Source organism: Anoplopoma fimbria, chromosome 14, assembly GCF_027596085.1.
Source record: "Anoplopoma fimbria isolate UVic2021 breed Golden Eagle Sablefish chromosome 14, Afim_UVic_2022, whole genome shotgun sequence".
In the NCBI taxonomy this organism is placed as follows: domain Eukaryota; kingdom Metazoa; phylum Chordata; class Actinopteri; order Perciformes; family Anoplopomatidae; genus Anoplopoma; species Anoplopoma fimbria.
The window spans coordinates 3,938,322-4,010,114 of NC_072462.1; the positions used below are offsets into that span (position 1 = coordinate 3,938,322).

At 38.9% G+C, this 71,793-nt stretch overlaps 5 protein-coding genes across 7 annotated transcripts; 3 read left to right on the forward strand and 2 right to left on the reverse strand.

The window, feature by feature from the left end:
• Positions 1-3,581: 3,581 nt before the first annotated feature.
• LOC129102110 (protein sidekick-1) lies at positions 3,582-11,545 on the forward strand. Its single transcript, XM_054612089.1, has 16 exons — positions 3,582-3,744; positions 4,053-4,103; positions 4,325-4,381; positions 4,478-4,595; positions 4,685-4,830; positions 4,919-5,061; positions 6,303-6,441; positions 6,611-6,699; positions 6,809-7,016; positions 7,120-7,305; positions 7,723-7,854; positions 8,471-8,632; positions 9,391-9,534; positions 9,634-9,715; positions 9,811-9,892; positions 10,031-11,545. The coding sequence occupies exons 1-16, from the start codon at positions 3,609-3,611 to the stop codon at positions 10,478-10,480; spliced, it is 2,325 nt and encodes a 774-aa protein (XP_054468064.1). The 5' UTR covers positions 3,582-3,608; the 3' UTR covers positions 10,481-11,545.
• A 74-nt stretch (positions 11,546-11,619) lies between these two features.
• On the reverse strand, positions 11,620-22,081 carry srek1 (splicing regulatory glutamine/lysine-rich protein 1). Of its 2 annotated transcripts, XM_054612091.1 has the most exons (11): positions 21,838-22,081; positions 21,577-21,710; positions 19,384-19,499; positions 18,524-18,673; positions 17,785-17,963; positions 17,501-17,631; positions 17,301-17,409; positions 17,092-17,196; positions 16,594-16,665; positions 16,287-16,401; positions 11,620-14,681 (listed from the first exon to the last, which is right to left on the reverse strand). In XM_054612091.1, exons 1-11 carry the CDS (start codon positions 21,963-21,965, stop codon positions 14,550-14,552), a joined length of 1,371 nt encoding a protein of 456 aa, XP_054468066.1. In that variant the 5' UTR covers positions 21,966-22,081; the 3' UTR covers positions 11,620-14,549. The 2 variants fall into 2 exon arrangements, with proteins under 2 accessions (XP_054468066.1, XP_054468067.1); XM_054612092.1 differs by lacking the exons at positions 21,577-21,710; positions 21,838-22,081 and adding an exon at positions 19,857-20,940.
• Positions 22,082-24,276: 2,195 nt separating this feature from the next.
• Positions 24,277-28,366, forward strand: ankra2 (ankyrin repeat, family A (RFXANK-like), 2). The gene is made up of 9 exons (XM_054612688.1): positions 24,277-24,399; positions 24,508-24,839; positions 24,923-25,081; positions 25,176-25,241; positions 25,855-25,952; positions 26,062-26,187; positions 26,306-26,372; positions 26,520-26,600; positions 27,324-28,366. The coding sequence occupies exons 2-9, from the start codon at positions 24,563-24,565 to the stop codon at positions 27,377-27,379; spliced, it is 930 nt and encodes a 309-aa protein (XP_054468663.1). The 5' UTR covers positions 24,277-24,399; positions 24,508-24,562; the 3' UTR covers positions 27,380-28,366.
• A 354-nt stretch (positions 28,367-28,720) lies between these two features.
• btf3 (basic transcription factor 3) lies at positions 28,721-32,957 on the reverse strand. Of its 2 annotated transcripts, none has more exons than XM_054612379.1 (6): positions 32,875-32,957; positions 31,551-31,619; positions 31,077-31,190; positions 30,763-30,964; positions 30,527-30,589; positions 28,721-29,231 (listed from the first exon to the last, which is right to left on the reverse strand). In XM_054612379.1, exons 2-6 carry the CDS (start codon positions 31,617-31,619, stop codon positions 29,185-29,187), a joined length of 495 nt encoding a protein of 164 aa, XP_054468354.1. In that variant the 5' UTR covers positions 32,875-32,957; the 3' UTR covers positions 28,721-29,184. The 2 variants fall into 2 exon arrangements, with proteins under 2 accessions (XP_054468354.1, XP_054468355.1); XM_054612380.1 differs by having other exon boundaries at positions 32,812-32,925.
• A 7,662-nt stretch (positions 32,958-40,619) lies between these two features.
• Positions 40,620-41,618, forward strand: foxd1 (forkhead box D1). Its single transcript, XM_054612798.1, has one exon. The coding sequence runs from the start codon at positions 40,620-40,622 to the stop codon at positions 41,616-41,618; it is 999 nt and encodes a 332-aa protein (XP_054468773.1).
• Positions 41,619-71,793: the final 30,175 nt, after the last annotated feature.

The window sequence follows — 71,793 nt, forward strand, 5'->3', positions numbered from 1 at the left end:
CAGGAGGGCGCTGTTCGCTGAGGTTAATCTTTTCTGGATGTTGCTGCTCAGTTGTTCATTTTCTAGTTTTAACACTCATTCGTTTTGTGCAGAATCCTGTTAATGACATAATAAAAAAAAATGTCTGCTAACCTTGAAACCTCTTAATTACAGTCCTGATCCTGGTCTCTTCTGGAAAAGGAGTTCTTTTTGCAGTTTGCCATCAAATTAGTCTGGTGATTTTAGCTATCTTGAAAAATAAACTTAATCACATTTAATACATTTCAGTAAACATTTTTTGTCAGGTTCATAAAATCTAGATTCATGGTTTTATTGTGCAGATGCGTTACATTAATCATTCAATGTAAACACAGAAGAAAAGATGAACACGTTTACTGAAGAAACAATTACTAAATCCTGTGCTCTCTGGAAGGTTTAGGCCAAGAATAAAGGATTCTGATCAAAGTAAAACACCATGAGAGGAACCCACACGAGCTTTCAACTCTCAGGGCCCGCAAGTGAGTAACAGCACCTCGCTGATCTCAGGGATGATAAGAGAGATGGGGAAATTTACGTACGAGAAAAACATGAGCTGGCAGACATGTGCTTGTTTAGCGGAAATTAATTTCCTGTGGTAAAGATCTTTAAGATGTTCTTTTCTTACTTTAATCACGGCTTTTCATTTAATACATTATGTCCTTAACTACATCTGCAGCCAAACTTTTCTGATGTAGATTTGGCATTAAAAAAGAAATCTTCTTGTTCTTCTTCACGTCTAATTAGTTGACCTTTTTTTTAACCTTGGCACACTCCAGTGGAAAGCATGGGCATCAAACACAACAACAAGCTCTTTTCTGCAACTGGTAAAGTGTTCATGTAGATGTGAAGATCAACATCATCATAAACAGCATTAATGATCTTCTTTAGGCCTGAAGTCAGTGAGGTGCAAACTGAACTTCCTGTGTGTTTACAGCTCGGCACTGAAGGAGGAACATGCAGCTAAAAGTACATTAGAGTACTTAAAACTGACGACACATACATGCAGCCGCACATATTTGTTGATGCTGTTGTTCCTGTATTTCGTGCAACTCTACAGAGACCTCTCTAACCGAGCGCAGATAAAACTTGATTTTATCCTCCTCCTCATGGTGTCCTTGCTCTTACTGCAACTATCCAAGCGAGGATTTGGCATTTCCTGGCCTTACATTTCAAATTAAAAAAAAACCCCATACAGTAAAATAGTCGACATTGAGCAAGGTAGTTCTCCAATCAGAGGGTCGGTGGTTCGATAACCGGCTTTGGCAGTCGATGTGTCCTTGGGCAAGACACTTAACCCCAAGTTGCTCCTGAAGGCTTGCCATCGGTGTGGACTGGATGATGCATGAATGTTAGTTAGAGTCTGATGGTGGCACCTTGCATGGTAGCCTGTCATCAGTGTGTGAATGGGTGAATGATATGTAATATACTACTGACTGTAAGTCGCTTTGGATAAAAGCGTCTGCTAAATGACTGTAATTTAAATCTAAGTTATTAATATCTGAGGTTGAAAAGGCCATTAGAGCCTCACCGCAAGGTCCATTTAATGTGTGAGAGCTTTCAGTCACATTAGATTTGTTATCTGGAACTGTTGAGAAATACATAAAATGCAATTATATGTTTTTTATGAATTAAAAGTTACATTTGCTTGCTTAAAGGTGCTAAATTAAACATCAGATCTGTAAATCTATTGCTTTCAGAAGGCTCTCAACATGGCGGCTAGCAGCTAACGGTGTTTGCATGAGGGTGGGTTGCTACACTTCCAGAAAGACGCTGTGGGTCATGATGGCGTGCATCAGCTGTGGCCACCGTGTGAGTGCAGTGCAGAGCGGCTGTAGTGATAACCAGTCAGACACGCTCACATGCACTAAAGGACATGCACACAAACCACATAGAAGCTTAATGCAACGCACACAGAGGGAGACTGTAAACTCTCTGCTCAGCTAGACGTCACTCCATCTTATCTTTATATTACAAATAGTTGTTTGCTAATATTCTAATGATCTAAATATCTTTAAATTACATCTACACCTTCTCCACCATTGAGGAATCTAGAATCTATGAATATGCAAATATTTTCTGCTTCAGAAGTTTAACTGCTGCAGACAAGATGTCTCCTACTTCACTGAATTTACTGGAGGCTTTGAGTTTCCACAACACAAATCATTGCATATTGGACCATACTTGGATTCCAAACTAGAAGTCAGGCTTGCACGTACACAAGTTCAACTTTGATAAACCTTCCTCTGTCAGCATTATGAATGTGAAAACAGCCTTCTAGCGTCAAACTGTGCACGTATATAATTCTGCACAGTCAAACATACGGTTGAAGGAGAACTTTGATATTCTTAATGAAACCATGTGAACAGGGACACTTCTGGGCAGATAAACTGATGACTCAATGGTCTGGTCACTTTTGCTCAAAGTGTTGCTGTCTATGAATCAATTTCTAACTGTGATGAATTCCAGAGAAAAGAGTGATCATTTGAGTCACACACACACACACACACACACACACACACACACACACACACACACACACACACACACACACACACACACACACACACACACACACACACACACACACACACACACACACACACACACACACTAAAATGGGATTATCATTTCACAGAAATCTTCATTCATTCTGGTTTGTCTGTTTTTGTTTAACACCAGAATTGTATGACTAAAACAAATTCAGGGAAGTTGTTATTTTAAGAAATGTTGTTAACAAAGCAATTGAGCCAAATTTAAACACAAACTCACTAAAACCTTTTTTATACCATTAAAACATGTTGTTTTCTCTCTTAGGATTCTGAAAAACAATCAGTACAAAAATGTATATTGTTCTTATTAGTTGTTGGGCTTTTTTGATGTTTGTTTTTTCTTCTCTTTTAACATAAACTAATTAAAAACACAATCCTGCAGGCTATTCATTTTCCATGCAATGGAGTATTTTCTATTAAATGAGTGCAGTTTATTGTTTACCTGCATTTAAACTGTGACAGTTTATTTTTACGGTAAAGGAAAACTCAGTGCTCTATTTATTAAAGATGACATTTTAATTCTACTACAGCTCATTCAAACCATTCACTTATAGAAAATGATGGGAGCAAGTCACTTCTCTGAAACATTGTTTCTGTTTCAAAATAAAAGGCTCGTGGGGCTATTTCAGATTTTCAAATGAAAACCACATTCAGTTCTTTGAAAGCAAAGTAAGCGTGAAGAATTCCTGAAATCACAGGACAATAAAAAAAACTCATCTGTCTTCATGCATTGAGTCACAGTGAACTTAAGAGAGCTTGTTTTCAGTAACTGATCCGAGAAAAGAGAAATCCATTCAGTCAGAGAGTCACGTCTCTTTGTTTGCTTCAGAGTGCTGTTAGTAAATGGTACAACCCCACATGCTCTATTTGTGGAAAGAAGAAGTACAGAGGAACTCCTGTCGTCAGTTTATCGAGTCCTGTGAACTGTGTCAAAAAGTGTCCCCACCCCTCCACGCTCACATGTGTATAACTCCCCAAAAGATTTCCTTCCAGTTCACTCTTAGTGGGCAGCTCCTGTGTGCATCATGTATGTGGATGTGAATGGCAGCAGCTCGTGGGTGTGAGATCGTCTCAAAGCCACTCTTTTGGTTTCAGTGGCAGGCGACAATGGTTGGTGGTGGATTTCATTTGGATTTTCTAGACTCAAAAGCAAGCTATTCACATTTATTCATCTTTGGTAAGTGGCCTTGAAATTTTACCTATGCATTTTATATTTTTAGTTCCTGTTGGATTATTATTTTGAGCTATTTATAGAAATCTTGTCAAAAATCTTTGACATATTTTTTGTAGGTGTTTGGTCTATTTAGATTTCTTTGCAATACATAAATGATTAATTATTAAATTCAGTTTCAAGGAGAATGGAGAATCTTTCTGTAACCTGCTCTAATATATTATTATTATATATTATATATCAGTAAAGCATCTCTTGCATTTAGTATTAAAGGCAGATTTTCCCTAAAGCTTCATTCCTCTGCTCAATTCAAGGTCTGTTTCTTGTTTACTACACTACTCCCTCCTCTCAAGCTCAAAGTCAAGGTATTTTACTTTTTCATCACAGCATTTCAACTTATTAATACTGCTCAAATATCTGTGATTTTGTCGTATGAATTATAAGAAATGGTTTGCCTCTAATTACAAAAAGTGATACTATATTTAGAGTTGTGTTTCTCCGCTGTGAGACAGTGTTCTTGTAAGCATGACACACTGGGAAAGTAACACCTGGTGTAGTTTCACATCGTATTCATATTGTGTTCCAGAAAAGTGCAGGTCAAAGAACATTTCTTCCAGATTTCAGCACTGTGGGATTCACCCAGGTAAATAAAAAAATAAAAAACAACATTTGAGTTATCCCAGGTTTAATTTTTTTTTTTAAAACTCTTAACTGTTTTTGCACGCTGCCTCTCTTTCAGATGGAGTTCATGATTTAGATTGTTTTAGGAAACATAAATCGTCTGGTACGGGAGACTGTGTGTGGAAACCTGGAAACAGCGCATCAGAAAAGACATACACACTCATCATACAACAACAGTTAAAGAAAACTACCTTAAATTAAATTACACATATTGTTTTACATATAAAAATCACACTCTAATCCTTCAAACCATCTCTCTTTCTAGAAGCAGAAACTATTGCAGAGTTTACCACAACATCACTGTGCTCTCTCAAAAGATCAGATTATATGAAACTGACATGGTGGCGGAGATTTATGAAAACAGCGCGTCAACAAATTGCACAAAAGCAGTTTTCAGTGGTTCACCACAGAGTAAGTTCAAAAAAATGTATCTTAATTTCTCTCTTCATTTTCTGTCACATCTCTGACTGAATATATATATATTTTAATCATATTTCAGAGCGATGTGGTCCTCCACATAACGTGTCCTTTAGTCGCCACTCTGGAAGACTGTATGTGAATGTGAGCTGGCCAAAGGAGGACATAAAGGTCATTGAGTATTACAATGTGAGCTATAAAGCACTGGGCTGGTCATGGATCAAGGTCAGTATCCATTAAAATACATATCATGTGAATTAATGCAACGGATCATAAAACTCTATCACGCATCGGAATCACAGATCAGATCAGCACAGAAGAACAAAGGAAGCAATCCATATTGGCAGATATAGATCGCTTTTTTTTGTTTTGTTTGTTTATAGCAGCTGGTCTACAAGGCTGCAGACAACCTTTTTTTTAAACCGTCCCATAAAAGCATGTCAACTGCTCTGAAGTCAGTGAACAAAACCCAAAAATCTGAAAGTTATCCTTTTACTTTGTTATAGTATAGTATAGTTTTTTCTTCATAATAAACACAAAATTCAAATAATAAGGAAATCAAATATTATCAATGATTAAAACAAATCTTGTCATTAGTAGTTTTAATGATATATATTAAACTGCTTAGAGGTTTTGTAAACACGTCATCATTTCTTTTCTAAAATCGATTTATATTGCTGTGAAAACATTTCTTTCAAACAACTATGTTTATTCAAGTTTTTCACCCCAAAAACTCACTTTTTGTAAGAGATTACATTGAAACACATCATGATGATGTCATAATTTACTTTCAGAGCCTGGACGCATCATAATGTAACTGAACGGTACCTCCTTTGTTAGCTGTTAGCAGTGCTGCTAACGTTACTAGCTCTCCTCCTGTCAAATCACGAGGGAAGAATACTAGAATGTTTGCTTCTGACGTATTACATATACACTTCTGTGGAAGCAACCCTATCTCCTTCAAAATCACCTTCCCTTACAACTAGACTGCACTCTCAAATAGCTTTAGAGCGAAATGTATTTTCTGCTAGGATTAAAGTCTCAGTTTTAAACAGTTTTAAGCAAAACATTAAACGCTACAAAACTACTTGGTTAGGTTTAGTAAAAAAACATCAGTTTGGTTTAGGAGGTACAATGTTTATCATGTCCGTCGTGTTAGTTTAGGGTGTAAGCACGCTAACATTTGCTAATTGGCTCTAAACACAACTGAACGAGTCAAACCAGTGGAGTTCTGCTTTAATTTAACTTTAGAAAGGCCTTTGACTGTATCTGATGCTGTTATGTATTTTTGTGTAATGTACCAATTTCTTGCACTGTACTCAGGTCTGTCTATCAAAAGAGATCTTGATCTTATTGATATTCTCTGATTGTATAAAGTTCATGGTTTTAACAACGAGCTAAATAAAATTGAATTAATGTTTTGTGTAATCCCTCCTGGCATTAATTATTTTCTTCACTGTTCACAGTCCGTGCAATCCCAAAATGCAGAGAAATGTACAGTGGACAATCTGAACTCCTCCCTGGTCTACACTGTACAGATACAGTGCGTCACTAATGTTAACTGCCCAAAGTGTGCAGAGAGTGAAGCCTACACTGTCCCATCAGGTCAGATTGTTTTTTTACTTTATTGGTTTTAAAGTAAATAGAACATAAATAAATAAGCAGTTTTTATATATTGTGTTGGATAAATGCTGCAAAAACAAAGTGTTATTACTCCACTGTGGAAGTTGAAATATCACATCTTATTTTATGATAAATAAATGTCCTCTTTTAGAACTGACTACACAGCCGGTCATTGTCAACCTTGAAGAAACTCACATCAAGGGAAGAAAAGGCTGCCGGCTGCTTTCTTTAACCTGGAAGGTCAGTTTCACCTCAAATCTTTCATTCCACAAGACATATAACAGGGAATATATCTTCTGTGCAGCCATGGCTAATGTTATAATGATACTAAAATGACCCTTTTTGTTAGTTTCCTACCAAAGAGCTGCATGATGGCTACCTAGTGACCATTGGTAAAGCGTCAGGAGAGGCTCCATGGGAAGGGATAAACACCACCCAACCGGAAATCAGACTAGTTCTCTCCTATTCAGCTTATCATCTCAACATCAGTGCTGTGAACAACGTTAGCACCTCCCCAGCGGTGAGCCAGGCAATAACACAGCGAGAGGATATGTCACGTTAGTACTAATTTGCATACTTAAGTTTCTGAACAGGAGTCACTTTCAGAGATTTAACCTACAGAATAACAAAAGTAGATTCATCGTGAATTTGTCCTCACAGGTATGAGAGCTGGGAAGCTGAACATGACGGTCCACAGCAATACATCTTTTACTATCTATTGGAAAGACAATCTCATCCAAAACTATGTCTGCTATTCTGTGGAGTGGACGAGGAAAGGACATGAAACAATGTCCATGCCCTTTTATCAGAACACATACAACTACAGGACCTTATCTCATTTACCAGGTGCGTAGATATTCACATATTTTAGTCTAACTTGTCCTCAAGAAATTCTGTTTTCATGCTATCAAGTTATTTTGCCAATTATGTTAAGAAGAAAATATGCTTTGATAATGTTGCAAAAGGAAGAGTGAGGGATGCAGAGGAATATCAGCCAGAAACGTACGCCCTGAGTCTTGCTTGTGACCAGTTTGAGCACCAAGTGCTTTGAGTATTTAAACACGATCATAAAAAGCAAATAAAATAAATTGTCAGGGAACCTTTTGAAGATATGTTCTGTATAAATATTATGTGTTCCTCATAAACGTAATTTTGCTGGCGATGCTAGTAGTTTGCAAACATAATTTATGGAAGATTTTGGTGCTTAATGAAATATATATTTAGTTTCCTGATATAATTAATTTGGTTGTTTCAAATACCCAGAGCCCTTTGAGCCCTATAAGAGATACAGCATCACTCTGCACACACGGCCAAACAAGGACACCTGCAACATGAAGCATGTGAACAACAGCGAGACCACCTATGGGAGAACACAGTTCTATTCCACGGAAGGATGTAAGTCACAGTCGCTAAACCTTTTTCACTATTCTTCAATGTCATTGGAATAAAAGAGACGTTGTCAAGGAAACCAAACAGCTAGAAAGATAAACAAAAGTATTGGACAAATTGAACTTTTGACCTGGTAACGAAAAGTCACCAAAGTTCACAAAGACCACAAATGTCTGCATCAAATGTCATGGCAATCTATCCAACAGTTGTGGAGACATTACAATCTGCTGGTGACGCTACATGAAAAAGCCAAGGGATCAGCAACATCTTTAGGATTCATCCTCTGGGGAACATGAATGTTTCGACCAAATTTTGACCTGTTAATGGCTATAGAGTAAGGACATCACCAAAGTTGTTAGGATTCATCCTCTGGGAACCATGAATTTGAACAAAATTGAATAGCAATCCATTAAATAGTTGTTGAGATAATCTGGACCAAAGAATCTGGACCAAAGAAGTCGACTGACCTAACATGGCTAAAAACTAGGTTAAATATCATATCTGTTTTATATATATATATATATATATATATATATATATATATATATATATATATATATATATATATATATAACCTTATCCAAAACAAAACAGTCTGACTTCTTGATATTGTGTCTCAAAGCTCCCGTCAGCGCTCCCACAAACATCAGCAGCTACAATGTGACGCTGAGTTCAGTGGTGCTGCAGTGGACGTCCATCCTGGAGGAAGACATCAGAGGTTTCCTACTGGGCTACATCATCTACTACAATGAGTACCACCACGGAAGGTCAAGCACAGAGAAAAGTAAGCATGATCCACCTTAAACTAAGTTACACACAATCCTCTATGTGCATTACTCTCAATGGATTTTCTTGTCTGCTAGCTGGTTTGTTTACCACAACATTAAAAACTTGCAAAATCATTTCCCAGGACAAGCCTACTAGCAGCTCTGTGAGGCTGCATTTATGCACAGTGATGATTTGAGTTAAGTGCTGACCTCAGCATGCTAACATGCTCAAAATGACGATGCTAGCCTATATTAAATCTACCATGTCCGCCATCTTAGTTTAGTTTGTTAGCATGATATTATTTGCTAATAAACAAAATGTTGTTCAACTTATGTTGCATGGAATGCCATTTGTTTTGCAGCTATTTGGTCATGAAACAGGGGATCACCAAAGTGAGTGACTTTATCTTAAGGGGGACATGAATGAATTATCAAGAAATTTCGCTCAAAACCCGTCTCAACCTGATGGTAGCGCAAGAGGAAAAGTCATCTTCATCGTTCATGAAATATTGAATAATATACATTTCGACCTGATGACGCTATTAAGGAAGTTATGGGATGGCAAAGGTAGGGGATTCATCCTCTGGGAAGTATGAATGTTGGTCAAATACTACCAATAGTTGTGATATTTCAGTCTGGAACAAAGTCCTGAGATTTTGTTATGCCAACTGTTAATTATCATATAGTATCTCTAAATTCAGTCTAACTTCAAAGCAGATGTGCCAACGTTGCATTTGTAATATGCTAAAAAAAAACTGTCACTCTCTGATTGCAGATATTACAGTGGATCCAAGGCTGACCAGTTATGAATTGGGGCGTCTCAAAGATGGCACAGCCTACGAAGTCCAGATATCAGGTTTCACCAAGGCAGGAGCCGGAGTACGAAGCACAGCGAGCCTATTTAAAACTAATCACCAAGGTTACATCCACCAAATAATCCATCCAATTCAATTTCTAATGCTTAAATTTGCATAGAAACATCCTTACTTATTGTGTAATCCCGACCTTTTTTCCATAGAATTTTCTAATCTCAGTGGCATCATCACAATCTCTGCAGTTGTGGCCACTGTGCTGATAATTGGACCTCATATAATAAAAAGGTACAACCACTGCCTTACATGTATGTTGTCACACATTTTTTTAAATGGATAAATATCTAACTACATATGTACTCTACACTTACGACTTTACTTAGAGCAAAAATTATTCTGTGGCCAAGCATACCAAACCCTGGAAAGAGCAATGCCATGCAGAACATAGAAGAGCCCTGTGAAATGGTAAGAGTCTATCTGGGATTTCAATAACCGTACCAACAGTTTTAACATCATGGAAGCCAAAAGAAACCTCAGGTTACCCTCATGACTATGCAGAAAATAAATGAAGTTAATAACAAACTGTTTTTTTACTTCACTCAGGAACTACTGGAGTCCATCAACACTCTGAAGGTTCAAGAATGGGACGCAAACAGCCTTCAGATCGTTGAGAAAGAAGATGTGATCCCTGCTGGCACATTAGCATCAATGTTACCGCTTCTCTGCAGGTCAGAGGACGAGGGAGACTCACAGGAAATGACTCTTCACTGGATCCAACGAGACACCGAGGATGAAACTGAAGATATAGAAAATGACGAAACATTCCCGGATATCCAACAGACAGACACTAAAAGTTCCCCTTTGGCCTTCACAGGTGGATATACAACATTGGATATGTTTCAGCAGGGGATGCCAGTGATTACATCTGTGACTCAAGCCACGGAGAGCAAACAAGAGGACGAAGACTTGACTGTGGTAAAACCAAGTTTGGACTATATAGGACACTTTGGCACCAGTCCGATATTGGACAGCAGGATGTCCACAATTATGTGAAAACTGTTTGGAACGGGACTTCAGACCACGAAGAGCCAAGAACGGGATCACAAGAACCATCGTCCATACATGGTTCAATCAAATGACTTCTCTATTATCTGGGAGGTGCACTATAAGGGAAATAACCAGTCGCAAATCAAGCAAAGAATGTAGCTCTATTAATGCCGGCTGTTAAAAATACTGTTGAGTATGCAAAAGTATATTTGTATAAAGAGAAGTTAAGTAAGACTGTTTTTCCCTCTTCCTGCCTCTCTGCTTACCATGCACATCAACGTCTCTGCTCATTTCTGTAACTCTTTAACTCATAAACATACTGAACATACAGTATGTTATTCTCATATCTAAACCTGAATACCTCATGATGGAAACATGACTGAAAAGACTTTATGAGCATGAATGTTTCATTGGAAAATACTTGAGTACACCGCATTTTACGTAGAAACATGGTACACAAAGGTAAATATTGGGTTGATGTAATGTAAATTTGCGTATCAATTTTAGTAAAAATAGTAATATGGTATTAGATTGTAACCATTAACTGCTGTCCATGAAGAGTGACCTAGATCATTTATTTATTAGAATTATCCCTGATAACAAGTCTGGTAATGTGATATTTTAGTGGTTTTAGGGAACGCAATGGTGGAGCATCAAGTTTGGGACAAAATCAGTAACACTGAGTAATAAACGTCCACGTTCTTTCAACATTATGAGTTATATTTCATGAACACACAACTGAAGAACTGAGAACAACTTCCCAACCTCGCAAATGGGACCATTCGAGGAGCTCCTGAACGCACCATTCATGATGGGTCCGTTCTGTTTAAGTGTTTAAGGGAGTCAACGTACACAATACCAGAAAACTGAGGAACAGCCAGAGGATTACCAGAGTAAGATTCATCCTCTGAAGATCATGAATATCTACAGACCAACATTGCTAAAACAAAAAAAGAGGAATGGATGGAAGGTTTTGTGGCGTGTCATGTAGTTAAAAGTGTCTTTGCTCAACATTTTGGAATTATTTATTTTATCACCTCTTGGTCAAATTGCAGCATTTTAACCCAAAACAGGGAAGCAAAGGTCGACTGAGTCATATGCAATCTCACTCTCTGTTACACAACAGAAGGGCACTGAGACGACAGAACTGAATGAAAAGTCTCTTTATTGGGTGTTTTTGGAAACAGATCAGATGTATCGCTAGTTTCAAACGAAGGAGAACTACATACATACAAACATCCAAGTTCTTCAAATACCAAATCTTTACATCAAGTCCCAAACACAGACATTCCCCAGGAGGAAACCATCAATCCTTTCTACTGTTTTAACCGAACATAGTGGGTACAAGGATATAAAAAAATAAAATAGTTTGAGTTGGAAATGTTTTTTACTAAACCTTTTCAAGAGTTCACCACTCCAAACTGAAGCTTAGTGTACTGAAAAAAAGCAGGACAAGAAAGAAACATTTAAATTAAGTTTGTAAAAGCAATCGGTGGAATTTGAGTCTCCTTTTAAAATATAACCAGCTTTCCAAGAAACAAACAAACACTGATCTCAATGTTTGCAGATACAATTTTTGACACAATCACAATACTGAAAAACCAGAAATGACAAATGTTAAAATAAAAAGACAAATCCACAAAAGTCCCATGAATGTTGAATCTACTCTATTAATTACTAAAGACATCTGACGATACTTAAATATAACATCTCATTAGTTTTAGCTATTTTACATCCTAAGCAATAAATTCAGGTTGCATTTGTCAATAAGTCTCCATGTTTTATTTAGAATATTCTGTACAATCTTAGTCTAGGCACTTTTGACCCTCCTGTGCTCACAAGCAGTTAGTTGACTTCTGACACATATCTGACACATATCTGACACATATCGGACACATATCTGATGCATATCGGACGATGCATATCTGACACATATCTGACACATATCTGACACATATCGGACGCATATCTGATGCATATCTGACACATATCTGACACATATCTGACACATATCTGACACATATCTGACACATATCTGACACATATCTGACACTCTGGGCTTTGTTTGCATCTCACTTTGAGCGATATGAGCTGACAGACAGTTTGCAAACCACCAGCATTTTTTTTTTTTTTTTTTACAGTTTCGGCTTGTTTTGTATCTATAAAAACAGTAAATATTGTTTTCTTTCATCTCACAGCATTACAACAACATGAAAAGGAACATGATACATCGTTGTGACTAATCTGAAATATAAAAAAAGCAAGTTAATGTACACCGATAAAACAGAAACAGAAAGTAAAGCGATGTATTCCTTTTTTTGACAGAATGAGTTATGTATCTTTTGCTAACGATATATTAGCAAAAGGTTAACAGAAACAATCTAATACCATTCTGCATTCTCATAATTACAGCACTCCAAATCTTAAAATCAACAGCAAACATTTTTTGCAGGACGTTCCAGTTCTCAGATGACGGCGAAAAATGGTGCAGAACGAGGAACAAAGCACTCCTCACATTGTTCAAGTCTCTTTAACAGCACACAAAAGGGCAAATGAGCATTTTTTGTTTACCAGTTTTAAATTGATGCATACACTGAGAAGGGCCCTCATGTTCTCACACCTAGCAGAAAATGGGAAGTTGCTGTCAGCCACACCGAGCTCACAGCAGCAGAATAGAAAGGGACCAAAAACATTTTAACTCATGAGGCGTCGATAATGAGATAAGAAATGTCTGCATGGTTTAATTGGTGAGATCCTTGCTTTGATTGGCACTTTCCTTTTGATGCAAGTCTAGACACGGAATCTAATATGATAACAGCCTGGATTATGCCATAATCTTTTTTTTTAATGTTTTGTCTGAAATGCAACTGATGCAAACTCTGAAAACAGTTGCTTTATGATAAATGAAAAGCAAAATGAGAAACTGACGATTAAATTGAAGGTTCCAAGACACAGAATGTAAAACACCCCTGCTGTTACCACTGAAGTTACTCCACCCTAAACAGGGTATTACTGAATACAAATGATTTACTGCAGTATTTTTACTATATTTCTTTAATATATTGTATTAAAGGCCGCCTGCTTTAAGAGTAAACCAACTTTATGTATGTTGCAATCCAGATAAACTGCCAAATCCAAGCCCTTTTCTGAGTATATGTGCATGTATCTGTGCACATATTGAGTAGATTAAATGTCCTCACTTCTGCATAAAAATAGCTCCACCTCTTTTTTTTTTTCCCTTTATGTATAATATATACTGCATATAGGTTTTTGCAACATTAAGACAAAAACATTGTTTGGTTTTTTAAAGAAAAGGCATGTATACTTGAGTGTGACAAATACTGACAAGGTAAGAGGCATAGAAGGCTTTCTGGACTATTGAAGTGTATAGTCAAAGTGTCACAAGAGGAATGGAGGATTCAAGTGATATCAATGAGATATTGGACAAAGCTATGACTGAAATCTGGCTTCTTATTGTTGGAGAAACGAGTATAAACTCTGCTCTGCCTGTGGGGACGAGATGATGACATATCTTTCTTGTGACAGTCGACGAGGAGTTTGAAAAGCTCTGCGGCTGCACTTTTTTCTTTTCTGCTGTGGTAGGTGATTACAGTTTTTGTATCTATGCAGAAAAAAAAAAAAGTTGAGTTCTTTGAGCATTAAAGCATAAAGGAGGTGGAAAACCATATAATATTATGCAATCCAGTTTGTTTGTTAAGGAAGCTTCTATTGTCCTGTTATTGTTGAGGAGTCGACTCAACTATTTAGTGTTGTGCTGTCGTACCATGGGCACCTTCTGCAAAATCTTCAGCCTCCCTTCTAAACAGGAAGAGGCGGGGCTATCTCTGCTGTACCGAAATGCTCACTTGCCCTTTGAGTTAGATACTGAATATCAGCTGAATCACAGGAATCCACGCGTTGCCAAGAATGTGGAGATAAAGAAATAATCATGTCATGAGATGATGATGATGATGAGAAAACACGCTGATAATGAGTGGTTATCGCCCGGAGTTTACACGCACGCCGTGGTCGCTGAGATGGGATGCGATTAGTTCGTATGGTGTAGTAATAATCACTACTCAGCACTGTGAGTCTTGTAGCTGCCGTTATGCTGGGTGCACGGCGATGACATCATGTCGTCGCTGAGCGCGTCCTCTCTTTCGCTTTCATAGTCGTCCTTTTCTTCCCGCCCATAGTCCCTTTCCACCTGAAATTCCAACGAGTAACAATCAGACCAAACCTTGGGGGCCAAAATTTTAGTTCAGGTACTAATGATGATGTCATCGTTAGATGTTTTCACAATATCCAATTGCCTAGTATCGGTAGAACGGATGAAATTGTTCTCACATTCAGGGCTCTACCTCTGAGCTTCCCGCTTAAGTTATTTCTATAATTCATTAGTAATAGACCCATAAGTGTTTCATCTATTTTCAGCTGAGGCTCTTTGTTTGCATCTGGTTGCTATGATACGATAGATATATATACACACAGTATTTATAAGAAATACAAAACCAACAACACAAGGACACTTTTTGATAGAATTTAAGTTATTTATGTTTTTGAATTACATATTTTCTAACTGGGACTGTAGATAAACTGAAAACAAATCTGTATTTGAAATTTGTCATGTGCATATGCTTCCTGCTTTTTCTTATCTTTAGACATTTGTTTTAATTAAATTAATAGTCAACATTACGACTGCTGTTTCTTTCTTCAATACACCTCACCTATGATGAGAAATCTTTAATTCCCTGTGTTATGTTCGACCAGAAATACTCACATTTTGTTGCCTTTGTTTCACATTTCCACACAGTAGAAAAGACAAGTTTGTGAGTTCCGGTCATAGTTTAGTTGCTGAACAATCAATAACACTGAACAGCAGATGAGGCTTTTTTACCAGTTTGCTAGTTAAAGTTGCAATGGTTCGTCTGCCAACGTGAGGTGAGTAGGATGTTTCTATGGAGGCTTTTAAATACTTTTATCCAGCTGCACCGTCTAGAATGTTGAACAAATAACTCAGTCTACAGGAAGGGAATATTTATAAAAGAATAGATTGTAAGAGACAAATTCAATTTGCAGTTAAATATAATGTATAAGCATATATGTTGAACTTTAATTAGAGTTGCTCCTACTTTTAATGTTACAATGATGTTGTCATCATTTGTTATTGTGAGAAATACACATATGTTTCTTTAAGACAGACCGCCGTCACCTTAATGACCAGAAACACATGTTAACTTAAGGTTTACACTCTGCTACATGTTTTTGGCGCTACATAGAGTTTGGGTGGAGTATCACCTACGAAAACTGAACTAAAGTACATGAGAAGGCTGTACAGCGAAACTCCAAAAACAAGCATTTTGCAGTAGTTTCTGAGGAGAGCATTTGTTCAGCTGCATTGAACGCGGTGCAATTGTGATCGACAGCACAGATCGAATGAGATAACTTAAGAAGGTGTCAACTTTTATCTCGCACCCATTGCCTTTGTGTGATCTTTTAAGAAAACTTTAAAAAGTAGGTCAACGTTTAGGTGGTTTGAAACTCGAGTTTGAGAGTGGGTGAGAACTTTTTTGTTTTAGGGGGGATCTTTTCAGGACAGGAAATAAGCCATTTGCAGAGATGCAGTGGGACAGACACCAAATGTTCCCATCACACCTGAGAAGTCTTTTAGTGCATCAAAGCTCGACTTAGTAAATTATCAGGAGTTCGACCGATTTATTCGCCTGCTCGGCCGGGAGAAATCCGAACCAGCGAGAATCCAAACGGGGGGGTGTTATCTCAGTGAGGTGTTCCAAAGTGTGAGCTTCTTTACCTTCTTTGGCTTGGCCTTGCTCTTTATCCTGTCCTCGTCCTTGCGGCTCCTCTTCCTGGATGTGGAGCGGTCCTTTCTGTCCCTGCTGCGCTCCCTCCTCTTGTCTTTCCTACCTCTGAAAAGAAGCAGACGCAAACAAATTGACAAAACGGAAACCAATCAGAATCTTGCAGACACAAAATCACTGACATGTTTTGTTCACAAATGTTTGTAAATCCACAAAAAGAACATAGAAAAGACAAACATAGGAGACTTGAGAACATCTAGAAAAAAACTGTTTCATGAGGTTGAGAAGTGCTGGTTTTACCTTTTAGGTGAGGGTGATCTGGCTTTCCTCCGTGGGCTCCTTGACTGATCCTTACTCCTCCTCCTGTGGCCCCTGATAACAACACATTAACTGGATTAAGTACATTTTTTAAGACAGTATAATCTATTAAATCTGCAGTTTATAAGTAAATGCATTAAGGACACAAAGACATAAGGTATAAATCCCTGTATGCATATGTTAAGGTATCAAAAGCTCTATAAGATAAACATACACATTTTCCCCATATGCAACACAACTGGAGCCAAATCCAGGACGTCACTAGACTTATTAAGAACCCTAGTGACCTCTACTGCCAAGAGCAGGTATAACAGGGTGGCACTACAGTAGATCTTGATGCTACATTAATATATTTTAAATTAAACCACAGAAGCAGATGAAGTTGCACATCCAAGGGAAATCTGGTGCGCTGAACAGCATTCTGATTCATAGCAAAACTGATCATTTTGAGATCAAAGCCTTATGTTGTTGCTGACGTACTTGGAGCGACTCCGACTGTGTCTCTTTTCTCGGGAGCGAGAGCGCCTCTTGTGGGTGCTTCGGGAATTGTGGGAGTCAGTCCTCGGCCACAACTTCGCCACTGGTCTGCTCCAACGGGAGGAGAGAGAAAAAAAAAGTTACAGACTGGACACAATCAATCACAGCATCATGCAACTGAAATCAGAAAACTCTGAGTGTAAGTTGGGCACCTGTGTTTCGAGCGGCTCCTTTTCCTGTGCGTTCTTGAGTGGGAGCGGGACCGCGAGCGTGACCGGCGCGACTTCATCGAACGACTGGAGGAGCGCTTCTTTATGTCAGCTAGAGAAAGAGCAGCGGTCTCAGCATCAGAACAACTTCATGGATCGGTTACTAAAACCTTGATGCATGCAAACAAATCTAAATGTTGTACCTGGCTCTATGGCAGCAGCGATGGTAAACTGGGCTTCCCTCACCCTCTTCATCACACTTTCTAGCTCCTTGGCGGCGGCCTGTGGCGTCATCTCTGGGGGTTTGACGATGGCGTTATTGGAATGGTTAACCCTGAAAGAGACAAAACAAAATCAGCTGACACAAACCACGGAAACACAGTTTGTTCTTCTATGAGAACGATATTCTGAGAAAGTAAATTACAATAATTATTTCTTGATTTTTAATGTCTGCCGTTACTGTACTTCTAATAAAAAAAACACATACTTCAGGGGTCTGTCTCCGAACATGACTCCGTTGAATGTGAGGGCTCTGGCGACTGAATCCTGCTCCACAAACTCTACGAAGGCGAAGCGTGTCGGCTGAGTCTCATCTCCGGCCATTCGCACAAACTTCACCTCTCCCACCTGCTTGAAGAACTCCAGCAGCTGGTCTGCAGTGGTGGTCTGAATAAAAAAAATAAAAGATTAACGAGATTGAATTACAAAACGTTTGCAGCTAAAGAATGTCCCTCAGCTGGAATCAATCTGGTTGAGAGTGAACTCATTAATAAGGATTTGTATTTATTGATCTGTTCTCTATATCATCATAACCGCTGCATGGTCCGACAACCAAAACTGCATTTGAAGGCTTTATTTATTTATCTTTTCTGGTGGTTACAGGTGGCTTGTGAACATAATTTGTCTCTGAGCATTATAAGTTGAATCTGTAATTTGTCCACATCTGTCATTAATACTTAAGGACGTCTAGAAAAAGAAGACAGAAATAAGGCATATTTCACTGCAATATGAATGAGGGAAATGATTGCCGGCAAATAAAAAAGATGGTTGCTACTTAAAGTATAAGTCTAGTGATATAATGTATTTTTCTTATTGACACCAAATCCTACAAACTGACAATGATTTCATCCCACTGACAAATATTGTCCGTCCATTGTAGTCCGAAAACTATTTCAAAAAGAATCCTCACTCGGCTCAGTGTGAACACAGATTTGACATTATGTTACCTGAGAGTTCAAGTTGCCAACGTAGACGGTCCTCCTGATCTCATCCACTTTTGAGGGATCCACGTTTCCCATGAGGGGGGGCTGGGCGCTCGATGATGCTGCTGTGGGGTCCAGGGCAGCCGTCAGCCGACTCACTATGGGAAGGTTCAGCTGTGGGTGTAAAACACACACATACAGGTTTTAGTTACGCTAAGCTCACATCACACGACTTTAGCACTGGTTTTACGTTGACCGACTCTCTGACAAACGCCCCAGATCAGAGGACAAGTCTCTGGCCCTGTGAGGCAGAGCGGGTCGGCAATGCATTGCAGACCCATCCCAGATATCAAGTTGGCTAAATATATAGACCTGTTATGGAGTCTGTTGGGGAGCTATACCCAAGTAGAGCGCAAGACACAGGTTGAGGGTAAACCTGAGGAAAAGGGTTGCCAGCAACAATTGGTACTTTAATGTATGTGTAGCATTTGCAACATGGACCAAAGTTGTTATTGCACCTAACGAAACAAGTTTGGGAGCAACCCATGTCTCTTAATTGCATCCACGTTTCCCTCCTTCGCATCTTTTCATTGCGCCTTAGTCCCTCCCGCCAGGAACGCATGGATAAGAGCCTTGGGATGAACACACGTGCCAATGACAACATCTAGAAGCATGACTACAAGGAAAGCTTTGCGGATCCCTCCCTGTGAAAGACCCTGAGTGTGTGACCCCGTCTGCTTTCACGTAGTGTGAAAACCACACTGAATTACAAGACTACTGATATCAAGACAGCATGTTGTGTAGCACAACTTTGAAAAATCATGTGCTGTGAACTTGTCTTTACAAGACAGACAATCAGATGAGGCAACAAGACGGGGACTCACGTTCTGAAGCGGAGCTGGAGTGGGAATTGGTAGCAGTCCCCCGCCAGGAATCAGACTGGGCACCGGGGCGGCAGGTGCCAAAAGAGACAAGGCCTTGGCCTCTTCTGGGATCTTCCCTGCAGGACAGAAGCAGATATTAGTGAAGGCAATAGAGGGACCTTTCACTCTGTCTCCTCTATGTCTGCACAATAAGCCCACTGTATTCTAGAGAGAAAGAGAGCATACACTTCCCCAAACAACCTACAAGTGTTCTACTGTCTACAGCTGGAGACCGAGCATCCTTACTTTGCTTTCCTTAAATTATTCTCCTCAGTCAATCTGAATTATCATTTTCAATAACAATCTTAACTTTTCTTTTTTAGAAACAAAAAGAAGACTGATTTTGTCCTTGGTCTCTTTTCATAGATCAAAAAAAAAAAAGAAAAGAAAAACACAATGCAGAGAATGAGTCAACACTTTGATGCATGGGTCACCTGTACTGGAAACATATTGGTCATGAACCATACGATATCAAGCATGGGCGCTTTTCCGTGGGGCGATCGTTTCGCAGTGTTGGAAAGGTGTGCAACACAAGACAACCCCAATGGCTGCATCACTAATAGCACACAGGACATCAGATACAGAAAAGAACAACAATTTTAAGAACTGTGGGAAATGTTAGCCAAAGACTTAGCTATTTAAAAACAACCGATCAGGAATTGTTCTCATTCCACTCTGGATTAAAGTCAGCTGCTTTTATAGCTGGAGAGGAGAGCTACGTTAAGACCAATGAGAAACAAAAAGTTCAGTACATTACAGCTGGAGGCACTGAGCATGAATTACCATTTGAAAAAAAGTTCCTGTATATTAAAAACAAATAACGACGCAAAGCATTAAATCATGTGTCACAAATTTCCAAGTTAAAAAAGAGAAATGATGTTGAATGTGGTATTTATAAATACTAAACATCCATACCAGAGCTCTGTGATGTAGTAATGTGAGCGGAAAAAACCTTTTACTACAGATTTACAGCACAGATGAAAAGTGCAAATATAATTTAAAAGATTCTACTGGGTCTCACTTTTTTTTTTATAATGTCTAAACCCTCGCTACGTCAACAGGAGTAGGTGACAAGAGAGCAAAGTGTTAGTGATCCTCCTAGCATCCCATGTGTGATACACATCCCACCGGTATGCCGTAGCAACCTGGACAGAACTCAATCACACACAAGCCGCAGCTGTAGCAGAAAGAGAGAGGGGGGTGGGGGGTTGGACAATAATTTAAAACAACAAACCAAAATAACAAATATAAACACAAAGCTAGAGATTAAGCAATACTGTTGTTGTTTTTTTCTAGATAGAGACAGTAGAGAGTGGACAACATGGGAAAAGTATGAAAGGAAACAAATCAAAAGAAAAAAAATATAAATAAATAAAAAGAGACAAGGTGTCCATCTTGGAAGGTTCAGCAGGCTATTCTCCTGGTCACATTCCCCCTTGAAGGCTGCGTTGGCCCGATCGGGGATAGTGGCTTGGAAAACAATGCCTGACTCAGGCTAGTGTAGTGTAACAGCTGGGCCAGTCTAGTCATCTGATATGCACACATAATCACACAGAAAAAACATACAAAACCAAATTAATAAACTCAGTAGCCATCCAGCACCAAGTCACGTGGACAAAAAAGCATCAAGTTAAGAGTTGATATCATTTTTTTTTTTTTTGTTGTTGCTTTTGACTGTACATAAGGGGACAACAGTGGCACCAAAAGGGGGTGGGGGGTGGTGGGGGGGGATTTTAAAGGAAAGGAGCACCAAAAAAAAAAAATGAAAGAGAGAGAAAAAGGGGATAAAGTTAGCTGTGATGGCATGGACTTATTTTGTAACATTAATGGCAGCTTCTTATGGAAAATACACTATGCTACTTGTTCCAGTGAATCCAGTGATTACAGTGAAAAAAACAAAAACCCAACATAAGCTTTAATGTTATCAGTAGAGAAAAAAACCCACCACGTGACAGCAAACAGAAACCTTTGGCAGGGTGCTTTGACACCTAGAATAAGAACTACCCAATGGCACAACTTGCCATGTGAATAAAACAAATAACATAATGCAGAATTCAACCAAAACACCAGGACGGTTAGGTTAAAGGGGGAGGAGTTCACAGCAAGACATTTGGTTGCATTCTCATTGTTTTAAACGACACTGTCTGCACTCACCTTCCGCACATGGCACTACTATCAGAGCTCTGTCAACAAACACAGTGTTGGTGAGGTGTTGCGCAACACCAACACTGGAGGGGTCCCGGTACTTTATATAGCACACTTTGGACGAGAAAGACACAGGGCCATTGCTGTTGAAAAAGAAAGCAGAGACAAACAAACAAAAAAACAAAAAATGTTAGTTGTGAATTCCTCCATGTAGGCCGCAGATCCGCGGTGTTTCCTAGGTAGCTGATGCAGCCGGTAGAGCGCTCTTACTCGGGCGGGTAGAGCCGCAGCTCCTCGATGTCTCCCAGGAAGCCGAACAGAGTGCGCATCTGCTCGCTGCTCACCGACGAGGACAGGTTGGTTACCTGGACGACAGCGGTCCCCGGTATCCCGCTCATTGTGCAAACTAGTAAAAAAAAAAAGCGTTGACAGTATGTTTAAAGTGTGATATTTATACAATATTTATTTACTCTTATAGTACATCCAAGCGAGCGGAACGACAGCTTTCTCTGGCTTCTTCTTGGTGTGTAAAAGCGGCGGACGATACACGGTGAGGCGCTCTATCGCCCCCTAGTGTGCGGAGAGCTGCAGTACCACACAGGCGTCAGGGTTGATTCTTTATTATTATATTCCTTTATTGATCCCCATGGGGGAAATTCGAGTGTTGCAGCAGCTCAACTACACAGACACAGACAATAAATACACATACTATACAACTACACAGACACAGACAATAAATACACATACTATACAACTACACACAATAAATACACATACTATACAACTACACAGACACACATACTATACAACTACACAGACAATAAATACACATACTATACAACTACACAGACACAGACAATAAATACACATACTATACAACTACACAGACAATAAATACACATACTATACAACTACACAGACACAGACAATAAATACACATACTACACAACAAAACAAACATCGAACAGAAATAAGAATAAAAATAAAAATAGAAAATGTACAGTATATCCACATGGGGGGGCTGGTCAGCATGTTGACAGACTGTGGTCTACGCTGTTGTTATACAGTCTGATGGCAGTGGGCACAAATGAAATTCTCCCTCAGTGTCCATGCTTTATACATTATTTTTTTACCAGTCTAGTTGTCCTTTAAAAAAATAAATAACCACTTCATCCCTTGAGCACGACCTCCATATGTGTTTTTAAAATGATTTGCTATGATTAAAAGTGTACTGTAAGGTTGCTGTGTCCATTTCCCAACCTGCTTATTATTAATTAAATTCAGTTTCAATTCAGTTTCAATTCAGTTAGTTTAGTTTAGTTTAGTTTATTTGCACAAGTGAAAAATATAAAAAACATAACATTGATAAATTATATTACAGTGCAGGAAGAGGCAGAAAGCCCACTGGGCTTATTTGATCCCTTTGATAATGTGTTTTTTATGATTAAAAGTGTACTGTAGGGTTGCTGTGTCCTTTTCCCAACCTGCTTTAAAATCCCAATACTATAACGAATACAAAAAGAAAATACATATGGTATGAAATATTGTTGAAAAAGCATTTTTACAAAATATGATTTATAATAATACATTATAAACAACAAGAAAACAAAGGGAAAAAAATGCAATGAGTCAAGATGTGAATGAGCATGAGTGTGTGTGTGTGTGTGTGTGTGTGTGTGTGTGTGTGTGTGTGTGTGTGTGTGTGTGTGTGTGTGTGTGTGTGTGTGTGTGTGTGTGTGTGTGTGTGTGTAATTTTATTTTGTATAGCCCAGAATCACAAATTACAAATGTGCCTCAGGGCTTTACAATCTGTACACATGCGACATCCTCACATCAGCACAGGAAAAACTCCCCTAGGATGGACAGAATGCAATAGATGTCATGTGTACAGAATGAACAACATATCAGAGATACAACACATTCAATGTATGTGACATAAATGATTCATATAACACAGTAGTATGCAGAGAGATGAAAGAAACATTAAGAATACTGATAAAAGCAGCAATGACTATAGTAGAATTATAATTATGAAATAGGGAATAGTAATAGCAATGTGATTAATAATAATAATCGAAGTAGCAGTGGGCACGACCACAGTCCAGGTACAACCACGATTTATGGAAACCTGCGAAGCGAGAAAGCACAAAGACTCCAGGGTAGAAGCAAAGTCAATAAGTGTAATAGTACAGGGAATAATAATAATAGTAATGTGACTAATAATGATAGTGGTAGTAGCAGTGGGTGTCAGCAAGGCCTCAGCAGGTGGCACGATGACAGTCTAAATATACTCCTTCTTTCAGTTTTGTTCCCTATGCTTCTGCACCACACTGCAAAAAAATGTAAATCACTACCCATTAATTAGACAAGATCAAAGTTAATAAAATAAACTCAAGTGCAATACTATAACTATAATTATTCTGTCTGTATTTATAAGATTTTAATTGATTTTTTTAGTTATTGTGGATTTTTTATTTTTCTTACCGACTTATTTAAAATACTTGTTTGTTTTCTCTACCATGTACCTTGTTTTCACTATATCTCTGCTGCTGTAATCCTGTAAATAAAGGATTATCTTATTTTATCTTATTTTAGTAGTATGGTGTAGAGGTTCCGGACCTAAAAAAGGGGGAAGATAATAGTGGATGCACCCTCTTGCGAACGCCACTGCGCATGCGTACATTTGTCACAACACCGAATGAAGAGCGGTGGCTGCATGAGGGTATTTAAATAGAAACAATGCCTTATGGAGTAAGACAGGGCTTTATTTGAAGAAAACAACATACTTATAAAACATATAATTTGTTTCCATGTTCAAATGTGTTTGTCACGGTGAGTTTATTAGTCATGTGATACCAGGACCTTCTGTATTTAGGTCAGCCACATTTAGGAAGCATTAACTCTATATGTAGTGTGATAATATATATATTTGTGTTTCAGGCGTGCTGTGGCTGCAATTTAACCCCAGTGTGACAGCTCAGTGAGGGGCCAGAGGATGGACAACGGGACAGCCTCGGGTGGGACAGCAGAGGACATGGAGGGGATCTGTGTGATGCCAGATTTGAGTGCCATCAAGACAGAGCAGTCCATGGGTGCGAGCCCTGATGACACAGGAACCCAAAATGTGGCCATGGGCATCAAGTTCATCCTGCCCAACCGCTTTGACATGAACGTGTGCTCCAGATTTGTGAAGTCTCTCAACGAGGAGGACAGCAAGAACATCCAGGACCAGGTCAACTCTGATCTGGAGGTGGCTTCTGTTTTATTCAAAGGTGGGAAGCCTGTTGTGGTTATCTTGTGACGGTGTCTGACGTAGGAGGCGGTTACTTTAAATGTTTTCTTTCTCTTTTTCCAGCTGAGTGCAACATCCAGACATCACCTTCCCCGGGGATACAGGTGCGCCATGTTTACACGCCCTCCACCACCAAGCATTTCTCCCCCATCAAACAGTCCACCACGCTCACGAATAAACACCGTGGCAACGAGGTGTCTTCAACGCCTCTTTTGGTGCATTGTAAGTACCGAAGTCGTTTTAACTTTGATTAAATGTTTCTAACACGAATTAAGTCAAAATGTTAATCAATACCTCCGTGTTTTTTTCCTCTCAGCTTTGTCCATTCATCAGCTTGCAGCCCAGGGTGAAATGGTGTTTCTGGCCAGCAGGATCGAACAAGGTAGAATTCCTGATAGTCGTGCAGTGGTGAAATGATCTGAAACAAACCTCACTATCACTTGTGTTTAGAGCTGCAGCTAATTATTATTTTTATTATAATTAAAATGTTGATTTTTTTTTTGTTTCGATTAATCAGAAAATAGTGAAAAATGGTCGCTGCAATTTCCCAGAGCCCATAATGACGTCTTTAAATGTCTTCTTGTCTCAGACCAACATTTCAAAACCCAGCAATATAGAGTTAACTATCATATGAGACAAAGTAAATCAGAAAAATATTCTTATTTAATAAGCAGGAACCAGAAAACTATTTGGTGTTTTTGCTTGAAAAATGACTGAAACGATATTTTGGTTATCAAAAAGAATCTTTTCAGCTCTACTGGTCTTATTACTTCATATAAAACATGCTAAACAAGAAACCTTTTTGAAGTGTGTTTCTTACACATAGTTTAAACATTTCAAAGACAAAGTATTGAACATTAATACAAGTTTGTAGCATCTTCATTGCATTTTAAATATTATAGTGTGGAACAGACGCACTCCTGCAAAGGATTGTGGGTATGGTGATGGCAATAGATGTAGTAATCATGTTGCTTTTGGTGTATCATTTTTATCAGAGACTGTAATCAACCTCCAAGATGAGGAAGGCTTCACTCCTCTGATGTGGGCAGCTGCACACGGACAAATCGCCGTTGTCGAGTTTCTCCTCCAAAATGTATGGAAAGCTCAAAGAATCACTTAGATCTCACAGTTTTTTTTTTTAATATATATTCTAGCATATTCTCTTTATATATTTATTTAATGGTCGTCACTCTTCGCCACAGGGTGCTGACCCAAACCTCCTGGCCAAAGGGAGGGAGAGCGCACTGTCCTTGGCCTGCAGTAAAGGATACACTGATATCGTGAAGATGCTCATCGACTGCGGCGTTGATGTCAATGAATACGACTGGGTAAGAATGCCGAGCTTTTATCTCATGTTCTGCTCTCGTAGAATATAACAACTAAAAATGATATTATGTTATACGGGACATCTTGCGTGTTTTCTGATGATCCTTGTGTTGGTTTCAGAATGGAGGAGCCCCTCTGCTGTACGCCGTCCATGGGAACCACGTGCGCTGTGTGGAAATCTTGTTAGGTGAGGACAAATGTGTTATTGAAAGTAACGCCTGTGGTCACAAATATCCATCCGGGTTACTTCTTACAGGATAAACATAAATCTTTAGTATTTAGGTCCTAAACATATACAAAAATAACGTCTTGGGTTTGTTTGGGTGTCTTCCAGAGAGTGGTGCTGATCCTACCATCGAGTCAGATTCTGGATTCAATGCAATGGACATGGCTGTGGCTATGGGTCACCGGAATGGTAAGGGTAACTCAAGCACAAAGGGTTGATAACATGTTGGTACAAACAGACTGAGAAACAGATAATTGTCTGGTGAGGGCAATATTCATTCTCACAAACATCAAACTGACTGATGATCCTTTGAAACAAAGACATGTAGTTCATGCATAGTTGTGAATCGTATCATAGGGTACATCATAGTAATACAAATAATTTGACATAACTGGAACAATGTGTGCCTTAATTAAAAGCAATTTTTTTTCTACTCAATGTCAGTCGATTAAAAACTGACCTTTCATCCTCCTGATGAACCAAAGTAGAGGAACGCAGATTAATAGTGGCAATCTCGAATATTTAATTTAAATCATTATATGTTTAGACTTGTCCATTGTATAGACACAAAACTGAACCTTGCCTACAATTCTGAAAACTTGAAGCTCATATATCTCCCCAAAAAAACTCCAGACTGATAAACTTTGAGCACAATTCAATTGTTTTCACTCAAGCAGAAATTCTAAATCAACCAGGACTGAAAACCTTGACCATTAGCACTTTAAAGTGGGCAAAGTGCATGTAGGACTTTACTTTAATGTGAGAAGGAATTGTTGAAAATCCTGCTTCCTTCCAAAAAATTTGAAACCTCCTCAGAAAAACTCAGTCAAACTTCCCTGCCTCCCTTCTGGGGAGTGAATGACGCCTTGGAATGATTGATTAGTATTTAAAATTGTATGTTTCTGTGTTTAGTCCAACAGGTGATGGAGGCTCACCTGCTGAAGTTACTGATGGGAATCAGAGAGTGAGCGGGGACGGAAGTGACGGCGCTGGGCTCCGGACAATCATGTAGCACGGCCAGGCTGTGGGCCAGCAGGAACGTTATGTTCCACTGAGTGATATTTCAAAAGCGTTGCATCATATCAACATTATTTTTGTTGACATGACGCACATGAAGGTTTTTGCAGTGCGAATTTTAACTTTGAACCCTCTTTTAAACTGTTTTACTTTTGCATTTTTATCCACTTTGAATGTGGAGTAGCAAATCTGATCAGATTTTCAAAGAACAATGTAAAGTTGAGTTCTTTGCTACAACCCAGCATGCACTGCTCTCCACCTGTAGTATGTTGCACAATGTGGAGTGCAGTGTAGGATTGATTTTGTGTTAACCAAGCATGGAGGTTTTGTTTTGAGTCTTTTTAATATTGTTTATGTTCCACCCTTTTCCCGTCATGGAAGCGGGGTTTTTTTTAAACTAACTTATTAACCACAACGAGAGAATATCAATGTAATATGTTGAATTTTCATACCGTCTGGTCTTCATAGTGAGCTCGTTTTGCTCTTATGAGGACAAATCATCGGTTGGATTGAAAAAAGGTTTTTACAGACTGCTTTTAAGAGTTTGCCAAGCTGTTTGTTGATCCTGAAGATCTCTGTGTTTGCTGTACTGACATTATTTATTTGAATAATTTAGTCACTGTGTTGTAATGTGACAAAAGTATATTGATGTGAGGTCTGTTTTGTTTCTGTGTATTGTGATACTAACGTCCACTGACGTGTTGTGAATTTCTAAATAGACCTCACACCTCATTAAAACAACAACAAGGGTTCTGTGGTGCCGTTTGCCACTGTGTGATGGTGCTATTGGTTCATACCAGTCATAGGTGGTGTATCGACAAAAAACGTTTACTGACCTCACTAATTCTGTAGAGATTTATCTGAATGCAATTCATAAAAGGTCAACCCACTGTTTATCACTGATATGAAGCTGTTATTTAATTAAAATATCTTTTTAAAACTGCAAACAGTGTCACAGTCATGTGGAGGAAACATACTTATGAGTGCTGTACAGAAGACTGCATCACTGAATATGAATATATAGAAATCTAATGAGATGCTGTTTCTAGCATCGCCTTAAAAATATATTTATAATCACAATTTTGTCTGAAATCCTTCAGTGATGCCGTCTCAATTCAAACAATAAGAAAAAATTGTTTCCTTATTTTAAATCTACATGAATGTTTTTCCTTTAACTGAGTTGTATAATAATGTAAACACTTAAGGATGAAAACCAATATGCAGAATAGCAAATACAATTTTTCAGCTGTGGAAACTGTACTCGAGAGGAAAAAAGAAACAGAAGTTGTGGCTATTTTATGACAGTAGCAAAGGTTTATTCCAGATATGGTGGTTTGAGTGAGGCCACAAAAGAATTAAGGTTCAGTAACATGGAAGATGTACAGCAGGAGCTTAAAAACACCACATTTTACACACAATCTCTCACGGAGCACAACAAGCATGTGGAGAGTCTGGTGGAAAAGAAGAAGTGGAATGAGTACTAAAATACCTTAAATACTGCTTCCCATGGTTTTTTAATACTTCAGAGTACTGTTCAAGAAAATTACTAAAAGATCTTTCATAAGAGTAGGCAAGTACTTTGTTCAGGTGTTGCACATTTTACAGAACGCTCACGGCCAAGAATTGACGGATTATTAATCTTCTCGGGTACTTTTAACATTTAGCTCTCCACCTCTTGAAATAGACAGGAAAAAAAAACATCTTGTGCCTCACACGGTCCCGTCAAGTTCTGACACTTCGGGGAGTCCCGTTTCCTCTAGTTAGCCTCATCCTTGGATGCTTCATCAAAGTTCTCCACCAGATCTGAAACAACAAAAAGATTCGGTGGTGAGCTGATTGATTCGGGGAGAAAAGGCAAGTCCATCTGCACAAATGACTCTCGGGAGATGCCAGAGCACAATTCAGGAAACGCATGTTTATCTGAAACGTGATACTCGGTGCGATGCAATCCAAATGATTTGCTCATCTTTCCCCGACTCCCACAGAAGACTGCAATGTGCTGGACAGATGGGGTTCCCTCTGTAACTGCAGAGAGCAGCTGTGAAAATGACCGGGGTAAAGCATCAAACGGTTGTGTTCAATTACTCTGTGAAATGTGAGAAATCTGCCTTTCAAAGTTTTGGCTTAAAGGGTCGAGGGGTTAAAATGGAAACAATTCAAAAAGGTCTGAGTGAACATGTTCCCTCAGTGGGAGAACAAAGAGGAAACTTCACTCCAATAACAACATGATGGCGATGGCTGTTAACCCTCCTACTGCTGAACACGCGTGTAATGGTTTGGTACATTAGCGAGGGCTGGAGCTACAGGCAGAGACGTCCTGGGAAAAGCTGAGGTCGCTGTAATGGCAACCTCATGTGTTGGTCCAATTTTCCTCACAAAGAAAAGCAAACTTGATCTTAAGATCTTATAAACAATGAACATGAGATTTAAATACAAAGCCCAGCAATGCACCATCACTCTGAAGTCAGTGATGAATCCCCTTCATGTGACCCCTTTCACGAGCCAAAAGAAAAACAAACCTGCCATGGTTATTTAACTGAGAGAAAGGGCAGAAGAAAAGACATTTTCCCGTAATGGACGAGTGTGAAGAAGCATTTCCAAATAAGGACCTCCGTCCACATAGAGTACTTTTCTAAGCGCCAGCATCTTTTTTGAAATGTCCTCAATCAGAGTTTTTTGTGCGGCTGCTCTGAGAGCTTGAAGTTAAAAATCTCGGAACTTTTCAGCAAATTACTGAGGAGAAGCTTGTTGTGGACGTGTTGGTCCATCCTGAGCTGTATATGTCAGAGAGACAGCATCATAACACACGTTTGTGCGAGCAGATCGGCCTGGTGGCTGTTCTACTTTTATCTCCGTACACGTTGTCTCGTTGAGGAATCATCCTCATCGCTCTAAAGCTGCCAGATTGAGTGTTGACAAACTCGTCCATACAAAGGATGAGGGGAAGCATCCTCCTGTTGGTGCTCGTGGTGAAAAACAATGTAAAACAAAGGGATAGTGGCCCTAATAGATAATAAAAAGCTAAGGAGCAATTCATTTTGAATGGTGAAACAAATGCATGTTCACGTAATGCATAAACTAGACATTTAAGCACTCACCTGGAACATCATCATCTTCATCTTCTTCTTCTACTGTTGCAATAGGCGCTTTTCCATCTGAAGCTGCAAGAACAGAGAAGATCAGTGAGAAGCTTGATGAGCAGTTTAAATGGTGAGAACGATCCTGAGGGCAGCAAGACTCGTCTCTAAACACGTTTGACCACACTGAAAACACAGCGTCCTTTATGCTAAATTCTGACTTTACTCTTCCGGCAGTAGTACGACAGGTTACTGACCCTGTTTGGGCAGAGCCTCAGCGAGTCTCCTGAGGCTCGTCAGGCTGTCGGCTCCCAGCTGGTTCAGGATGCCGGGCAGCATCTCGGTCAGCTGCTTGGTCTCGGCGTGGCCGGTGATGGTGAAGGTGTTGGCTGCGAGTGAGGCCTGCACTTTGGGATTGTTGAAGTGGATGACTGTTCCCTGGTTTGTAAACATGTTAACCTGGAAGAGAAACAAAGTTCGATATGGTTAACAACAATAGAACAAGATCTGCTGGAACAGGTTCACCTTTTAATCCCAGTGGGACATCGCTGGGATGAAGGTTTATGCCTACCTCCTCGATTCCAGAGATATTGTTGACGCCGAGTTTCTTTAAGGAGAACTGCAGCTTCTTGTCGTCTGCGGTTGCCGTTCTGTGTACAACCTTCTTCTTTCTGCGAGCACTGCCCTATGGGGAAAATCCAAACAAACATCTGTGTAAACCTCCAGTTCTTAATGATCGATTCATGCATCATCCTCTGTATTTATCATATTGTGGAGTCTAGATATGGGAATTTTTTTTACCGTTCAAGCTAATGGCTGTTTTTGACTCAATTGACCAGAATGCACTGTTGCCCTAAAATGACTGCCGTTTTGTAACCAAAACTATGGTTGTCAAGGAAACTACCTCTAAAAACTTGTTCAGATCTGCAGCTGCACTGCCTGAGTGGACTTAAAGCATCAAGAAACCGCAGAGATGGAAGAGCGTGTAGCAGAATATAAAGCATTTTCCTGTAACCTGTGATAATGGGTTCATTTTGTAACTTACCTTTCCGCCGATGCGGACTTGTGCCTGTAGTTTAGCAAGTTTTTCTTGATTCATAATTGATTCTCTCATCTGAAAAATAAAGCACATGACAAAGAATTATTCATCTTTGTGTATCTTTATACTGACAGCATCCATGTTTTAAATACATTTAGGGTATTTTGAAATAAATCTGGCGAAACCGCAATATTGTATATCTCACAATCGTACAACAGCAAGAATTTAAACTGCTAAAAAGAACATGTTGGGGGTAATTGACAAAACTGCACGTGGCTGCTGAAAATACAGCACAGAGAAGACAACACAAAAGACATGCAAGTATAGAGATGAGCTTTTCAAATTGCAACCCACTGACAATGAGACATCTGAAACAAACTAGAAATCTTAGCCTGTCTGACATCAAGTAACAAATTGAGTCTAATGCATTTAGTGACTTTAACACTGGTGTGATCTGGTTATTACATGTGCTGACTGACTGATCTCCAATCTAACCCAGAAGACAAAAAAATAAGCATGGCCTTTATCTTGGGGGCTTTATCTTAACCACCAGGCTGTGTGGGTGATCCCACCCTTCTCACAACATGAATTATTGGAAAACAAACACACCCGGTGGAATTTGACATCCTGGCAAAAAATGTATTATAAATTGTATCACAGTACCAAAGCTGTACCAAAAGTAGATTGCATGAAAACAACTTCATTACAAAAGAAGTGACACCTTCCCTATTGGAGGTTTTAGTGATGCACATGTGCAATAATCACATTACTGCAGAGTTGCATGCACACATATCACATTTACATATTCCTCTATAATGCACATAAGTCATTTTAAACATATATATATATATGCACCTTTTTTTCCTATATATTGATATAGAAATTAAAATTAATCAGATTTAGTTTTGCATGTCCAATGCACTGTAAATACAATAACATCATGAGCTCTCAAACAGACATATACACACAATGTAGACATATATTCCCAGCATGCAACTTGGCCTTCACATGCATCTGTTTCATATAAAACAGTGTGTAAAACAGGTGGTGACATGTTGGAGAAATCCTCCTGCACACATGAGCAGGAAGCAGCCAGAAACAAGGTGTGGTTTAGCTTTTGTGCCTGAACTTGTAGGCTAACTTCAGCTAGCATCTATGCTAACAGGGAGCTAGCCTAGTGTCACACACACACTTAGCATTAGCAACGTTAGCTTCAAACCCCCACGGCGTGTTTTCATCCATTTGGTGACAAAGGGCTTCCGTTTACCTCGTGCCGTCGGATCTGGGGGAAACAGTGCAGGGTAGAAGGAATGTAAAGCTCCTCACTGACCTGGACACTAACAGCAGACACATGCGGGGAGCAAGATGGACGCGAGAGAGGAGGCCGGAAGTGACGTAGGGCAGAAAAGCGCACTGAGGCGCGGGAGGGTTTTATTACCCGGAGTTCAGCTTTGCAGGCAACACTGAAGAAACAGAGTTGTTGTGCTTTGGGAGGCCACTGATTGTTTGGACACACCTTCTCATTCAGTGGTTTTTCTTTATTTTTTTCTACATTGTAGATTAATATTGAAGACATCCAAACTATGAAGGAACACACACATATATTATATATATATATATATATATATATATATATATATATATATATATATATATATTTATATATATATATATATCTATAATAGTACCAGTCAAAAGTTTGGACACACCTTCTCATTCAACTACTTTGAAGAATCTAACATATAAAACATATTCTGGTTTGTTGAGCATTTGTTTGTTTACCACATAATTCCATATGTGTTCCTTCATAGTTTGGATGTCTTCAATATTAATCTACAATGTAGAAAAAAATAAAGAAAAACCATTGAATGAGAAGGTGTGTCCAAACTTTGACTGGTACTGTATATATATATATATATATATATATATATATATATATATATATATATATATATATATATATATATATATATATTATTATATTATTTATTTTATTTTATATGTAATAAAACATGTATAATAGTAAAACATATAAAATAAAATAATAAATAATATATATATATATATATATATATATATATATACAGTACCAGTCAAAAGTTTTGACACACCTTTGAATGGTTTTTCTTTATTTTTATTTTTTTCTACATTGTAGTTTAATATTGAAGACATCCAAACTATGAAGGAACACATATGGAATTATGTGGTAAACAAACAAATGCTCAACAAACCAGAATATGTTTTATATTTTAGATATAAAGTAGTTGAATGAGAAGGTGTGTCCAAACTTTTGACTGGTACTGTAAGATAAGATAAGATAAGATAAGATAAGATAATCCTTTATTAATCCTGCAGCGGGGAAATGTACAGGATTACAGCAGCATAGATATAGTGCAAACAAGGTACATAGTAGAAAAAACAAACAAGTATTTAAAATAAGTAAGTAAGAAAGAAAAAAAAATCCACAATAACTAAAAAAAAAAAAAATAGAAATTAGAATACACTGTGTTACAAGATGATGAATGCATCATGCTTTTTGCCTCTTTTTTTTTTTAATCATCATAAATAAATAATGACCTTATAAAGCCATTATATGTGTCAGGTTCTGCTCCCAGTAGACCATATGACACTAAAAACCTGTGCAATACAAATACACTGTGCAATAATAGTTATAATAGTTATTCTGTCTGTATATATAATATTTCAGTTATTGTGGATTCTTTACTGTTTTTTATTGCTCATTTATAATACTTATTTTAATCTTGTTTTTTTTACTATGTCTCTTGTTTGCACTATCCTCTCTGCTGCTGTTATTCTGTAAATGTCCCCGCTGCGGGACTAATAAAGGATTATCTTATTTTATCTTATCATGCAGGCTAGGCCAACTAGTGTTAATTCAATCAATCTGATCAGATAACTAACTCAAACAAGTCTGTGTACTAAAGCCATCTTCATCCAGGCCCTCCACTATGCTACTTAATTACTTTTGTCAGATTCTCCATCTCCAGGAATGGAAGCCTTTTATTGTGAAGGGACATGCCAGGTCCCATATGTGCAAAGATAGCCTGGAAAGTGAATTTACAGCTTACAAGTCAAGTTATTTATTAATTTTAGGGCTTCTATTGCATCTTATTTCAAAAGGACAGGATAAAAGATGAGGGATTATGATCCAGTGCAAACTCACAAGATCCCCCGTTCTCATCAGGATTATTACCAACCTGCAGAATTCCATATAGGAGGGGGGGGTCATTGAAGGAGAAATACCTCAAGTGACCTCCATGCAGCATTGCTAGGAAGCCTGTGAGGAGTGTACAAAGTATAAAACAATGTGTCCTGGCCATTTGGAGTAATATTTGACACCTTCATCCTGGGATGAGGATCAGAGGGTCAGTAAGTTTTATCTAGAACCTTTTCTTCTCTGAGAATGAGGTTGGAAAAAATGCAAACGGCTCTGGAATAAACTACACTCTTTGTCAAAGGAATTTTCTGGCCAATATTTAGTTTAACTCTCCCCAAATCTGTAAGCAGATCACCACTATGAAATCGTTCCACTACCTTGTTTGTTTGGTAAAAGAGTCCACTGCTGGTGGAATACAGCACAAGAGGCCAAAGCTGCAGCTGATAGAAATACATTTACTACCTGAGAAGCCATAAAGAAAATGGACATTTAAGCACCTGTGGAGAGAACAGAAGGAGTTTTATCACAAACCAGAACTCTACTGAGCGTGCTGACAAAGATACATATGAAATTGCAGTGTATAGGACTGTGTTTTATATTAAATTATTGTAATGAATCAGGATTGTTCGATTAGAATGCGTCCTATTATGTTCATTAAATTAAGGTTAGAATGAAATAATATTAATAAAGAGAGAGAGCTCTTTAATTTCTCTCTATTTTCTATTTACCACCTCAGCACACAAAGGTGAAGTTGGTCCATTATGCACAAATGTGCTCATGGCAGCAGCCCTCCCATCACACACCATCAGCTGTAGCGTGACCTTTTCACCTCATTCAAACTCAACGGCTTGCTGCAGAGAAAATGAAATACACTTTGATGAAAAAGTAAAAGTGTGTGTGCTGTACTTGTTGGGTCAAACGGGGAAATGATATCATTGTGCAATCTCTTTGAATTCAAAAGGGATATTTCACCTCGGATCAGCTTTACTCCGGTAGATCCGTACTGTGTGGGTTTGTCTTGTGACTGCATTGCATTCTGGTCTTTTGAGGGTGCTGTTAAACTTTACAAGTGTCTCTGAAGCTTTCTGTCTGTTTGATGTTGTAAACTATAACAAAACTCTTTGATTCAGACTGTCACTTAAATCTACCAATGAGGCTGTCCCCTGTTTATCACCACATCAGCATCAAGATCATTTTACACACAGCTGTTTAATTCATCAAAATGACACACATGCATATGCATCCTGGCTTATCTTCTTAAACATATTGTGTAAAAAAAAAAAAACATTTCCACAATGCAGCCACTAAAAGCCAGTCATGATAATAATGATCGATTATTTTTTACTTATTTGTTTGGGATTTAGTTTAAATATGTTTGCACATATTTGCAGCACCTATCAACCTTTCACCCCATAAGACATTGAAACAATAAATTAATTAATAACCATAAGACATAAGCACATTCTCTGTTAGATGTAGACAATTATATACCTTTTGAACTACGGCTACAATAGAACTATTCATGCGTACATGTGGAATAGTAACAACAACAATATTTAGTTTATTTCTCCTGTAATGCACCCCCATGATGATCACATTCTCCCCCGATGTGCAGTTTATGGAACTTTATGAACACTTCAGAAAACGTGTTTCTTGTTTTAATAGTTCAATAATTCCTCCCCATGTAAAAGTATCAAGTAGTAATCCATGCACCTAGAAGAACATATTTCTTCTTATAAACTTTATACATACAACTCTATTGTTTAATTTTGTTTTTTTACTGTATTTATTTTTTTCTCTGCTGTTAACTTTGATCAATCTGTGGCAAAATAATTTCCTTCTGAATTAAAAAAAGTTATATTTGATCTTATCTTATTTTGTTTGATCTTACAACGTGAGATGGAATACATTAGTTCCATATTGTACCTCCCAAAAAAACACCAAATTCAATCAGTCAGAAACAATTAGGAGTTTGGTTCAGCAACGTGACAGGGGAGGGATTTATAAAAGAATGGACTTCATGATTGATTTTCACAAAATGTAAACTTTCAGAGCCAATTCTGTGGAGATATTGAGAAACCATCAATGTCAAAAACTTTCAAAAACTTTGGGGTCCTATTCCTTCAAGAGCAAAAACAAACTGCAACAAGTTTGACACTTTCATGAATTTTTCTAAAAGCCCCCAATGAGTTTTATTGCATATCACTTAACATTTTTATTCCTGTTCTATCTTTCTATCTTTATTTTGTTGTATAGTATGTGTATTTATTGTCTGTGTCTGTGTAGTTGTATAGTATGTGTATTTATTGTCTGTGTAGTTGTATAGTATGTGTATTTATTGTCTGTTTGTATTGTCTGTGTAGTTGTATAGTATGTGTATTTATTGTCTGTGTAGTTGTATAGTATGTGTATTTATTGTCTGTGTAGTTGTATAGTATGTGTATTTATTGTCTGTGTAGTTGTATAGTATGTGTATTTATTGTCTGTGTAGTTGTATAGTTGTAGTTGTATAGTATGTATGTGTATTTATTGTCTGTGTCTGTGTAGTTGTATATGTATGTCTGTGTAGTTGTATAGTATGTGTATTTATTGTCTGTGTAGTTGTATAGTATGTGTATTTATTGTCTGTGTAGTTGTATAGTATGTGTATTTATTGTCTGTGTCTGTGTAGTTGTATAGTATGTGTATTTATTGTCTGTGTCTGTGTAGTTGAGCTGCTGCAACACTTGAATTTCCCCCATGGGGATCAATAAAGGAATATAATAATATGTGAAATATTTAAAACTATATTAAAGCTATTTACATATTCTTCATCTCATGCTTACACTGTTCCTCTCTGCAGTCTCTTTTCCTGCATGTGATCCACATTCATCACATGGCCCGCAGAGCCTCTCAGACCGGCCCTCCAGTGACACTGCGGGGCTGTCAGAGTTTAACCGGATAAGTGCTTTCTTGGTCGTGTCGAGGCACGGAAACACCCTCGCATCGCAGAGGGGGGAGTGAGGAACAGGTCGGAGGAGCTTCAGCACACATGCGAAGGGCTGCTGCTGCTGCTGGGAGTGTCGGCTCAGGAAAGAGGAAGACATATTCCCCTAATAAATCCATTTAGAGCTGATTGTTTGTCCTGATAGTGTCAGTCAATGCATTCAGTAGCCTAATATTTGTGATAAATCTAATATTTTTTTATGCAATCTTTACTTATTAAATAGACAAAAAAGTACTTTTGCTTTTGTTTGTTTTCTAACAAGTCAACTGTGACTTTTGGCATAAAACTAACTTTTTGGATAATTCATATTTATCGCTCGTGCATTCTGGTTTCAAATAAAGACATTGATAAGTAATGTGACTATTTATTTTAAATGAATTGAATTAGTCCATGATAGATCATTTTAGCCTTGTACAGTACAACACATTTTAAATCACGGTATGGATTGCACGTGTTATGTTTATTGATTATTAAGGTAAAATCAGTCATGAAAACAAAACTATTCGATTAAAACATCAGTGTTGCTGCATTAATCCTCTTTTATGAACAGCACATTCACTTTATTTAAAAAATTAAAAATACATATGAATTACTAATCAACTCGAGTGTGTGTCTGGTGATCAGATTATATTTCAGCTATAGATTAAAAAATATAATAATCAATATAGTATATTGTGTTTATTATATAGTACAAATAATACGTCACACCAAACTTTGAAGTGTTAGATTTGATGAATAATAAAATACAGCCTTAAACCGGTTATAATAAATGCAAATAATCAGTGCTAGCAGAAATTACAGAAAAAAATATTTAAATTGAAGTTGTTTTTTTTTCTTTTTTCTCATTAATTTTACAACAGTGCAGTTATAATGCATACATTTTTTAAATTATTTATAGTGGCCAGTAGAATATTTTAAAGCGTTACCAAGATGGTAAGTCAGCTATACTTTACACCAAACTGTATATTTAAAATGGTTAGTTTATGGGAAGTTAGTGCTAAGTTGTTGGTTGTGACACACACACACAGCTGCAACAGTTTTTGTAACTTTTATGGGCCATAAGTGTTTTAATTATGAGACAGGTTCACCGCTAGATGGCGCTGGTCAAATGGGAACTGAGAAGTTAGTGAAGGGCGACACAGTACCTGGATACATAGTTTATCAATAAAGTAATCTTAAGTAGCTTTATATATAGTATTTTATTAGAAGTATAAATGTGATTATTGGCAATTTACAAATGAAAATGTCTCTTTAGAACAAAACAAAGTCAGGAATAAAATGTCAATAAGTTTGGTAAAGTTGTTTTTTTTCTACAATAATTTGATTAAACTCATCAAGAGGTTATTATTTTTGGTAAATGTGCTTTGTTTGCTTTGTTTTTTTGCTATAATAAAAAGTATGAACATGTCTGCTGTTTTCTCCCACAAAGAAATTGCAAAATTGCAAAATCACTTTCAGCCATTCATCAATAACGTGTGAAGGCAACACTGAGAATATAATAGAACCATAAACATAATCTATATTCATAATGAAACTCACTCTTACTCTTATTGATTAACTAATCTAATGACTGTCAATCAACCGTAAACCGGATTACAGTATAGTACATTTAGCAAACACGAATGAGCTTCACGTGTTTCATTTAGGCTGCATTTATATGCAATATATATTAGAATTAGACACATTATATTTGGGCTATCATCATGATTTTTTTAAAGGGTCCTATATACACATTGTGCATTTTTTAACTAAATAAAAATATTTTTAATTTGTTGTGATTAATGTGTAAAACTTTGAATTTTTAAAAAAATATATATTTTTGACGCCTTTTTAAAGCATTAATTCCATTTCTCTAAAGTACAATGATATTACTATTAATGTCCACACACACACACACACACACACACACACACACACACACACACACACACACACACACACACACACACGGCCTTATATCTGGGGCTTGCATGCTCTGCGTGACCCGTGACTGATCCGAGTTAACAGCTGACTCTTTTCCATTACAAATGGCTCGCGGATAATCTAGATAACTACCGGATCACGCAAACAGAGCAGCCTGGATCCGGTGCACCAGTCCCCGGCACTACTTCAGAAGGAATCCCCATTAAATGTCTTCTTTTTAAATCCCCAAAAATTACATTTTAGCAGAAATACAGCCTTTTTTTTTTTTTTTTTTTTTTTTTTTAAATCCCCCCAAAAAATCTAAAATAATAATCTGGAGCATTGTTTATGAACATTAAAATGAAAAAGTGCATGCTCAATTAACTTAGTATAAATATATTAAACAGTTAAGATATCCTCTTCGATCTGAAGCAGTAATTACACTTTCACAAGCTTCTTTTTTATCTTCCAACATCTATTTATTTGTGTTGGAATACAAACTCCATCTGAACGCAGACTAAATGACCACCACACAAGGATGAAGGCCACACTAAACTTTTTTTTTTAATTTTTTTTGTTTTTAAAACTACTCACAGTTAATTTTCTTTTTTACTTTTTCGTGTTATTTCGTTTTCTCTCTCTCTCTCTCTCTCTCTTCGTTTGCCCCGCTGACGTCTCCTCCCCATGTGACCGCGGTGCTGCTATAAATACCGGGAGAAGGTCCGCCTCCTCTGTGATTCAGGTCTGCTCCGTTTTGCAGGTTCCCCGGTCGCAGTTGTTCTCCAGCCTGGCTCTGACGGGACTGTTCGTTATAGTCTGAGATAAAAACAACAATAATAATAATAAATATACCTGAAAACATATGGAAACAGCGAGAAAACAGGGGGACAGCTCTCACTCCTCTCCTCCTCCTCCTCCTCCTCCTCTTCCTCTTATGAGTTGCTGAAGAGGGAGGGCATCTCATCCTCTTCCTCATCTGGCGTCGGAGGGGCACAGCCGTGTTGGAGCCATGACTCTGAGCTCAGAGATGTCGGATGCCTCCATCCTCTCGGAAGAGACCGACATAGACGTGGTCGGCGAGGGGGAGGATGGAGACGGACACACTCGCTCCTACGTGGATGAGGTGGCGGAGATGCGCGACGGCATCCTGCTGTCCGGCTCTCCTCCCCCGTGCATGGACGGGTCCTCCTCCCCGAGGGACAGCTACAAGCCGGCGGGGAAGAACACCCTGGTGAAGCCTCCCTACTCCTACATCGCCCTCATCACCATGGCCATCCTGCAGAGCCCCAAGAAGAGGCTGACCCTCAGCGAGATCTGCGACTTCATCAGCAGCCGCTTCCCGTACTACCGGGAGAAGTTCCCGGCCTGGCAGAACTCCATCAGACACAACTTGTCCCTCAATGACTGCTTTGTGAAGATACCGAGGGAGCCTGGGAACCCTGGGAAGGGCAACTATTGGACCTTGGACCCGGAGTCGGCAGATATGTTCGATAACGGGAGCTTCTTGCGGAGGAGGAAGCGCTTCAAGAGGCAGCAGGCTCAGGACCTTCTGCGGGAACACAACGGGTTCATCCCCGCAGCCGCCGCGTACGGGTACGGGCCGTACGGCTGCGGGGGGTACGGCATCCAGCTGCAGTCCTACCACACGCACTCTGCACTTTTTGCATTTCAGCAGCAGCAGCAGCAGCAGCAGCACTCCAGGCATCCACACTCCTCTCTGATGCCCAGCAGCACGGACGTACCCAGGAGCCGCTTTTACCCGCAGCTCAGCAGCCTGGGCTTGCAGGCCCCGGTGCAGAAGTCCGGCTCTGCGGTGCAGCGGTCCCCGTTCTCCATAGAGAGCATCATCGGAGGGTCGCTGAGCCCCTCCAGGACTTCTCCGGCCGTTCTCCCGGTCTTACCCTCCTCTCTGGGGCCTCCAGCGGGCAGCCAGCCGCAGAGCGTCCGCCCCGGAGCTGCTTTACACCCGGTAGAAAACTTTGCCAACAGGGTCCTCAGCGACTGTTAAATGTCTTAAGAAACTTTTTTTTTTTTCCAAGAAACTTTTTAAAAAAAAAACAGCAACAAAACAAAAAAAACGCCCCTCTTTGAAGGTAGGATTATTTTTGTATGTTTGTTTGATGGCACGCAGCTGAATGATGGACATAACAAAAAAAACAAAACACTATTTGTGCCTATATTCATGCTGTTTTTTTTTTTAAAAAAAAGATCTATTTATGTTCATTTTTTCGGTGTGAATCAGACTTTTAAACACGAACTTTCCTTGTTTTTTTTCATAAAGTAATTCGTTTCACTGTTTAGGGCGTCTCAGGATAACGACTTAATGGGCAGGTTATAAACGATCACATGTTTTGAAAAAATAGGCTAATAATGTATTTGTGTCAAACACATCCATGTTTTTTTTTTTCTTATTATTAGATGGGAAAATCAAAACTTTTTTTTAATGGTTTTGATTTGAACTTTGTATTAAAACAACAACACAGAGAGCAAAGTCATACATTTATAATAATAATAATAATAATATGCAGTGTGTGTTTATTTCAGTAATAAAACATTGTACATTTCTTTGGCAAGTATTGTGTAATTGAAGTGTGATATTTTTACACAGTTTGTTTTTCAACAAGAATAAATTTCTTTTTTGCAAAAAAAAAAACAACCCAAAAGGTAACTTGTTTGGAAATACATTTATTAAATATTGCTGAGCTTGCTTGGCCTTTACTGCTGCTATACTTATATACTAAATTAGGCTAAACAATGTTGCAGAAAAACCTTAAGTTGCAAAGAGTTTATGATTGTATCGTGTGTTTACGTTGAGATTGTGCTAATTGATCAGCTGGGTGTTTGGAAAGTTCAAAAAAAACAAAAGCGTGTGAACCACAAAGAAAAAGCAGAAGATATTTATCTATTTTTTGGTTTACGTGATCAAACAGTGTGTTCAGATGTTGCACGCTCTCTCTCACTTCAGTGCGTGTCCATCTGACCTCTCCCACACTCATCCTCGTAATTACGGGGAGACTCTGCCGGCTTCATGTCGCTGATTGTGCCGGTGTTAATGTCGACAGCTGGTCAGCTCTTGAGAAAACACTAATATTTCATTATCTGCTCTTATTTGACACAGTTGGGTGTTTTTTTTTCCCACCCCCAGCTAGAGTAAATGAAATGTTTGCTGCTGGTGTGCCAAGGGGCCAACAGGGCTCGGAGACATGTAGTGGAGGGGTTAAAACCACCTAAATCCACTTATGTTTGTGTGTTTACTCACCTTTATTGTGAAAGGGCATCATTTGCACTATTGTGACACAAAAAGGCCAAATGGAGTGTTTTTACGCACCAGAAAACAGCTCTGTGAGTGGATTACTGCACATATTTATGTTATTAATCCACAAAACAAAATGCAGATGCTGCAGAGCTGCAACATACATTGCATGTGTCCAGCCCTTTTCCTTATTATACATATTTCATGAGCTGTGCAGCCCATGACTGGATGCGTGTGCGTGTCTGCATCCTCTGTGTAGTAGATAGCTGCTAAATTGGTGCAACGCTTAGAGCCAGTTCACTAGGCCACGGGAGGACAGCTATTGCGTGATGATGTAACACGCAACGAGAGACAGCCAGGCACACACACACACACACACACACACACACACACACACACACACACACACACACACACACACACACACACACACACACACACACACACACATAGAGATGGAGGTCAGTATGGACTTGTTTACAAATAGAAACAGGTAAAATGCAGGAATCATTAATGCAATAAGGTATATTATAACTTGTGTAGCCGTAATTTCACAATAAGAGTCCTACATGGATTTAAATTGCGCCTCAGTTGTAATTTATGGCAATTTTATGGAATATTTCTATATATAATATCTGGGTATTCCATGTACACCAATAGTGTGTTTTACCTGTTGGGTGTGTTGTAATCAATAGTGAAAACAACACCTGCTTTATCGCATGTGGTTACTGTGAAATACTCCTATTGTGTCTTTAGAATGTATATGTGATGTTCTGTAGGATTCCCCATGAAACACTCAGCATATAGCTGCTTTAACAGACTGTAAACATCCCCTCTGCGTGATTACTATTGCAATTTTTTTTTTTAAATTGTCAAATAGTGGTTTCTGTTCGTTGGGGGTTGATAATGCTAGTATGTGGGCCTATGCAATGTGTCCACGGGCAGCAGAATAATTCATATTTCATACGCCATGTTGAAAACACGTTTCATGAAGAATGAATGAAGTCAAACTCTCCTTTTGTGCCTCTCAGGACCCCGTAGCTTAATATTGTGCTATAATAATGAGATCTCTGGCACCGTGGTGCATCTTTTTTTTATTTTTTAGTTACTTATTGGCGCTGCGAAAATGGTTAAATTAATAGAATAATAACAATAAAATACGCGAACACAACTGAGGATACGTTAATATCTATCTATCTATCTATCTATCTATCTATCTATCTATCTACTCTATCTATCTATCTATCTATCTATCTATCTATCTATCTATCTATATCTATCTATCTATCTATCTATCTATCTATCTATCTATCTATCTATCTATCTATCTATCTATCTATCTATCTATCTATCTATCTATCTACCTACCTACCTATCTATCTATCTATCTATCTATCTATCTATCTATCTATCTATCTATCTATCTATCTATCTATCTATCTATCTATCTATCTATCTATCTATCTATCTATCTATCTATCTATCTATCTATCTATCTATCTATCTATCTACACGTGTAATAGTTTGGTTGATTAAAATAGAGTGAAAAAAATGTACCAAGTTATAGAGCAAGAATTTCGTTATGACAAAAACGGCTTGTACCCATTAATATAATATATATTTTGTATTCTGATCATGTTATAATATTCTTATTTTTTTAAATATTATTTTAAATGATTTACTATAATTTATATCACTTATTACGAATGTTATTATTATTTGTGTTATTATTTTAATTATTATTATTAGTAGTAGTAGTGGTAGATAGTAGCAGTTTTTCAGATTCAGCACTCTGTAATATAATTAATAAATAATCAGACATGCTGATCAAACAGTGTAGTGCCTAAAGTAAAGGCAGACTTATAAGGAGTGTTGAAAGTGGAGCATTACAATGTCTAAGGGTGTTGACTTTTGCTTTATTCACTAATAAGCAGAACGTTGCAGAAAACTGCAGATTTCTAAACTTTAGAGAATCAGAATCAGCTTTACTGTCATTAAAAAAAAGGAATAAATGTATTTTGTACCAAGAACTCTTCCAAGAAAGATATAAATATTCAAGCAGCCATGAACAAGGACAACAACGCTGATCAAAGATCAGTAAAAACAAACACAGAACTATAATGTGTTTCTGTAAAGAGCAAGTAACTCACGACTTGGTTGGTGAAGTGTTTTGTCGTGGTCAGTACCAACAACAATATTTAGGTTGGTAGTCCTGCAGTTTAAAAAAAAGAAAAGGGTCTTTTCATAAAATGTCATAGATCATGTGGGCATCAGCCTCCTTGAGCATGACTGAAGCTCAGTTAGCAGTTTATCCTGCTGGGTCACAGGTCATAAGGAGAGGGGATAAAGCACCACACTCAGCCCATAAAAGACATTGGGCTTTGGGTTAAATGTGTTTGGGGCATTCAGGGCTGTGAGAATAATCTATATTTCAAAGGAAGTCGTAAAGACTTTGGCTGCTTTATAAATGTAAAGGCCAGTAAACGGGTCATTTTGGGCCATGTTTGAACACCTATACTGAATAAATGAGTCTCGTACTGACCTCGACAGCATCACGTCACTTGACGGAGCAGCAGAAGTGTGTTGTTAAGGCAGAAAACCAGCAACAAGTACTGGGAATACTTTTGATAATTCTACCAGTTGGACTTGGATTCAAAATGTACAAAAAAAACATCGCAAAATACTATTAATAAATGTGTCCTGGCTTAAAATGTCCTCCTCACTATGAAAAAAAATAGATATATAATGCACAAATATCTGAAAATGAAATAAATATATATTCCCCTCCTAACAGTTATATTATATTGATTATTTTTGTATAAATATCATCAACACAGCATGAGCACTTCAATAAATGTATGACCCCCACGCTGTAAAAAGTAGAAATTTCGTAATCTGACTTTGTTTTTCCTCCAATGTGAAATATTTTAAGATTAACAAAAACTATAAAAGTATAAAAAACAACAATAATTCACACTTTTATTATCTTTCAATAACAATCGGCCTGATCATTTCATTTTGTCTCACTTATAACAGTTTTACGAAGCTGTTTAATGGTAAACATGTTTTGTTTCTGGCCCCATAATGCCTCCAGAAAATGTGGAATTATTTACCACCCCAGGTGCTCTGCATTAAATTAAACCCAAAGTACTCGGTGAGCTGAACCAAGATATTTATATGTTTGTTTTTATTGATCTCTATAATAATAAATGGTAATAAAAACAATAGACATTAATGATTGTTATATATGACACAAATCATACAAACTAATGATAAGTACGACTTTTCACAAGGTGTTTTAACCTCGTAAAAATAAGTAAAGAGAGACATCTTGAAGGAGGGACACCTTTAAAGATCCTAAATAAAAGCAATTTAGAATTCAAGCGTTTCTGTGTAACTGTATATTAACATTTTTTAAATATATATGCTACTTTTGAGTTACTTTTTATTTTTAACATTAAAAAGTAACTTCAATATGGCAATTAAGGCCAGAAATTGAGTTTTTTGTTTTAATCCTTTTCAAGAAAATAAAATAATAACAACAAGGATGATAATAGTAAAAAACAGAAATAATAATAAAAATGATAGAGTTTTAGGCAATCTTTTGGATATGTTAAATAATTAATTAAATTGATTTATTACATTAACAACTCACATATTTCAACATCAATGAAAAAGTCCAAAACACTACATTTCAACTCATATCAGATCAGATGATTTAAATTAGATGCAAGGCTAATGTGTCTAGACCTCAGAACGTCTGTTGAAGTGAAATGTATAGAAAACAGAGGAGATATATGAAGAAAAAAAGAGAGCAATTTGAAAAAGGGTTGAGTACAAGAAATAAAACTGAGAATAAAAAAAAAAAAAAAAAAAAAAAAAAAAAAAAGAATAAAAAAAAGGAGTGAATACCTCCCAGGGAGGTGCAGGATCTCTCCATCTGCTATTCAGTGTATGGAGCAGTCGCTACACTTATCCCCACTCTCTAAAAGGAGCTCCGCTTTCCACCCCATTAAAAAAGTTTGGGAACTAATGCCACCCCTGAATACTACCCTAATTAGAGGCCGCTCAGAATTGCAAGGACCTGCTACACAAGAGTGGCTTTTGGGGAATAGATTCAGCTTCTCCCCCTTTTGTGATGCCATCGTTTTGCTCTCTTTCTTTTTCTGACCCATTACTTTCTTTCTTTCTTTCTTTCTTACTCTCCCTTTCTTCTCTTGTTGTCAAAAGCTTGCTATAGGAGACCAAAGCTTTTCATCATGTTTTAGCACTCCTGATCCACAGCTACTAGAGATGTGGAGCGGACAGAGACTTACAGTTGCAGTAACATCTGTATAGAGATGCATGAAGTGCTGTTTGACAGAGGATTTAAAAAGACTGTGGCTCCAGACAGGCCATAGTGTGTGTGTGTGTGGGGGGGGGGGGACACCGGGCTTTCACCACTTCATGAAGTGAAAGCTCACGCGCTCTTGCACATCATTTATTTAGCCGAAGACTTTCAGAGGTGTTTTTTTATTTGTTCTACATCTTGCCCGTCTCACCCCGGTGTGAACCCGCCGATCCGGGATCTGCTGCAGAATTATGTTGCTGCATTTTTCACTTCTTTTTTTTTTTTTTTTAGCCCTGCACGTGTTTGCTTTGGCATGCTATCCGCTCATACAAACAACCGGGGCCCCGTATAGCTTATCCATCACCGCTTGTGCAGAATGTGATGATAAAATAACAGGCGGCCTGAAACAAACCATTTGTTACTGCAGAATTTATTATTCTGTCCACTTGAAACAAAGTACAGAGGTTACCTCGACATCTCCTACTTAGGTTACAACAATAAATAGAACAAAAAGGAATTGGCTGCACAGTCAGCCTGTTGGAAAGTCCCACATTAATGGTCACTGCGGAGACTCCCAGCAGCTGTGTGATGTCACCGCTTCATCCGCTGACCGTTTGCATCCCCACACACACCATTAAGCATCATCAACACGTTACCGTTCAGAAGGCGGTCTGCCAAGGGAGAGCACTGCTTGTGACTACCGGCTTCAGGCCTGATTAGTTACATGCAACAACGCCTCTCGGTCGTAAACACTTCATCGGGCTCCTGCGGCCCGTTCATCATCGTGACACCCGCAGGTAATCCACACCGAGAAGGGGGCTGCAGCCGACACAAGGCAGAGCCCAAACATTTCCTCTGAGCCTCTAAACACAGACTGCACAGCACGGCAAAGGCAGAGAAATGCACTCGCAGTATATAGTAGGATATATATATATTCAAAACAAGTAAACCAGATCGATGGCGACCTCTTGCACGTGTGGTGCATTTCGTGGGGGTTGTAGTTTAAACTCTGTCTCCCTCAGACAGCATCCAAGTTTGAAGTTTCACTCTGCATCCCCTGCGTTATGTCATCGATTCCTCACCGACCACGGCCCTGTCACTCAAAAGGAACGAGCGTCAACACTGGAAGCCACCCATGTAGGCCTCGCTCTCACTCCTCACTTTTCCTTTTTCCCTAAACATCCTTCACCCTCTCCTCCCCCTAACCTTCCTCTTCTGTTTGTATATTTCTCCCCCCCCAATCCTCCTCTCTCTCTCTCTCTCAGCTCTCTGCCTCATTGACTCGACCACAAAGTGTCCATGGCAGATGACTCGGGTCTCTGAAAAAGGAACAGGGAGACGCCGGAGCCGAGCGTTTAAGTGGTCGGTGTCGAGCTGCACCACCTTCTCAGGCTTTTTGGAACTTTGCCCCAATCTGTCTCGATACTTTGACACACTCTCTCTTCTCGCACGCACACGCACGCACACACACACACACACACACACACACACACACACACACACACACACACACACACACACACACACACACACACACACACACACACACCAACAGCTCGACCCACAATTAGATCCAGAGATTTTGAGAAACACACTCTCGCAAGCACCCCAGACTCTCGGATGTGGAGCCTCTGCCAAAATGTGAGCCACATAAAAAGACACAACCATGACCCCTCTGCAACGTATTAAGGATCCGGGCTTTGATTCAGTGATCACACACACTGCATGGTTATGTATGACAATGTGGAGGTGGTGAAAAATCCTTTAGAAAGACACGCTCTTAAATTGTCAACTGTGCTCTGAGTCATGACTCTGGAAAAAAACGTAATTTCTGGGTGGGATGAGTGAGAGCAACAATAAATGTGAGTATTTGAGTGTTCATTTCCTAGCTGCATGTGTGCATGCACAGCTCTCAGCCCTGCAGTCTTATGTCTCGTCTTGGTTTTTGTTCACCAAGCCCTTCTCCATTCCCTCCACAGGTTTGTTAAAATAAAGGACGAAAACATACACCTAGTGTGCAGCAACAATGTTGACTCTCTCACAGGGAGGAATGAAAACTGTAAAAGCACAGTATATCCTCGCAAGGTGCTGCTGAAAGCCTCCTTTTGTCTGGAGCTCCAGTGGTAAAACATCTAACTGGCGAGATCTCACCAAAGACGCTGTTCTATTTGATACTTCCTCCCAAGGCAGTAGGCACTTCCTGTTCCCCGTCACAACACTTTCAGGGGCCTCTATCAAAGTATGGCTTCGCCGAAGGGGGTGTCCAGCGAGGCCCCCGGGTGCTTCAGGGTGGTCAAGCTCCGCCGATTCTGAGCGGATCTCTGCTGTGGACGTGTGAAGCGGCTCCACTGGCAGGTAACTGGATGCATATTTAAAAGAGGCACAGCAGGGTGCTGCAGAAAACCTGCTGAAATGTAGCCCAACTTGAAGTGTTAGCACAGGCTAAACTTACAGGCTAAATATACCCGATCAGGACCAAAAAGCTGCACTCTGCGTCTATTCAAACAAGCTGCAACAGTTCACAGAGAAGCAAAGAGGTCCATCTTATGTGTTTACTGAAGCTCCATAATCTGAACTCGCTTCATGGATCCCAGTTGAATCTGCAAATCACTCTGTTTTTCTTTTTTTCCCCCACGTTTTATCTCCAATGCTCAGAGTGCCTCACTTACGCTTCCATTTTGCCCTCTCGTACACAGCAGTGCCGGGGAAAAGTGGCTTTTTACACACCCACATACCATCAGTGCACACACACTCTTAAATGTGAACACCAAGACTAATTACCGCCATCCAATAATGGAAAATTCAGAGCGATCATTATCCTAAACAGAAAAAAGATCTGAAAACAGTGCTCTGTGATACTGATGATGAGGCCACTGTGGTTAAACTAACAAAAGCGCTTATTTCATTTCATATTTACAGGTTTGACATTTCAGGTTAATAATCCAAAGAGCAATTTAGGAGTTTTAACATCCTGAGGGGGAGTTTGTGTTCTGCAATTACACTGAAATTAAAACGTGTTCTGAGGGATGGTTTTGTATTTCTTTGACTAAAGCTCGTCAGAAATGTCTTTTGGGGGATTTTTTATGTGTGACTTCAGTATTTATAAGGCCCTGATTTAGTCTCTTATATTTGCTTTGTTCTGGTATTTTTAAAGACACTAAGCACCTTGTAGTAAAATGCAATATAATGTGAATAAGCCCAAAAGTAAGCTCCGACTGTTTTGTACTTCAGCCCTCTACTGCATTCTCCCTTTCCTTGTTTCTTTTCAATTAAGCAACCAAACAAAAAAATAAAAAAAGCCAAATGAATTACAGCAACTTGAACCCTAACTATAAAACATTTTGACATGTTCTCATCTTCCTCTCCCAATATTTTGGGAACATAATGCTGTGCTTCACTAATTGTGGTCGGCTCTATGTGAAGCCTAAGATAACAATATCTAAAGTCCGTATTTGTTTCGGTAGCTATTCATTCTTTTTCTGATTCATGAAAAGCAGCCAACTCAAACAAGATAGAATAATATATTTGGAAACTTTCAACGAAAAACTAGATTACAGAGAGAGTTCTTGTTTTAAAAAGCAAAGATATTAGGTGCCAGATAAACATGGTTGAGAATAGTGTGAGACAGCTTCAAGGAAAATTGCTTTAAAAAAGGGGCGTGGTTTGTTTTACTGAAAGTCATCTGAAGGACGAGTTCATAAATGAGAAATAAGTTGAAGGGAATCTTGTGTATTCCTGAAACCCGTGAGCCCAGATTGAGACGTTTAACTACTGAAACTCACAAAGTAACCCAACAACAAATCCAGGATGAAGTAGTCTGAAGCCGTGTGCAGACAGGATGCTGACAGCTGTGACTTCCCCGCCCGCATGTGCTGCTCGTTGTTTTCACAGTAGCTTAATTGATTCACTGGTTTCACTGGTCTCCTCCTCTTGATCTCTCCATCGTCTCCCGTCACTCTGCACTCAGGTGGAACCGAGGCAGTGGCGGGGGGGTCCAGGACTCCGTCTCAGTCCGGCGTTTTGTAGCACATATGCTACACAGATCAGCGAGTTTCCATTTCTCTGCCTTTCAGGGGATAAGGTTACCGTGTGCCGATGACGGGGTGAGATGCCGTGTCGGTTGGATGGTGCTGGGATGTCACAGAGCGAACACATAAATCTGTGAATCTGAACGCTGGTCGTTTGTTATCTGTGGAGCTTTTCCTCCCACTTCTCTAAACCTCCTCTTGCTTATTCAGCAGTTGAATAGCTGAGGCCAGTCTCAGAGGGGAGTTTTTTTTTTTACTAGGAGTCATTCATTGATACCCTTCAAAAACTATTATAGACTGTATAAAACATAGTTACCGGGATGTCAGCCATTGGTTTTTGTGCTCCCGTTTCGAAACCTCGAGTTCAGCATTTTGGCCGTCGCCATCTTGGTTTTTGTTCATTGACATCTCTTTTTTCCTTCTTAAAGTTTTGTAGCGACCTGTCAATCACCACAACCTAAAGAATACCCTGCTTTATGGTCTAGGCTAGACTTTATTCACTCTAAATGGAGCATCGTTTACTAAATGAACATCATGCTGAATTGAAGAAGACGTGAAACTAGAGATTGAGACCATAAACTCATGTTTACAATGTTTACTGAGGGAATAAATCAAGAGAGAATAGACTTCTTCGTCTCATTTCTCAACAAACCCTGCAACCAGCACTTCTAAAGCTCCCTTAATATCATATTGTTGACTCTCCAATGGCTGTACACTTGATTTATTCCCTCAGTAAACATTGAAAACATGAGTTTATGGTCTCAATCTCTAGTCTCAAGTCTTCTTGAATACAGCATGATGTTCACTGAGTAAATTATGGTCCATTAGAGGTCAAATAGACCATAAAGCTGAGTATGCTTTAGGGCGGGGCTACATTGTGATTGACAGGTCGCTACCAGAGCCGTATATGGCGTCTCTACGTCACTCCTCCACAGTCCAAATATGGTAACGTCTGTGCACTTGCAAAAAACCAAGATGGCGACAATGACTACGTCCACTTCTTATATACAGTCTATGGTACAAATAGGAGATTGGCATCTTTCTTCTCATCTATCTCTTGCAAGAAAGCAAAATTACTTTTCTGAAGGCATCAAGTAGCAGAAAAACCTGCCATTAATTCCCTCCAAACTGAACCAGGAAGTAAGAAAGTGTCATTATGTGTGAACGAGAAGACATTTTAGCTATCAAAATGCATTCGTCTTCCACCACATTGGCAGTTTACTTCCCACTTCTGTTACCTGATTTCCAGCTGAGGGTTAAAACAGCCCGACAGATTGATACTCCCTCGTTAATGCTTAATGACTTTCTCAGTCTAAACAAATAATCAGTCTCTCAGTAGCAGAGCAGGGGGATCAATTCACTCTTTAGGGGGGGAGATGATGGGAACGAGGGCTGACGGGCTAGTGGAGAAGGGGTCTTACCAAATAATTTATCCTCCTTGTCTCGGGCTGCTAGGAGGGCGGTCAGTGTGGTGACCTCCACCCGGCAGGAGGGCTCCACACCGGTGACCCCTGTATTCCCCTCTGCATCCCCTTCCAGCCCCCGGCTCAATGCGGGCCATTCATGAGTGCGTGTTTATCCTAGTGATGCTCCGCAGGGACGGCCGGCTATCCGCTGCCATTTTATGGAGCCCGAGGGGAGGCAGGAGGAGAGAGCAGTGGAAGCGTTTAACTACTTCGCTCACTTTCACATTTCTATTCACCCCGTTCGCTGCTCCTTTGTTTTTCTTCTCCCTGCTCCAAAACGGCATTGTAATGCACTTGATTCCTGATATTCTTTTATTTCACCGAGACACCTTTTGGCTTGCATAAACGCAGAAGGATTGATATGCAGTTGGAGAATAACACAAACTTTCACTCTCTCACACTGCCTTAGACAAACATACAAGTGGAGGCGCACCCACCTATAGAGTGAGGGGAAGTGTTGAAATATGTCTTACGGCGCTCAAACAAGTGAACCTTGAAGTTATTCAGCTTCCTTTCAAACCGAGCATCTGGGCCCACCCCCAAAAAAAAAACCCTGAATCCTGCAAACTCCCCTCGCCAACAGCGTCCTCCGGAGACCAGCCGTAGGACAGGAGGAGGAGGAGGAGGAGGAGGAGGAGGAGGAGGAGGAGATGAGTATGCGCTCTGTTTGTACAGCTGAGGTCATTAAAGTCGTACGTGTGGGATTATAGACAAAGAGCAGGACGAGGTTGGTGATGGCTTCAAGACGGATTCTCATTCATAGGAAAGAATTTGCAAACTCATGACAATGTCCCGCATGCAGAACAAGCGATCTGCATCATGTTGTGAGTAATCTACAGCATGTGTGTTCGATTTGCTCACATCGCCTACATCTCTCTTCAGAGGAAGTGAGCCGGATGTGAGTCTGACCATCAAAACCTCTAACACTCAACAGAAATAAAGTCTTTCTATCATCTTTCATATGCACCAGTGCAGGTGATTTACTGCTAAATTAATGCTAGAGCACTACTAGTACTTGACAACCGACATGCGTTCTAGTTGATCGTGTTTTTAATACTCGCTCTGACCTTTATGATTTAGCATAATTTGGTAAATAGACTTGCATTATTATAGTGCCTTTCTAGTCTTACGACCACTCAAAAGCACATGCGGGCTGGAGGACCTGGGGATTGAACTGGCGACCTTTCGATTGGAAGACAACTTGCACAAGCTCTCTGAGCCACAGCCCAGCCTCTGCCTGGATTGATGAAGACTGCAATACTGACCATAAATGTTCTCTTTGTCCGATAATTAAATTCCTGCTCTCCAGTGTTTCAAAGAAATGCCTTTTATAGCCACAACACAAGTACAGAGGTCAGTAAAATCACACAGAGCACTGATTCTAGTAACAGGACTGTTGGACTGCTGATTTCAGATGATAAATACGACCAAGTCTTCTCACCATTGTCTTTTGACTGGACTTAATGAATGTCTAAAGACCAAAATGTCAAAAGTACTGATCATTTCTTCTGTTTCTTAATTTTCTGTTGTCCCAAAAATACGGTTGGTCTAAATTGTATTAATCTTATTGCTTTTGGTATTCACACCTTAACACATCTTTGACCCAAATTAATAATTTTGTGATTCTCCAACTTTATTAACTGAGTCTGCATTAAAGAAAAAGATGGAGGGAAATCTTCACCTTCATTTCCCCCACTATTCCAGCTGTAGTTGGCTTTCTCTGTGTAACTCAAATGCTGTTATAGTTATACATTTATATCCATAATGATTAAGTTGGTTACAGCTCAACGTAGGTAAAAACCAGAAAACGGTCGTAAAAGCACCTCTGTTTTACGGATTATTATGCCATCATTATAATTAAATCATTATAATTAAATTACGTCAGACAGACAGGAAAACTGCTGTCCAACACACACACACAAACAGTAAACACAAACTAATTAAAACATATCTACTTCAGCTGTAATTGCGTAAAAACAGTAAATAGCTTGAATTGATCAAGTGCTGTTTTGCTGTTCCAAGTTAAACTCACCCCATGTCGTGTTATTGTTATTTTGCTGATAGGACATGTTGTAGTTGTTCTTTTTGGTTGGGTTGTTTGTTCCTGTGTGTGTGTGTGTGTGTGTGTGTGTGTGTGTGTGTGTGTGTGTGTGTGTGTGTGTGTGTGTGTGTGTGTGTGTGTGTGTGTGTGTGTGTGTGTGTGTGTGTGTGTGTGTGTGTGTACTGGAGAGCACCACCAACAATGAACAGAAGACTTTTGTGAAACATCAAAACAGCCTGCTCACATTACTCACTCTCATTACACTGGCTCCCACTTCACATTAAGATAATTTCTTTAATTATTTTAATTACCATTACTCAGAGTACATTATGTCTGTGGTCACCTGACGAAGGTCTCCTGACTGTCTCACCAACTAAAGGAGCATTTTACAGTTGTGGCCTCTGGAACAGCTCATCATGTTAAAATGATGTTGATATGAATCCAATTAAAAATGTTACTTTTAGAATAGTTTGGCCAGTGTTTCTTAAACTTTATTCACCTAAAGTATTGTGATTGTTTTATTTTGTCTTTTGTTCCTTTTCCTCTTGTGGTTTATTGTCCTGTTCCTTTGTTCTTTCTACCATATTCTACTGTTTTTACTCATTTCATTAAATTATTTTACTGTTTGAATATTTATACATAAATGAATATATTTTCAAGTTGTATACTAAAGTGTTGTTATAAAAATTAAGATTTTTTCCCCCTCTAGTAATAGGAGTATTAGTATTAGTATTTGTTGTTGTTTTTCTCGTAGACATTTTGCCATATTGTTACTGATCATAGACTGTGTATATGAAGTGGACGTAGTCACCGTGACATCACCCATGTGTTTGGGGACTATACGATTTGAAGCCTTGAGTTCAGCATTTTGGTCGTCGCCATCTTGGTTTTTTTTTGCAACCACAAGTGACACAAGAGGGTGGAGCTAAGTACAACCAAACGCTGATTAAAGACATTTTGAGGAGACCATAAATGTTATAATTAACTTTCCTGACGTGAAAACAATGTGAAAGGGTTAAAGTTCTACAACGTGTAGTAGAGACCTGTCAATCACAGTAAGCCCCGCCCTAAAACTTACCCTGCTTTATGGTCTATTTGACTCTAAATGGGACCCTAATTTACTAAATGAACATCATGCTGTATTGAAGAAGACTTGAAACTAGAGATTAAGACCATAAACTCATGTTTACAATGTTTACTGAGGGAATAAATCAAGAGAGAAGTAGAGTCATTTTCTCATAGACTTCTATGCAACCAGAGGAGTCGCCCCCTGATGGCTGTTTGAAAGATTGCAAGTTTAAGGCACTTCAGCATTGGCTTCACTTTTCAGAATTGAAGGTTGCTGCCGGTTATGAGAAACACGTGTATTTATTTTATTGTGAAGGTATGAGGTGAATTCCAACCCAACATATAGAGTCGTTATTCCTACTTTAACATCCAACATTGGCTCTTAAAAATCAGTAAACACCTTCAAGGAGAGGTTCTGCTCCATATGAAGGTACTGTGGTCAAAATTAGTCCCTGAGACGTTTGTTTTAAAAGCCCCATAAGTGAAGCTGTCGGACAAAGACGAACCACAAGCAACGCAAAGCAGCCTGCACTTTAAAGACGTTAAAACCCAGACGTAAAAAAAACAACACCCTAGCATCATACGGGACTATCAAAACAAAGTGTAAAGTTTGGAATTTTGTTGTAACAGCGATGATTTCTCCCTCCGCTTTGGTGTTTTCTTCTCGCTGCCGTCCTCACAATATAAACTTTATGCAACACCACAACCATTTTGCAAGATCACATAATTAGAAGGCGAGCAGCCGTGATGTAAAAACAATGAAGCAGACCTGATATTTTAGGTACCTATCTGAACAAACTATTACTTAAAGCAGCCTATGTCTTTGTTGCGCTCGAGCCTCGATGTGTACTTTACTACCCTGCTATCTTTAGTTCCTTTGGGAATATCACAAGAATGCCGAACGTGGCCACTTCCATAAAAACTCCCGCTACAGTCCTCCCACTTTGAGGTTTCTGGCTTTAACATGCTGACATACTTCAGTGAATATACTTTATTTTTTATGATTATTTCTATACCAAGCCGTGCTCTTCAAAAAAGGTTCAAATCTTGTTTGCCAACCCCTTTTTAGTTGTTGGGTTCATTGCCAGGGAGCCATGACCTCATGCTGTAATTTTAGTCTAATTCCATTTGGTGAAAGGGGGGGGCTTTTTGGTCTTTGATTCAAGACCAAAAAGGTTAAGAAACTACCACTGGCTAATAGCAGAGGTAGGGATGCTTAAGAAAATAAAGATCACTTTTTGACCTTCTTTACTTCCTCTTTCAATTGAGACTCTCAATCATTTTTCCCCTCTGAAGGGCCGGCTGCATATGTTTTCATTTATGAGATTATTATGAGGTGGAATCTGCTGCTGTTCAGTTGTGGTAAAGGGAATTTTTCACTTTTTTTTTTTATCCATCCACAAAATGTACACATTAAAGTATACCTAAGCATTTTAGGAAATGTGGTTATTATAATTGCGGTCTTGTTGAGCGTAAGACGTGAATACTGTGCAACTCGCATTTACGATAATATGAAGCTACCTATAACTATTATATCTTGTTTGTCCGTACAAAGAGCAAAGCATTTTGCAGGGGGGGTTGTGTGCAGGACTACTTTAAAAGAAAAAAATGTATGTTTTGGGAAATACACTCATTTGGCTTTAGTGTTGAGAGTCTGAAGAGAAGATAGCGCTCTTGTTTACAGTAAATTTGAAGCTACCAAGAGCAGACGGCTAATTTAGCTTAGCATACAAACTAAAAACAGCTAAATAACCTATTTAACAGGTGCAAGGATGGGAGAAAAAGTATAAGCTACATGGAAATAAGCATATTTCCCAAAATGTTGCACCTTTCCTTGCAGATCAATAACACTGACCTACAAAAAAATGGTGCATTCCAGTGGAAAATAAAAGCGCTCCCCAGGGTGGATACAGCACAAACAACCTGTGAGCTCTTTTAGGTGCGTTTCTTTTTTTTTTTTGTCCTGCTTCAGAGGTCACAGAACTGTAAGCCGGCTGCATCACAAAGAGAAGAGCTCAAACCATCTTGGCACAGCAGAAGAGGAGGAGGGTGTGGGTGGGTGGGTGGATGTGTGGGTGGGTGGGGGGGGGGGTGGGGGGTCTCGTCAGAGCTGTGAGGTGTACGGGTTGAAGTCTGGGTGTTAGTCTGCTGTAACTGATTCAGTGGTAATGAACCCGCTGTATGGGCAAAGTGCCAGTGAGCACAGACCGGCCACCAGCAAAAACACCCCCTCTGAACCTCCACAAAAGGGCCACATTAGGACACATTTTACCCTATTTGTCAGGACACATTCTCACATATATATATCAAATATTTCTTTTCACCATTGCTGTTGGAGATCCACAGCTCCCCTCCGAGCGTTGTTGTTGTTGTCCTGGTGTGTGAGACTCCCGAGTCATCACTCCCCCCCCTTTGTCTCCAACCATGTCTTCTAACCTCCCTTTAGCCCCCAAATCACATCCATAATCCCATAATGTGTCTGCTTGTCTATTTCCATCTCAAAGACACACACACACACACACACACACACACACACACACACACACACACACACACACACACACACACACACACACACACACACACACACACACACACACACACACACACACACACACACACACACACACACACACACAGCCCTCCTCCCCTCTGCTCGTCAGACAGCCGGTCCTCCTCTCCCAAATCCATTCATCTCAGTCCTTTGTCACTGCTATTTCTCATGCTCGTCCAACACATCAGGTGATATTTCAGAGTTTTCAATGCAGGAAAATCCCTTCAAGCACATTAATGAGTCAAAAAAAAAAAGATCTTTTTTTGCAGGATATCATGAAAGAAATACAGCATAGATCATGTAAAGATGTAAAGACGCCATGGAGGATAATTATTACTGCCACATATATATTTATTTGTCTGCGTGGTCGTTCGGGGGTTCCTATACGAGATATCTCGTGCGGAGAGCACTCGGGGACACTAAAGCCACACGCAGCGTTTGTGAGAGATTATTAGAGCGAAAGATATCGAGTCTGCCGCTCTGGGAGGAGGTTCCTCGAAAGATTGAGCCAATGAATGGAGATGGAGCCAGTATGTGTATGTGCACCATAGGGTAGAAGTGTGTGTGTGTGTGTGTTTATATAGTGTGTGTGTGTGTGTGGGAGGGAGGGGGAAGGGGCTCTTTAATAGTATGGCGTTCAGATATATAACAGTAACAACACACACGTTTCCATTGTGACAATATGGTGGCAGTGATAGATTCAGTGCCATTACACTACATAAACATCCAGCTGATGCTCTAATAAATCAGTTGAGTGCAGAGCAGCGTCTGCTCAGCTTCAGTCTGGAAAACCATCAGAGTGCGGAATTGTAGATTAATCATTTGGTCCTCAACTTTTTCCATTTTTCAAAGAATCAATTTTGGTATAAATCAATAGTGGTTTACACACATGAAACTCATGAACAAGTGTCATCCATATTACCAGGTTTGTATTCAAAAAGGTTGATGTTCTTTAGGTTCATGGCCAAAGCTTTAGGATTTCATAAATACTGAGGTCAAGTCAAATTCATCTCAACAAATATGTTTTTTTTAAATGTATTTAATCACTTAAATGCTCAAGAAAAGTATGTGTAAATTGTATTTTTAAGTACTCCAATGGTTACAATTTGGAGAAATAAATATTAATTATAGTTATAGGCCTATATCTTCTTTTGTTTGAGTTTAAAGTAGTGAAATTTAAAATCTCCCTCCACTCAAATCTGTGTTTTTGCTCATTTTTACCTTTCTTGAATGTTTGATCTTGAATGATATATGAGCAGAGTTTCACACGGCTTTCACATTCGTCTGCTGAAGAACTTTAATCAGCCGAGGTTTAAGTTTTTGTTTGTTTTTGGTTTCTGTAGTTCTCATCATGCAGAATGCCCCACGTCAACATTATATATCATATCATTGAATAAATATCACTGATGCATTGTGAGCAGTATTTTGATGTGGAGTTGAAGCTGATTTGAAATAAACTGTTAAATAGTTTAATCCAGTGGTTCCCATCCTCGTTGTAGTTGACAAAGAGACGTCGCTTCATTCCTACAAGGTTGGAACCACTGGTTTAATCTACAGAAATATGTTGTATTCAATAAGATTATCATACGTTATATATGTAAAATCTTAACCTGGAAAGTTTACTAGTAAATTGCTGTCAAATAAATATAGAAGAAACAACAAAGTACAATATTTGCCTCTGAAATTTACTGGAATATAAGCATAAAGTGGCATAAAATGGAAGTAAAAGTACCTCAAAATGTTCTTACAGTGCTGGGGAGTAACTATTTACATGTCAGTGAGTGACGCAATTCATTGATTAAAATAAAAGTAATTGTAATCAGTTACAGGTACTTGTTATTAAATGACAGTTACTAATCAAAATGTTGGGAATCTCAAAGGTATTACATCAAAATATATTATTTTCTATAAAAAGTTAATTTGTAGAATATAATATCCATGCTGTGGCTCTGATCCAATCTTATATTTAAGAGCTTTTATTAAAAGTTTGACAGTATTTAGTGATGATACTCTCGTGAGGTTTACTTTGCCTGGTTTATGTATTTTAAGACTTTTCTGCTAAAGCATGCATTTGAAAAGTACTCTAATAAGCTATATAACTTTGGAGTAACCAAAATAGTTCTTACTGCATTTTAACAGGGTTTGTAGACATGAAATAGGTCACAGAGTACTAAAGTAACCTTCCCAACACTGTGTATTTAGTTAAAAAGTGTTTTTATACCTTCTGCTGGTCAAGACGAGCCACTGTCAGACGTTTAGATTAAAAAGTGTCTCAGCAGTCAGTTGTGACTCCAGCTGGGAGACTGAAAAAAGCAACATTGGCAAGACCGAGGGAAAAGTACATCAATAACACAGCTAAACACACAAAAACAGCCTTTGTCCCACACACACACACACACACACACACACACACACACACACACACACACACACACACACACACACACACACACACACACACACAGTCTGACTGACTGACTGTGACAGCACAATACTGCTCTACATCTGTTCATGTAAAACCTGCAGAATGTTTGTTTCTCTTAAAACAAGGGGCGGATTTGAAGAGGAACGACACTGAAATATATATTTTTTTTAAAAACTTGGAGGAGTGGGTGGAGCTGGATGGGTGGGGTTAAATGAGTGAAGGTAAATGACATCGGAAAGTCCAGTCCGATTTCCAAGAGCCCCCCTTTGCTTTGAAAAGTTTGCGTGAGGCGGCTTAACGGAACGCCGGGTTGTTTTTCCGCTCCACTGCTCTCTGGACTGAACTATAAACCAAAGACGACATCCTCTCATTAGTCTGCCCTCTGTAGCAAAGCCAGACCCATTTAGTGTACCCAAAATCCCATTGTTTAATTGCGCGGGTCAAGTCAAAGGTCAACCAAAATATTGATGAACTTTTTTAAGGGAGGAGGGGGGAGGAGCAGTGAGGCTTGAAGCGGCGGCGAGGGCGAGGGCAGGAGGTGCAAAGGGCCACAAACACAGCTGTACCCGAGAGCACAGAGAGAGACGGCACTGGGGGAAAAAACCAGTACAACCAGTAAGTTATGAAGCAGGTGTGCAGGGGGGAATCACCAGAAGAGCACGATAAGATTCAAATTCAATCCTGCACATTACATTTTGCGGTGAGAAGTCGCTCCGGCTGCAAGAGGATAATAAAGTTCCTTGAGACAAATCACCCTCTCCAAAAGAAAAAAAAAGCATAGCGGTCATAACAGCAGCTGGGCTCACAACCCCGAACGAGATGGTGTGCAGCGGCCGAGTTTTATGGATTACACTGTTTGTTTAAATCCACGTTAGGTGGATTATGCGCCTTCGCTAAAGAGGGCCGGCCGGGGGTCAAAGGCCAGTGAGGCAAAGGCTGCTAAGAAAAGGTCCTCAAAACACAGCTTTCTCTCTCTGACCTGAGGGAATTCCTGCAGACACCAATCTTTGGAACTCGTGACCCAACTTTGGAACGACTTAAACGGGGTGTAAAAAAAGAAGAGGTGCATGGATGTACAGAGGTAGATAGATGTATATATAGGGCCCTTATGTGAGAGTGCATGTTCACAGGAAGGGGTTCATCATAATCTGCTGCTATAGATAGAAGTATAGCTACTCCTGCAAGTAAATAAATAAAAGAAATTATGAAATAAAAAAGAAGAAAAGCTTTTGGATCGTTCTTTACTGACATTAACTGTCAATAATTATGAGTGTGGTTCTGTCTCATCCTCATCCAATGGATTAACTCGTTTCTCTCTTCAATCTTCACACTGAAGCTCCTCAACTTGTTGCATTATCCACTTAAATATTATATTTCTCTGGTGTTTTTCTTGGCTTGTAATAATCATAATAATTGAACATGTTTTGGGCTAAAAGGGAAAATAAAGGACAACATTTGTCTTTTGGGCCAAAGCTGACATCTTTGGGTTTGATTGTGCAAACTAAACAAACAAAAAAAAAAGACATTTTGATGAGATAAACTGAAAAAAACAAAACCAGAGTTAAATGAAATGAAATAGTCTTTTGCTCCACAGTATATAGTTTTCCTCCAGACTTTTCTCCAAACACAGTGGTCACTTTCTGCCCCCGGGCGCGTTCCTGGTGACATTTAACAGCAAGGAAAGCTATTTCCTCCTCCATTCAGAGCCAAACGCTCTTAATTGCTCCAGAAGTCTGCTGCAGGAAAAAAAAACACTTTGTGATATCCCTCGAGCTTGATCTCTGCGGTTCACTTGAGTCTGTGTTTATTCCTGTGTGGAGAAAATTGGTTTACTCGAGTTGTAATTTTGATATGACACTAAAATATTCCCTTGAACGCGCACCATTTGGGAGGCTTTGTAGTTCTAATGGCCGTTCATTATGGGCTTCAAGATAACTTTATGTTGTCATTAAATGTGACTAAACACAGAAACAAACATTTCCCAAAAACGCACCTCGTCGCTATCAGATGGCCCGAAGTCATCTGTTAACCGGGACCGGCGGCTGGGTCGTTTCACCGATAACAATCTTGGGAACAAACTGCGGCAGATCGCTTCTGTGAGCGGGCAGCCGAGGAGGAGGAGGAGGAGGAGGAGGAGGAGGAGGAGGAAAAGAAAAGGAATTTCCTTGATGCTTTGTCACAGACTCCAAACCTAACATCACCATGCACACACTGAAAAACGCTTTCCTGAACGCAGCACAACAGAAAAGCACACTTTACAAGTTATTCTAGAGTCTAGACCAGTGGGTCTCAACCTTTATCCAGTGATGTTCCCCCTAACCAGTGCAAAGCATTTTAGGTTGAAAAAAAAGATGTAATACACAGTCTTATGTATTAAACTGTCAACACTGAAGATTGCATTGTTGCATTAAATTCAGTTTATGAACTTACACTTATATTTTATTGAATATTTATTAAATAACTATTTTTAAAGGATTTTTGAATGGATGCTAATTTTAAATATATATTTTTTTAAATCTCACGTACCCCCTGGAGTGCCTTCACGTACCCTCATTTGAGAACCACTGCTCTAAACCACTTCTAAAAATATATATATATATATATATATATATATATATATATATATATATATATATATATATATATATATATATATATATGTGTGTTTTGTCTTCTTTAAGACAAAAGAAGACAACCAGCAAGTGGTCGATGCTGATGTTATTTTATGTGTTGCAGACAATTAGAAACAAGTGTGAAATACAAATCAATGGGAAGCAGAGCATCCCTGCCTTCTGCCAGGAGACACCTGGTCACACGAGAAATGAAAACTCTTAAAACGAGCACACTGAGTTTACCCACGATGCAAATAAAAAAAAGACCTATATTAAAAACTACTTAATGAGCTGAATATCTTCATGAATAAAGTGTTTATTTAACAACGTAATACACTGAGTATTTCTGCAGCAACACACTGGTGCAAAAATCCTAATTTGAACACTCACATAATCGTTTAAGACCTAAAATTGCTAAGAATTTAATTCAGTCATTTTTTTAAGCAGATTTCCAAAACTTTGACATTATTATAAAACACCAGAAACCTCGCTTTAGTCGCTGTGTGTACTTGAATCTGTCATTTTAAATGATCTCCTCGATGACTGCCTGTACAGTTTTGTGAGAATGATTTATTGAAGTGAAGCAGAGAGCGATCACAGCTCTGAACCCTCAAGCTCTTTAGTTCAACCGAGGTAAACCTGCTGACTGGAGGATTTCCAGTTCAAACTCTGAAAACTGGCCTGATTAGAAGGACTTTAGCGGTTCTTCAGTGAGTGGAGCCGTGGAGGCTCACTCCTGGATGTGGACTATTATTTTGAAAATCCTCTATACGTTGTAAATTAACCTAATTTTTTTAAATAGCAAGTTTAAATTAATTCCTTTGAGAATTTAAATTCGTTGGATAAAACTTATTGAAATAATAATCAAATCAGAAACTTTTTTTTCATGTACAAATATTTGAGTTATTCTATTAATACTTAAACTGAAAAAAGAAGAAGTAGTCATTAGACTTTTTACCCTCATCTCTTATGTCAATAGAAGGGAATAGAGTAAGTGTACTTATATGTATGAAAGGTGTAATGTAATGTAATGTAATGTTATATACATGTGAGGTACATGAGTCGAGTATTTCCATTTTAGACAACTTCCCACTCCTCCACTGCAATTCAGGGATAAACATTCTTGTTTTTATTGCACTATGTGGTTACTTTACCAGGATATTTAATACAAAGCATATAATAATGCATGGAAAAATATGATGTTGTATTATTCTAATAATATAAAGCAGTACATCATTGGCAGGGGTCATTTGTGTACTTCTACTTTGATACTTTAAGGAGGATAACTTTAACTTTGGCAACAGTCTAAGTGCAGCATTTCTTACAGTGGAATATACTGCCTTCAATCACTCCTCATAATGTGGCCCGGTGGATATTAATTATTGATCTCTCGCAGCTGCTTATGGTTTTTGGTTTGGCAAAAGCACCAGCGCCTCAGCAGAGCAGGTCTTTTTCCTGGTGTCCCCTTCAGCAGGATTGTGTGTTTGGACTCTAGTTATTCATAATGCCCCTGTGGGCAGAAAGAAAAAAGAAAAAGAAAAGAAAAGAAACAATGCTCTCCGTGCAGAGGGGATTGGCAAAATGCTGCAATTGAATAAATTGAGTAAACTCGCCACCTACAGTGAGTGAACAGACCTGACTCATTGGCTTTACCGACACAAGTTAATTATTAATGCCAAACAGTCAAGTTGATGAAAAATGTGTTTAAAAATGGATGTTTTGTTTTTCCATGAACTGTATTAAATATGTTATTATTTTGAGACTCCGTGTGAGGCTGCATGCGTCGTGGTGGGAGGCAGCAACACTCTGCTCTCATTGATGAAAGAGCAGAGTGTGTTCTGCCCCAAAGCTGAGGAAGCTGGTCCCCTTTCCTTCACCGCCAAATAACACTATATATATATATATATATATATATATATATATATATATATATATATATATGTGTGTGTGTGTGTGTGTGTGTGTGTGTGTGTGTGTGTGTGTGTGTGTCACATTTATGCATCAGATCAAAGCTCCACAAAAGGCTTGAGAAAAAAAAAAAAAAAGAAAATGAAAGCGCACACAAGTTGTTTTTGACACAAATTATTATCAGAAAATATTTAAGTAAAAAAAAAAAAAAAAAAAAAAAAAAAAGTAAATATATATATTTTTTTTTGCATTATACTTTTAATATTATTTATTATATTTTTCTTGAATTAATCAATTTATCTTCACAGTTGTTTGGTTAGATGTGGGAAAATATGTCATTGTCTTGTTTGTCACAGTCTTGACAAACTCTTCCCATAATGCTTTACGGAGGGAGGGTGCAGGAGGCCAAACAAAGTGTGTGTGTTAACGAGCAGGTCACTGCTGGACCCATGTGAGGTTAAACATATTATTATTTAATCAAAGCTGGTTTTAATCATCTTTTTCATGAGAAAACTATTTTGGTGCAGCTAATACTAATAAATACAATAAAGGCTAATACATTTTATAATGTAGCCTGATGCTATACTTTCCATTAAACAACAACAACAACAATAATAATAATAATAATAATAATAATAATAATAATAATAATAATAATAATAAACATAGACAAATAATTTTCAAACAGACCCAATTAATCACCAATACAAATAACAAACTCAGTCAAAGTTGAGCATGAGGTGAAGGGGACAACAAACAAAGCTACACTTAAATATTGTTTTTCTTTTAAGGACATGCACTGAGTAAAAAAACTGTTTAGGAAATCACTGGAACATTCTGTGTTTCATTATTCACTAATGAAAAAACGTGTTTTTATTATTGTGAATTCAGTTGGCGAATGATGCACGTTCACAGTTTGACTTTTGATATAAAAACTATAAGCAATTGTTGATATGTTTCTAGTGGTGGATGATGAGCACATGTTTTTGGGGATATTTCAAACTGAGAATTCTTTGTAGAGAAATAATGAGACAAAAAAAAGCATTTGTAATATTTCTAGCTATTAGAACGTGTCTGGAGGGGATATTTAAGATGTGAATTGAGCTTGTGTTGGAAAGTTAACTTTGACAGTAATAAAAGCTTATTAGTTTAAGTTGAGGGGGTCGTTTCTTTTCATTTGAATGTTTGTTTGGCGTAATAAGCTCACACAGTGTCACGGTGCGTTAGTGGAGACAGCAGACTTATTGATGCAAATAAAAACCGAATTGTTGACTAAAACAAAAAAACAAAGAGTAAAACATTAATAAAGTGTTGGAGTTGCATCTGAAGTAACGAGTAATAAACCAGTGGTGACCATAGTAAGGCTGTGGCTGTGTTTATTGGCTCAGAGCTGCACGCCATGGTTGCGTTTGCTTGCAGCTCGTTTTTGTTTGCTCTCCTAATTGACTGGTCAGGTTCATACAGCTCGGTGTCCGCAGGGAGGCTCTGAATGTGGGCCACGACTCCCCCCGAGCCCCGGGGCGGAGGGAGGAGACGGGGAGGCTGAGCCGAGGAGAGCTGGAGCCTCAAACGCGTCTTCACCCTTCATTAAAAAGTGGAAGAAAAAAAAAACACTATGACTATACTGTAAAAACACCAGAGTGAGGCTGGAGTCAGGGGGGTGTTAGATATGAATACATACAGGAATACATCATCATTAATAGCCAGCTGTTTCCTTATCATTTCATTACAAACAATAACTTTAACTCCACCAAACACGTTTTAATTCACATTTTAAAGCAGGGTCATTATTTTTAATTTACTTCATTTTTTTTTTCATTTCAATCATTTTCTTCGCTTTAGGGAATATCATTTAAATTCTTCATGTCCAATTATAATAAAGCAATGCTTTTAAGTCTCATTTTAGCTAAATAAATATGCACCTGATGTTTACGAATCAATAAACACCCAGTTACTGTCTGTGTCATTAGAGTAATGTGGGAAACTAATTTAATAACGGATGGATGTGTGCTTATCGAGAGTAAAATCCCATTTACAATAATCCGCATGCATTCTTATTGCCTGCCATTATTAATGGAGGTCTGCTAATCCTCTGCATCGTCAGTAGGTCTACATTATGTTGGGAAGGCTTTTCCCACCTTTCACTGAAATGACTTTAAAATGTTAGCAGGTGGATAAAAATCAAGTTTCTGTGACTGATTTGCTTCGTTTCTAGTTTACAATTATTATTTCACACTAAAAAAGGCATATTACACAGGAATTTCCCCAAATTATACAGTCAAATTCAAATTACACAGCATGAACTCTCACACATCACTGCACTAGAAGTGAGCAGATTAAAATGTTGTGATCACATTCTACGGGCACAAAACAAAAAAAAGAAAGTGAAAATGGTGCTTTAACCTCCTGAATGAGGTTGGAAACATGATGTCAGACTTCTCCACATCCAAATTAACCTCCAGCCGTGGGGGCATTGATTTGCAAATCGCTGCCGTATCAACCTCCGGTGACTCCTCGTGCTATTCAGTGCATCCAAGTTCAACAGGCGCTGGCGCTCACCTGCTACTGCTTTGACTGCTGCCAGCTGCCAATTAACACCTATGGCATGTTAATTAGGCCGCAGAGTCTACCACTTCAGGGGACTTTTGCAGACCCTTCACCACGAGTGCCTTTATTTTCACAAGGGCTCATGTGCAATCTGCATATGCATCTTGCATGGGGGAATCATCGGGAGGAAGCCAAAGTGGGATTCAAAGCAGAGGCGTGTAGCTGCAACATGTGACTCAATGGAGTGAAAAGCATTTGGAGATCATGTGTAGTTCAAAACTATTTGGGCCAATTAGACGACTGCGGGTTATAGATTTATGTTATAGCAGCGCTGGTGAGAAGGTAATTGAGTTCAATAAATCTGAAAAGAGACCTGTATTACAGCAAAACTATGAGGCCTTGCAGTTCAACGTATTGGACTAACACATTTGATTAGTCAGTATGTCAAAGTTCCATCAAATTAATGACTTTTTACAAATCCCACAGGGGAGTAAATTAATCCAAAATATTAGGTCAAACGTTATGCATATTGTAAAAACAAATCAAAGGAACGTGTTTATCCTCAATTATTAACAAGGGAGTTTGTACAATATACACATACTGATCAGATTTTGCTGCTTCCTTACACACACACACACACACACACACACACACACACACACACACACACACACACACACACACACACACACACACACACACACACACACACACACACACACACACACACACACACACACACACACACACAGAGAGAGAGATGAGTAAGACAAACAAACCTGGAAACAAATTAACAAACGGCTGGCTCTTCTCACGCACAACCTATCGTGATTTGTCTTTTTTTTTTAGGAAATCTGGAATCAGTCTGCTCCGAGTATAACGTACAGAAAACCTGCTGGAAAATGTTGACAATGCGCAACATGGCATCATTAGTGCCAAAGAGGATAATGGAGGTGAAGCGGGTGTTTAGGAGCTGGGTGGGTGTCTCTATTTTGAGGGTGGGGGTGGTGGGTGTTCATGAAACGTTACTCAGAAAAAGAAGAAAGCACCTAAAAAAGGCTTGAGAAACACAATGACACATCAAAAGGAAAGAGCTGAAAACCTTGGCATAATAAGACTCATGAATAAGCTCAGATCCCAAAGGAACAATGTGTGTTTAAGTGTATGAGGGAGCGAGAGAGGGAGAGAGAGAGAGCGAGAGAGTGTGAGTCGGTGTCTGAAGCTGTAAAAGGCCTAAGTTCCCTTGACAACATTAAATGTGCACAATCCCAGAATTACTCTGAAACCATTGACACAGCAGGAGAACGTCGATCCCTCGAGCACATTAATAATTTAATTGCTTCACAGAATCATTTCAGTCATTTAAAGATGACAAATCTGTTATCGTTTGATGCACAAAAGCTCAGCGAGAACATGCTGAGCTCTGCTTTCAACACAGGTTACCATGGCTTCATGTTTCTATCGGTTATGCACGTCTGTCAACATGGCGACGGTTAGCAGCTAACAGGGCAAAGAACGACAAAGGTGCTGATAGAGTGAAGAGTTTTTAACTGAGGGGGAACCGGCGGGTGGATGCTGTGGTTCTGCAAATATGCTACTGGTTGAGACGACATTATTAGCTATATCCCCCCCAAAAAGCGGTGGCCATAAGCTAGCTAGTGTGGCACCCTTATCTGCACTAAAAGGCACATGCAACCGTCCACGAAACGACTTCTTTCTGTGCTCAGGTAGACATTACCTCACTCTATCTTTACATTATGTTTTAAATATATCAACTATAGAACTTTAAAGTGCTGACTTTGAGAATTTAAACATGATATCAGTATATATATATATATATATATATATATATATATATATATATATAGTTAAATATTTTGCATGACAATATCGGGCAAGTTTTTAAGCTTTCTACAATTTTTACAATCACTTCTTGTTGTCTTTACCTTTGACATAAGTTCCAGAAATATGAAGATGTCTTCAGGGATCGCAATGTTGGTTGGTCCACCACGTAAACATTAACTAACAACTATTGAATAGATTGCCATGACGTTTTGTGCATACATTTATGGTCCCCAGAGGAAGAACCTAATCTTAAATCACCCATAGACTGTATATAAGTGGATGTAGTTACCTTGACGTCACCTATTGGTATGTGAACTGCCATTTTGAGGCCTCGAGTTCAGCATTTTGGCCGTCGCCATCTTGTTTTTTGCAACCAAAAGAGACACAAGAGGTTCCCAACTGTCGCAGCAAAATATGTATGGAAACAACATAACAGGAAAACACTTCAGAAACTTCACTAAGGTAACTTCAAATATTAAAAACACACCACATTTGGACTCCCATTAACCACTGATGTCAAGGAAACGTATCACACAGAATATTGAATATGACCTTCCTTAAACTATATGCAAAGCACCATTAAAAAGTGAAAAATATCTCTTGAGGATAGTTTTGATCCAAGTGTCTGTACCCTGAATAAACACTTTTGATTAAACGTTGGTGCACCAGATGCTGTTGAGGAGTAAATATAGAGCAGCAGAGAACAAAGACGAAGCAGAAACAGTCATCTGGATTCTGTATTCTTCACACAGCGCTGTGACTCATTAGCTGTGTGCTTCATTGTTTTTTCGGAGGGGAGTAACACTCATTTCTGCATTTTTCCCTCCATTTTTACAGTTCATCCACAAATAACTTATTCAAAGTGGCCCCTTGCTTTTGAGTTGACCCCCTACTCTGCATCGTATGACATCATTTCCCTATTGTGAGGCGGTTTCTGCTTTGAATCCAAAGGAAAGTGATCCTGTGCCAGAAGTTAAGGGATACCACTTCACTCCCTCCTGTAAACAATGAGAGGCCAACCTGCTATTAGCAGAAACTGTGGGCATGTTGGGTGGGAAAAGGCCTCTTTTTTTGTTGTGTGCACCGAGAGTCAAACAAATTGTTCTGAGTGACCAAATCTTTACCGTGTTTATTGCATATGTGAGTGGTGTGGTTTTGTAGAAATGCAATAAGTTATGAAATGTAGCAAAGGAGGGCAAAGAAAGCAAGCGAAAGCGTTATTGATCATAATTACATTGTTTTTCAGACTAAAATGTTAAAAGCATCAGCAAAAACAAACGCAGAGCTTTCAGCCAGGAGATCGCTGATCGTTCCCCGTGTGAAACATGAAGCCAAAGTTGATTTATTCGTCAAGTAACTTGCGTACTTAAGTAACAGCACTTCCGTAGTCATTTTAACCCAAGCAAAGTTCTCTTCCTAAACTTAACCAAGTAATCTTATTGCCTAAACTGAGTTGTTTGTTTGATGTATTTCAGAGAGTTGAGCAGATGGTAATGCACAATTTGTCAATTTGCAGATAGACAGGAACAGTTCAGGGATTTATAAATGAAGTGAAGATTGATAAACTTACAGACAGGTAGGCCGGGGTGAGGGTTGAGGAACAGATACAGGAAGGGAATCCAAACAAATCCAGAGAACAAGTTCTGTTAGGCCGGTTAACCAGGAACTGATCAGGTACAGGTTCATGCTGAAGTTTGGGTAAAGACGGCTGGAAACCAAACAAATGAGCAACACTGCGACCATGACAGACTAGCAAGAAGGGATTGGAAAATGGCTGCCTAAATACCTGCAGGGCTGATGGGGGGGGGAGAGCAGGTGAGCAGGTGGGCGGGGAAAGTCAGGTGACTGGGACTGGAGGGAAAAGTCAGAGGGCATCTGGTGGACGGGAGGAGAACGGCAATGAAGGGGCTTGAGGAAGTGAACAAGGATGAAAGACAGAATGTACCTCAGGTTTAACATTCAGGACTCAAACAGCCTCAGAGACAATACTTCAAGATTTCAAAGAAGAATCTTCTCCCTTTGGGCCTAAAAAGAGGAAGACGTTGGACCAGCCAAGTGAAGAAGTGTAGACTGCAATACATTCAATACATTAAAAGTGTCCCAAAA

Excerpts from the sequence above, each read along its gene's own strand:
- LOC129102110 (XM_054612089.1), top strand. The coding sequence starts at position 3,609 with ATGGCAGCAGCTCGTGGGTGTGAGATCGTCTCAAAGCCACTCTTTTGG. Across the intron at positions 4,382-4,477 it reads GCACTGTGGGATTCACCCAG|ATGGAGTTCATGATTTAGAT; the intron begins GTAAATAAAAAA and ends CCTCTCTTTCAG. Across the intron at positions 9,535-9,633 it reads ATTTAAAACTAATCACCAAG|AATTTTCTAATCTCAGTGGC; the intron begins GTTACATCCACC and ends TTTTTTCCATAG.
- srek1 (XM_054612091.1), bottom strand. The coding sequence starts at position 21,965 with ATGAGCGGGATACCGGGGACCGCTGTCGTCCAGGTAACCAACCTGTCC. Across the intron at positions 19,500-21,576 it reads AGTAGTGCCATGTGCGGAAG|GGAAGATCCCAGAAGAGGCC; the intron begins GTGAGTGCAGAC and ends TCTGTCCTGCAG. Across the intron at positions 16,666-17,091 it reads CACAGTCGGAGTCGCTCCAA|GGGCCACAGGAGGAGGAGTA; the intron begins GTACGTCAGCAA and ends TGTTGTTATCAG.
- ankra2 (XM_054612688.1), top strand. The coding sequence starts at position 24,563 with ATGGACAACGGGACAGCCTCGGGTGGGACAGCAGAGGACATGGAGGGG. Across the intron at positions 25,242-25,854 it reads GGCCAGCAGGATCGAACAAG|AGACTGTAATCAACCTCCAA; the intron begins GTAGAATTCCTG and ends CATTTTTATCAG. Across the intron at positions 26,601-27,323 it reads GGCTATGGGTCACCGGAATG|TCCAACAGGTGATGGAGGCT; the intron begins GTAAGGGTAACT and ends TTCTGTGTTTAG.
- btf3 (XM_054612379.1), bottom strand. The coding sequence starts at position 31,619 with ATGAGAGAATCAATTATGAATCAAGAAAAACTTGCTAAACTACAGGCA. Across the intron at positions 30,965-31,076 it reads ATATCTCTGGAATCGAGGAG|GTTAACATGTTTACAAACCA; the intron begins GTAGGCATAAAC and ends TTTCTCTTCCAG. Across the intron at positions 29,232-30,526 it reads TGAAGATGATGATGTTCCAG|ATCTGGTGGAGAACTTTGAT; the intron begins GTGAGTGCTTAA and ends TTGTTGTTTCAG.
- foxd1 (XM_054612798.1), top strand. The coding sequence starts at position 40,620 with ATGACTCTGAGCTCAGAGATGTCGGATGCCTCCATCCTCTCGGAAGAG.